We start from the raw sequence: 71,709 nt of genomic DNA, 5'->3' as shown, positions 1-71,709 counted from the left end.
TTATCCTTCCTTCATCTTTCCGCTGAGGTAAATGTTGATCTAACATAATTGGATATAGTCAAAGCAAGGTGGACACCTCATGACTTATAGTAAACTCATGTCAGATCAGTGATTACATCCAAGAAACAAAATAATTCAAATATGTCACACGATAAGACCTGCAGAGAGAGACCTGCAGGGCTGGTTCAAAGTCAGGCCAATTCCATGCTGGAGTCTGGACAGTGTTTTTTACTGCAGTCAAGCTCCTTGTTGGTGCCTGGGTTGAAGCAATAGTTTCCCACTCCTTTGGCGAACTTTTGCTTTATCAAACTATATGTCATGAGGTCATCTACTAACTTGTAATAAAAAACGCTGTTCATATTTGTACTGTATGTTTGAAAAATGATTAGCTCAAGAATAGCGGCGAAGGAGATGTCTGCCGTTTTACAATCCTGTAACCAATTGTGCTATTGTGTATGTTTTTTCACATTATTTGGAACTTATTTTGTACATAATGCTTCTGCCACCGTGTCTTATGACCGAAAAGAGCTACTTAGATATCAGGACAACGATTACTCACCCCGTACTGGAGGAATAATTTTTTCTTCAGCGAGTCGGACGGGAAGGATTTACTTCAGACGCCGACAAGGCCCTCATCCCCATCATTCGCAGGAGAAAGAGACGGAGGTATTGTGGACAAAGGTTTGTGTGCCTTGTATGAATCCGTCTCCGAGAGTGTAATCTACCTCTACCATCGGTACTATTACCCAAAGTACAATCAATCAATAATAAAATAGACAATCACAAATATATCCTACAAATGGGACACTAAAAACTGTGATATCTTATGTTTCCCAGAGTCATGGCTGAACGACGACATGAATAACATACAGCTGACGGGTTTGAAGCTTTTCGGCAGGATAGAACAGCAGCCTCTGGTAAGACAAGGGGTGGCGGTCTATGTATATTTGTAAACAACAGCTGGTGCACAAAATCTAAGGAACACTCAAGGCTTTGCTCGCCTGAGGTAGAGTATCTCATCATATGTACGGCCATAAGCAAACAGGAGGCGGCGCTCCTAGTGGCCGGGGACTTTAATGCAGGGAAACTCAAATCCATTTTACCTCATTTCTACCAGCATGTTAAATGTGCAACCAGAGGGGGACAAAAACTCTAGACCACCTTTACTCCACACACAGAGACGAGTACAAAGCTCTCCCTCTCCCTCCATTTGACAAATCTGACAATAATTCTATGCTCTTGATTCCTGCTTACAAGCAAAAACTAAAGTTGGAAGCACCAGTGACTTGGTCAATAAGAAAGTGGTCAGATGAAGCAAATGCTAAGCTACATGACTGTTTTGCTAGCACAGACTGGGATTCTTCTGATGGCATTGAGGAGTACACCACATCAGTCACTGGCTTCATCAATAAGTGCATCAATGACATCGTCACCACAGTGAACGTATGTACATACCCCAACCAGATGCCATGGATTACAGGCAACATCTGTACTGAGCTAAAGGGTAGAGCTGCCGCTTTCAAGGGGCAGGACTCTAATCTAGAAGCTTATAAGAAATCCCACTATGCACTCCGACGAACCATCAAACAGGCAAAGCATCAAAACAGGACTAAGATTGAATCGTACTACACCGGCTCCGACCCTCGTTAGATGTGGCAGAGCTTGCAAACTATTACAGACTACAAAGGGAAGCACAGCCGCGAGCTGCCCAGTGACACAAGCCTACCAGACGAGCTAAATGACTTCTATGCTTGCTTCGAGGCAAGTAACACTAAAGCATACATGAGAGCGTCAGCTGTTCCGGATGACTGTGATCACGCTCTCCGTAGCCGATGTAAGACCTTTAAACAGGTCAACATTCACAAGGCCGCAGGGCCAAACGGATTACCAGGAAGTGTACTCCGAGCATGCGCTGACCAACTGGCAAGTGTCTTCACTGACATTTTCAACCTTTCCCTGACTGATTCTGTAATACCAACATGTTTCAAGGAGTTAAAAACACATTTGCTACGTTGATCCTCAACATGGGGGCCCCTCCGGGGTGCATGCTCAGTCCCCTCCTGTACTCCCTGTTCACTCATGACTGCATGGCCAGGCACGACTCCAACACCATCATCAAGTTTGCCTATGACACAACGGTGGTAGGCCTGATCACCATCAACAATGAGAGCCTATATGGAGGAGGTCAGAGACCTGGCTGTGTGGTGCCAGGACAACAACCTCTCCCTCAACTTGATCAAGACAAAGGAGATTGTGGACTACAGGAAAAGGAGGACCAATCACGCCCCCATTCTCATCGATGGGGCTGCAGTGGAGCAGGTTGAGAGCTTCAAGTTCCTTGTTGTCCACATCACCAACAAACGATCAGGGTCCAAACACACTAAGACAGTCGTGAAGAGGGCACAACAAAGCCTATTCCCCCTCAGGAAACATTTGGCATTGGTCCTCAGATCCTCAAAAGGTTCTACAGCTGCATCATCGAGAGCACTGGTTGCATCACTGCCTGGTATGGCAATTGCTCGGCCTCCGACCGCAAGGCACTACAGAGGGTAGTGCGTACGGCCCAGTACATCACTGGGACCAAGCTTCCTGCCATCCAGGACCTCTATACCAGGCAGTGTCAGAGGAAGGCTCTAAAAATTGACGAAGACTCCAGCCACCCTAGTCATAGATTGTTCTCTCTGCTACTGCACGACAAGCGGTACCGGAGCGCCAAGTCCAGGTCCAAAAGGCTTCTTAACAGCTTCTACCCCCAAGCCATAAGACTTATGGCTTGATAAGTAGATAAGTAAGAAATAGGGGGGGGGGGGTTACAAATAAAACCGCAGCAGTAAAATAACAGAAGCGAGGCTATATACAGGGGGTACCGATACAGAGTCAATGTGGAGACTATATACAGGGGGTACCGATACAGAGTCAATGTGGAGATTATATACAGGGGGTACCGATACAGAGTCAATGTGGAGACTATATACAGGGGGTACCGATACAGAGTCAATGTGGAGACTATATACAGGGGGTACCGATACAGAGTCAATGTGGAGACTATATACAGGGGGTACCAGTACAGAGTCAATGTGGAGATTATATACAGGGGGTACCAGTACAGAGTCAATGTGGAGACTATATACAGGGGGTACCAGTACAGAGTCAATGTGGAGACTATATACAGGGGGTACCAGTACAGAGTCAATGTGGAGACTATATACAGCGGGTACCAGTACAGAGTCAATGTGGAGACTATATACAGGGGGTACCAGTACAGAGTCAATGTGGAGACTATATACAGGGGGTACCGATACAGAGTCAATGTGGAGACTATATACAGGGGGTACCGATACAGAGTCAATGTGGAGACTATATACAGGGGGTACCAGTACAGAGTCAATGTGGAGATTATATACAGGGGGTACCAGTACAGAGTCAATGTGGAGACTATATACAGGGGGTACCAGTACAGAGTCAATGTGGAGACTATATACAGGGGGTACCAGTACAGAGTCAATGTGGAGACTATATACAGGGGGTACCAGTACAGAGTCAATGTGGAGACTATATACAGGGGGTACCAGTACAGAGTCAATGTGGAGACTATATACAGGGGGTACCAGTACAGAGTCAATGTGGAGACTATATACAGGGGATACCGATACAGAGTCAATGTGGAGGCTATATAAAGGGGATACCGATACAGAGTCAATGTGGAGGCTATATACAGGGGGTACCAGTACAGAGTCAATTTGCGGGGGCACCAGTTAGTAGTAGATGTAATTGAGGTACAGTGCCTTGCGAAAGTATTCGGCCCCCTTGAACTTTGCGACCTTTTGCCACATTTCAGGCTTCAAACATAAAGATATAAAACTGTATTTTTTGTGAAGAATCAACAACAAGTGGGACACAATCATGAAGTGGAACGACATTTATTGGATATTTCAAACTTTTTTAACAAATCGAAAACTGAAAAATTGGGCGTGCAAAATTATTCAGCCCCTTTACTTTCAGTGCAGCAAACTCTCTCCAGAAGTTCAGTGAGGATCTCTGAATGATCCAATGTTGACCTAAATGACTAATGATGATAAATACAATCCACCTGTGTGTAATCAAGTCTCCGTATAAATGCACCTGCACTGTGATAGTCTCAGAGGTCCGTTAAAAGCGCAGAGATCATCATGAAGAACAAGGAACACACCAGGCAGGTCCGAGATACTGTTGTGAAGAAGTTTAAATCCGGATTTGGATACAAAAAGATTTCCCAAGCTTTAAACATCCCAAGGAGCACTGTGCAAGCGATAATATTGAAATGGAAGGAGTATCAGACCACTGCAAATCTACCAAGACCTGGCCGTCCCTCTAAACTTTCAGCTCAAACAAGGAGAAGACTGATCAGAGATGCAGCCAAGAGGCCCATGATCACTCTGGATGAACTGCAGAGATCTACAGCTGAGGTGGGAGACTCTGTCCATAGGACATCAATCAGTAGTATATTGCACAAATCTGGCCTTTATGGAAGAGTGGCAAGAAGAAAGCCATTTCTTAAAGATATCCATAAAAAGTGTTGTTTAAAGTTTGCCACAAGCCACCTGGGAGACACACCAAACATGTGGAAGAAGGTGCTCTGGTCAGATGAAACCAAAATTGAACTTTTTGGCAACAATGCAAAACGTTATGTTTGGCGTAAAAGCAACACAGCTGAACACACCATCCCCACTGTCAAACATGGTGGTGGCAGCATCATGGTTTGGGCCTGCTTTTCTTCAGCAGGGACAGGGAAGATGGTTAAAATTGATGGGAAGATGGATGGAGCCAAATACAGGACCATTCTGGAAGAAAACCTGATGGAGTCTGCAAAAGACCTGAGACTGGGACGGAGATTTGTCTTCCAACAAGACAATGATCCAAACATAAAGCAAAATCTACAATGGAATGGTTCAAAAATAAACATATCCAGGTGTTAAAATGGCCAAGTCAAAGTCCAGACCTGAATCCAATCGAGAAACCACTTCATGATTGTGTCCCACTTGTTGTTGATTCTTCACAAAAAAATACAGTTTTATATCTTTATGTTTGAAGCCTGAAATGTGGCAAAAGGTCGCAAAGTTCAAGGGGGCCGAATACTTTCGCAAGGCACTGTATGTGTACAGAGAGAACTTGAATTAAAGAATGTAAATAATAGTCACTCTCACCATAAGGTCAGGTTAAATTGTTGACACTTTTGGAAACTTGTTACACATATAAACAACACTGGCAAATAAAGGAATACTTAGACTTAACAATAAAACAATACAAGTGTTTTGTTTTTTAAACAGAAGTCATTTATGAATTATGTCTTGATAATTAATTCCCAAATTAAAATAAAATCAGATTTTCTAGATTCATGATTGTTAGTTCTCTGCTTTTGGAGTGAGGGAAGTGGGTCTCCCTCTGCCAGGAGGTGAGGTTGGACAGGTTGAGGAAGGAGATGGTCTGGATGGTCTTTGCAAGGCCCTTGTCATCAGTCAGAAAACAACTACTCCCCCTGGAGGACAAGAGATGGAGGAGTGGGGAGAACGAAGTGGGAAAGGGGTGAAGAGAGAGGAATATGAAAAATATCAAAATAATGATAGAAGAATACTGCCAGTTAAACATGATGTAAAATACTTAAGACTGGACATACTTAAACAAGGAGTGGACAATCTTCGCCCCATTAACGACTAGTCCATAATGTAATTAATAGCTTTTTTGTCATTTCTCCTAGCATATAGTGACAGATGAAAGAAAGAATGATAGAGATAAAAGGTGTAGAACCTCTCACACTATGGTCCACACCCGTTTCCTGACCAGCATCACAGTGATAAAGATAGCTAGGTGACATGGAAGATCTGCAGAGATGAGACAAAATAAACGGACTGGGGGTGGGTGGTTGTGACTGTGTGCTGGTGTGTGTGTCTGTAAAACTACTAAACAAAGATGTTGAGGCCACTGGATGACGATATTGTTACCACCACACGGTCCTGTAATCAAGGTGACAGACAGTGACAAATGCAATACCTCTTTGCACACTCTTGCCTGCATCTAGCTGATCCAGGGTGTATTCATTAGTTTAATGGTTGCAAACTAGAGTTTCTACTGGACAAATTCAGGTATGTTTATCGCTGTTTCGTTTTGTTCCGTTTGCTTCTGCTTAAGAAATGTTTTTCAACAGAATCAGCGGAATGAATACACCCCTGATCACACGCAAACACAGTTCACTTTCATAGCCACAAACAAACAGCATGATCACTTTGCTTGTTGTAATTCCTTCTCACATCTATGGCTTGTCCTCCCCTCTCACCTTTTTCCTTCACTTGTGGACTTCAGTGCATAACACATCAGCTGCCTGTGACTAGGTGAAATAACTTTTCCAAGCCAAACCTTCATATCTTAACCGTTAACCGCTACACACAGCCTACATTGTTGTCACTATATTACAGTGCATTTGGAAAGTATTCAGATTCCTTGACTTTTTCCAACATTTATGTCATTACAGCCTTATTCGAAAAATGATTAAATAAAAATAATTGTCCTCATCAATCTACACACAATACCCCACAATGAAAAAGCGAAAACTAAGTGTGCGTTCTCTAATTCTCTCCTTCTCTCTTTCTTTCTTTCTCTCTCTCGGAGGACCTGAGCCCTAGGACCATGCCCCAGGACTACCTGACATGATGACTCCTTGCTGTCCCCAGTCCACCTGGCCGTGCTGCTGCTCCAGTTTCAACTGTTCTGCCTTATTATTATTCGACCATGCTGGTCATTTATGAACATTTGAACATCTTGGCCATGTTCTGTTATAATCTCCACCCGGCACAGCCAGAAGAGGACTGGCCACCCCACATAGCCTGGTTCCTCTCTAGGTTTCTTCCTAGGTTTTGGCCTTTCTAGGGAGTTTTTCCTAACCACCGTGCTTCTACACCTGCATTGCTTACTGTTTGGGGTTTTAGGCTGGGTTCTGTACAGCACTTTGAGATATCATCAGCTGATGTACGAAGGACTATATAAATAAATTTGATTTGATTTACTTATGGATCTGAATACTTAAGTAAAGGATCTGAATACTTATGTCAATGTGATATTTCAGTTTTCTTTTAATACATTTGCAAAACAATCTAAAACCCTATTTCTGCTTTATCTTTATGGGGTATTGTGTGTAGACTGATGAGGAAAAAAACACTTGAATTGACTTTAGAATAAGGCTGTAACAACAAAATGTGGAAAAAGTTAAGGGGACTGAATAAAATACAAATGCACTGTATGTGGCAGCGCTTACTGCAGCAAAGAAGAACATTTTGAAACATGGTATGGCCAGGATGCTCTACTAATATCTTGACTCTGGAGAGGGCCACCGCTAGAATCCACAGAGCTAAAGCCAATACAATATCCACCTATAGGAGAGCCATCTCTTTCATAACATCACAAATAAGGAGAGCAGTCAGCTCATGACCAAATACGGAACTTTTTCCATCTCATTCCTAGTTTGAGAGATGATATGCGTAAACCTATATTTTTGGCTGCTATAATTGTTATGTATTTTTTGTTTGTTTAGTTATTGTCATGTGTTATGGTTGTCCATTGGTATGTCTGCATGTATGCAGTCACTGTTTAATTATTAGTGAAACATTTTTATTAAAAAATATTGAGAGGTGTACCTAGCCGCCAGTTTGTTCAGTTTATCATGAATCTTTACAAGAATAGAGGTAATAAAGAAGAAAGTAATGCCACAGAAACGTTTTCCACAGTCTACATAACGTAACTTTATGACTATAACCACTGTTCTCTGAAGGAGGGAAACGAGGTACAACATACTATGGGGGAGTCGCACTCTCACGACTTTGGTTGAAGTATCTACCATCACGCCTGATAAGGCCAATGAATTCCACGCCTCGCTGGAAGCCCGCCTTCTACTAGTGATAAGCGTGAGGCTTGGATTCATAACCTTACTTTGCTACCTGACAACTTTACCGTTTTTACTTTTTAATTACCGTTTATATTTTTAGTTTTCCCTCACTCAACTTTTTTTCTTTTAACTTTTTCACTCTGGACGCTTTATCTGGACATGGTTCGTCAAGACCTCCACCAGCCGAAGCTAAGTAGTAACATTAACATGATGCTTTATCTGGACATGGTTCGTCAAGACCTCCACCAGCCGAAGCTAAGTAGTAACATTAACATGATGCTTTATCTGGACATGGTTCGTCAAGACCTCCACCAGCCGAAGCTAAGTAGTAACATTAACATGATGCTTTATCTGGACGTGGTTCGTCAGGACCTCCACCAGCCGAAGCTAAGTAGTAACATTAACATGATGCTTTATCTGGACATGGTTCGTCAAGACCTCCACCAGCCGAAGCTAAGTAGTAACATTAACATGATGCTTTATCTGGACGTGGTTCGTCAAGACCTCCACCAGCCGAAGCTAAGTAGTAACATTAACATGATGCTTTATCTGGACGTGGTTCGTCAGGACCTCCACCAGCCGAAGCTAAGTAGTAACATTAACATGATGCTTTATCTGGACATGGTTCGTCAAGACCTCCACCAGCCGAAGCTAAGTAGTAACATTAACATGATGCTTTATCTGGACATGGTTCGTCAAGACCTCCACCAGCCGAAGCTAAGTAGTAACATTAACATGATGCTTTATCTGGACGTGGTTCGTCAGGACCTCCACCAGCCGAAGCTAAGTAGTAACATTAACATGATGCTTTATCTGGACATGGTTCGTCAAGACCTCCACCAGCCGAAGCTAAGTAGTAACATTAACATGATGCTTTATCTGGACATGGTTCGTCAAGACCTCCACCAGCCGAAGCTAAGTAGTAACATTAACATGATGCTTTATCTGGACGTGGTTCGTCAGGACCTCCACCAGCCGAAGCTAAGTAGTAACATTAACATGATGCTTTATCTGGACGTGGTTCGTCAAGACCTCCACCAGCCGAAGCTAAGTAGTAACATTAACATGATGCTTTATCTGGACGTGGTTCGTCAAGACCTCCACCAGCCGAAGCTAAGTAGTAACATTAACATGATGCTTTATCTGGACATGGTTCGTCAAGACCTCCACCAGCCGAAGCTAAGTAGTAACATTAACATGATGCTTTATCTGGACATGGTTCGTCAGGACCTCCACCAGCCGAAGCTAAGTAGTAACATTAACATGATGCTTTATCTGGACGTGGTTCGTCAGGACCTCCACCAGCCGAAGCTAAGTAGTAACATTAACATGATGCTTTATCTGGACATGGTTCGTCAAGACCTCCACCAGCCGAAGCTAAGTAGTAACATTAACATGATGCTTTATCTGGACATGGTTCGTCAAGACCTCCACCAGCCGAAGCTAAGTAGTAACATTAACATGATGCCTTATCTGGACATGGTTCGTCAAGACCTCCACCAGCCGAAGCTAAGTAGTAACATTAACATGATGCTTTATCTGGACACGGTTCGTCAAGACCTCCACCAGCCGAAGCTAAGTAGTAACATTAACATGATGCTTTATCTGGACGTGGTTCGTCAGGACCTCCACCAGCCGAAGCTAAGTAGTAACATTAACATGATGCTTTATCTGGACGTGGTTCGTCAGGACCTCCACCAGCCGAAGCTAAGTAGTAACATTAACATGATGCTTTATCTGGACGTGGTTCGTCAGGACCTCCACCAGCCGAAGCTAAGTAGTAACATTAACATGATGCTTTATCTGGACGTGGTTCGTCAGGACCTCCACCAGCCGAAGCTAAGTAGTAACATTAACATGATGCTTTATCTGGACGTGGTTCGTCAGGAACTCCACCAGCCGAAGCTAAGTAGTAACATTAACATGATGCTTTATCTGGACATGGTTCGTCAAGACCTCCACCAGCCGAAGCTAAGTAGTAACATTAACATGATGCTTTATCTGGACATGGTTCGTCAGGACCTCCACCAGCCGAAGCTAAGTAGTAACATTAACATGATGCTTTATCTGGACGTGGTTCGTCAGGACCTCCACCAGCCGAAGCTAAGTAGTAACATTAACATGATGCTTTATCTGGACGTGGTTCGTCAGGACCTCCACCAGCCGAAGCTAAGTAGTAACATTAACATGATGCTTTATCTGGACGTGGTTCGTCAGGACCTCCACCAGCCGAAGCTAAGTAGTAACATTAACATGATGCTTTATCTGGACGTGGTTCGTCAGGACCTCCAACAGCCGAAGCTAAGTAGTAACATTAACATGATGCTTTATCTGGACGTGGTTCGTCAGGACCTCCACCAGCCGAAGCTAAGTAGTAACATTAACATGATGCCTTCTAATTGCAGTTGCTGTACTCATAATATACAGCCCAGCTTCAGACGCCATCGTTAGGCAAGGGTACTTTCAGTGTAGGAAAGGATGAAACAGCGTCTGTGCCACCAGTAAGTACAGATAGTAGTATAAATCCCATCGCACGGTCCCCGCAGCTGGACAACTTTCTCATTGCTTCTGGAGGGAAATGCTGTAGGAATGCTTAACCGGTGTCGCTCATTCAACCGACAGAAACTTTCTCCCCATTAAGCAGCTAGTCGGAGTCTGAGGCCGAGCCTTCTCTGGTCTCTACTCCTCCCGTTACGGGGTCTGAAACGCCGAAGGCTCCCACCATTAGCTCTGACAAATTCAAAACCCTAGTCATTGGCAACTCCATTACCCGTAGTACTAGACTTAAAACGAATCATCCAGCGATCATACACTGTTTACCAGGGGGCAGGGATACCGATGCTAAGGCTTGTCTTGTCTAGGGGTTTTGTAGATTGATGGGGTTGTGTATAGTATTCTAGGTAAGTCTATGGTTGCCTAGAGTGGTTCTCAATCAGAGGCAGGTGTTTATCGTTGTCTCTGATTGGGAACCATATTTAGGCAGCCATATTCTTTGGGTATTTCATGGGTGACTGTTTCCTGTCTTTGTGTTTGTTGCACCAGATAGGGCTGTTTTTCCACGTTTATTGTTTTGTATAATGTTCATGTTCAGTTTTCTTATAAAAAAAACATCAACTTCAACCACGTTGCATTTTGGTCCGCCTCTCCTTCTCAGGAAGAATCCCGTTACAGTATTGCCCAGCGACAGCCCCAAAACCTGAAGGATCTGGAGAAGGTCTGTATGGAGGACTGGGCCAACATCCCTGCTGCAGTGTGTGCAAACCTGGTCAAGAACTACAGGAAACATGATCTCTGTAATTGCAAACAAAGGTTTCTGTACCAAATATTAAGTTCTGCTTTTCTGATGTATCAAATACTTATGTCCATGCAATAAAATGCAAATGAATTACTTAAAAATCAGTGATTTTCTGGATTTTTGTTTTAGATTCCGTCTCTCACAGTTGAAGTGTACCTATGATAAATGACAGACCTCTACATGCTTTATAAGTAGTAAAACCTGCAAAGTCTGCAGGTTTTCCTACTTATCACATACTTGTTCTCCCCACTGTATCTACAGTAGCTTTGATTGGACTGATCTTGTCAACATCATACTTTCAAAATCTTAGCTAGCAAGTGTTGGTTCAACTTTTGAGCTCCATTATTTTCTTAAATAAGGAATACTCAGTGCATATATAAAATTAAGATTTTCATTAGAATACAGCTGTACACAAGTCAAACATCAGACATACAACTGATGTCTCTCCTGAGTTCTGCCCGGAACAAAAGACAGGATCTTATATACCCACCTTACGGTGTGATCTCCTGTCAAACCCTGCATGTGCAGCTCAAAGAACAAGTTATTTTTAACACCATGTTTCTGAGAACCTGTCTCAGTGGCATGCAAATCTGCCCTTGTTTCATAGAGAAACCGACTCTGTCTCGCTGTCACCCTCAGTCCCTTTTCTCAACTTCTCTCACAGACGAGAGGCTGCGGGTTTTGGCAGAGAGCTAAACACAGACCAAGGCCTCGAGAGTCAGCTATACAGTGAGCATAAGTACAATGGCATGTAAGCAAATGAATAACAACACAATCAATGGTGGGGGTCTTTAGAGACTCCCCCATTCCCCCCTTTGAGACTCACCCAGAGTCTCAGACAAAAGTATATCCCTCACCCTCAGTCATTTCCAGATAGGGTCATTCCAATTATTTACAACAGACTCAAATCAACATTCTGAGTTTGCAGTACCATGATCCTCAAATGTTCAGTCTTTTAGCCAAGCACTTTATTCTACAGAAAGCGACAGCAAAACACAATAATCCCACCAGGAGCGGAACAATCATGGCAGACAGGAACATAACCTTACCCATCACGTTTCCAAATGCACCATTGAACCAGTTTCCAATTTGGTTAAAGATGGTGTTGTCAACTCTACCCAGAGTACCTCCTAATTTAGCCAGGTTACTAATGATGGTCATATTATCAGAGGAGTCAGGGAGCAGCATGACACAGTAATCATCATTGTCTATTCCAAGGGCCCTGCAGGCACCACCCTCTTCTGCCAATATGTAATCAAGAGCCATTTCATGTCTGGCAACTACTGCCTTCAAATTGTGCACATCTAGTGACAACTGAGTAAAACCTTGTACGGTCAAATTAGTAAGGGCCTGCATGGAGTATGTCAAATTGTTAATCCACTTACCCATTACAACAACTCCTGCACCTGGAAAGATGACTATGGCTGCCATCTCTACCTGAGACAGCACATGTCCATAAGCCTCATTATTTTGAGCCACAGCTCTTTTAGCTCTATTATTCGATCTGATACTAATTTGCAGTGAACTGTTCAGCAGCTCAGAGGCAGGTAATGTTGCTGCTGTCAGTTCAGTTTCCCCAGATAACAACATCCTTTCCATCCCAAGGGAAATGTAGCCCTTACCCCCCACAGACCCAGAGATGATCTGGAGTTGTCCCCATGCCCTTGCCAATGTTTGAAATATTTACCCTAGTTATCAATTGTTGCCCATCCAGTACATCAAAACTACTAATTTCCATTGTTTGGCCTGGTAAGGGCTACACAGGCAATTAGTGATGTTTCCTACCTCCATATTCTCTGAGTTGCAGATACAAGCAGGGGGAGTTATTGTGGGTTTTAATCCTGCCAACACAACATCTACTACCCGTCAGATACTCCTTAGCTGTATCTGAACTATTACCTATTGTCTTATCGGAGAATCCACCTTCCCATGCTGCTTCCTTCCCCCTAGTGACCAACATCAGAATAGTATCATTGCTGTTTCTTTGTCAAACCCTTGTATTGTTCCTTTGCATAAAAGGAAGTAATCCACATCCAAAATCATTCTTACCAATTGGTGCTGCTTCGGTTCCCCACAGAGAGGCTGTGGAGGTGGGTTTCTGGAAAATCATTACCCGTGTGCCAGTCGGAACTAGAAGCACAAGCATTTCGCTACACTCGCATTAACATCTGCTAACCATGTGTATGTGACAAATAAAATTGGATTTGATTTGATTTGATTTGATTTGATTTGAGATGTGTTTCTCGTCTCCTGTAATCCTATGTATGTCACTGCTTTCACCCATTTATTATTCTCCACATCCCCGTCCACAAAAGGAACGAGTAGGATTTGGAGAGCAATAAATACCCTGCATGTGTGTTTCCATGGTTGCGATTTTCTTGTTTCACAACCATAGAGTGTGTGTATGATGGTCTCCTCGACATCTGATGACTCTTCAGGTTCTGTGGCTGAAACCCTCTGTTGGTTCTTCTGGCCTTTGGTCTCGGCCCTCTGGCTGTGGTCTTCCCAGTTTCTCCTCTGGTCACTCTCATCGGTGGATCTCCGCCTCTTTTGTTGCCATGGTCACCTGGAAGGGTCCCATCCATCTTGGCTGGTTCCATTTTCTCTTATGGTCTCGTAGTTTCACCCAGTCTCCTATGCAGATGATCAGAGCATCTGGATCCTCACCTGGTGATTGGTTCTGCTGCTTTTCTAGTGTTAGAGTGGAGAAAACTTACAACAGAAGTTAGTTCCTTCATCTACTCAAGATGGTCACACTGTCTGTTATGTCTATCTGTCGGTCAGTCATAGGTCTCACCCCTGGGTTGTTCATTGGTCGTCTTGTTATTAACATCTCATAAGGTGTACACCCAATACCTTTGTTAAGGCTGCTGAGCATTTTCACAAGGACAAGGGGCAAGCATTCCACCCAACTCATTTTTGTGGAATGGCAGGCTTTTGCAAGCCCCCACCCCCTTTGACAATTTAATTAACCCTCTCTGTAATCCCGTTACTGCACGGGTGATAGATGGACACAAACTTCTGGTCAACACCCATCATTTTGGCCACTTGGGAAACCACATCTTTTATGAGATGGGTGCCATTGTCTGCAGACAAAACCTCAGGCACTCCGAACCTGAGTATAATTTCCCTGACTAGCAATTTTGCAACTGTTTGCGCATCGCAGTTGGTGGTGGGAAGTGCTTCCACCCACCTGGTGAACCTGTCAATTATCACCAGGCAGTATCTCTTTCTTTCTTTTCCCTCTACCATGTTTATGAAATCCATAGCAAAGTGGACAAGGTCCTTTTGGAGTGGGGAACTTCCCTGGTTGGAGTGGAGTTCCCTTGTCTGTGTTATATAACAAACATGTCACGCAACAATAAAGTTCTCATTTGCTGATTCAAATTTAGGCAAAACCATTGGGCCGAAATCTTCTCCTCCTAAATCTTCTGGTCCTCCTAAATCTTCTCCTAAATTCCCCCTTTGACGAATGGCTCACTCCATGAGCCAATCGGCACATATTAAAGATCATGGTTGATGGTAAAAAGGGCATGCCAGACAAAAGATGTAGCCATAAGCCAGACCTATTAGTAAACCCTCTTGCTCTCCAAACCCCACTGAGTAGACAGTAAGTGCTTTTCTTGCCCCTAATTCACAATCTGTTTTCAGAACTAATAATTCTGCCTGTTGCGCTGATAAATGTTCTGGTAGGGGCTGTATAACCTCAATATCACCTTCCACATCTACTACAGCAAATCCTACATGTTTCTTCCCTGTGCTTTGATCTATATAAGCAGAACCGTCAATGAACAGCACCATGTCAGAGTCAAGCAGAGGTTCATCAAACAAGTCTTCGTCCAGTACACATTCCTGGGCTGTTCCCGATGTCCCTGTTATTGTTCCTTCATTGTTGATTCTGGGGGAAAGGAGAACTGTTGGTTTTCTGATTTCCCATTGGCCATGGCTGTCCTCTGTCATTAACTCTGTCACACCCTGACCATAGTTTGCTTTGTATGTTTCTATGTTTTGGTTGGTCAGGGTGTGAGCTGGGTGGGCATTCTATGTTACATGTCTAGTTTGTCTATTTCTATGTTTCGGCCTAGTATGGTTCTCAATCAGAGGCAGGTGTCATTAGTTGTCTCTGATTGAGAATCATACCTAGGTAGCCTGGGTTGCACTGTTTGTTGGTGGGTGATTGTCTATGTCAGTGGCTTGTGTCAGCACAGGTCTAATTTGTAGCTTCACGGTCGTCATTTGTTTATTGTTTTGTATGCAGTGTCAGTACTTTCTTTGTTAAAGAGTTACCATGGACACTTACCACACCGCATATTGGTCCTCAGATCCTTTTCGCCTCTCCTCTTCAGATGAAGAGGAGGACGACCGTGACATTGTCCTCCTTGTCCATAGGGCATAGGTGGCCCCAGGTGAGCATTTCCAGCTCTGGGCGAGTGGTACTGTGGCTGAGTTTCCTCTTCCTCTGCTAGACCCAAAGTTTCCTCTGCCGCTCTTTCATTTCCCCCACACATTTCAAACTCGCATGCCCCAACTGCCCACAGGTCCAGCATTGAGTGTTGTTCCAGTCATTCAGGTCTCTGGCTGGGCCCACCTCTTCCTCCAGTCCATGTTTGTGGATCCCCATAAGGTTGAGTGGTGAAAATCACATACCCTGCAAGCACCAGGTTCATGGGTGTGACTGATGTAGCTGTGGTGAAGCTGCAGGCTATGGTTGTGGTGAGCCTGTAGAAACAACTTTGAGCAGCCATCATATTGTGAGTAAAACCACTTCCTTTCTCGATCTGTGCAAGCTGGGCCTTCTTCAGTGCGGTGTCTAGCCCTCCCTTTCTTTCTCTCTGAATAGGTCACTCTTGGATGGTGGCACATTATACTTTTCTTTTGCTTCTTTAGTCGTTTGTGGGTTTTTTTTCTTATTTTCTTCAGGCGGCCAGATGTCTAGGGTCTTTCAGTCTGTTCCTTTCTTGTGGAGTGAGTTTGGGTGGACCATACTTGGAATATTCCTCCCTCTAGGAACTGTGCTTCCTTTCCCCATCCAATTCTATTGTTCTCTCATGTCGCTTGTTGCTGCTGTTGTGTCGTCCACCTCCTTCATCAGAGTCCCCTTGAGGATAATTGTGGTCGCTTCTCCATTTTCTTCTGTCAGTGGTATGAGAGGTTAGACCTGTATATAGTCGCCCGGGGGTCCTCTGGGTTGATTTTCATACAGCCGCAGGGCAGTGGGGAGTACTCCTGTTCTGTCTCTGTCCTGACTAATTCCTTTCCTCCCGCATTATATTGCTCTCTCCAGCTTTAGTTTGGTCACGGTAGCCTTGTTCATAAAGATCTGCCCTTCCAGCATCATCATTCATATCACAGTTTCTGATACCAGGGGATTCTTCTTTATGCCCTTCTTTTTGTCCATTTTTCTTGTCTGAATTATCTCCTTGACTATATCCAACATAGTCTACATAGTACAGGCTACATCTCCTCATTCTGGTTTGACTGTGCCATGGTGCTCCAGCTTTTTTTTTAGATAGTCTGCATGTAATGTGTTTTCCCATTTCGTTAGGGTTATCCTAAAGTGGGTGTAATAGGTATGAATATGTGCATATAAATTATTCTCTATCCCCTTTCAGCGTGTGTTAAACAACAGTAGGTGATACTGTAATTCTACTCTCACTTATTCCAGGCTATAGTAAATGGTTCTACTAAATTCAAATATATGTCACATACGGCCCTCACAGAGACAACCCCATGATGGACTTCAATTCCTAATATTATATCTTAAGGGTGAAGAGTAACAGAAATGTGTTATTCACCAGTGTCCCCTGGTGATAGCATCACAAAGTCATTTTCTATGAAAATCTCTACAGAACTCAACTTCCTTGTAATAATTGTACTGGTATATTAAAGGTTGTACATCTGCTATACTGTCCTATGGTAGGAAAGTGTCACTAACAAATATGTTCAACCAAATAACTTCTGTCCTCCTAACTTTTTATTCCACCATTGGGTCGTTACCTATTAAAAAAACTTTAATCCACGAACAAAACAAACAAATAAAACTAACAACGCACTATTCATAAACAACTCAACACTGGGTAATTCTCACAGAATTTCCTCTACAAAAAGTAAAAATAAACCAGTTTTCAGGTCATTTTCGTTGAATTACCTCAACAAAATAAAAAAACGAATATTTGGGTATTGTATGTTTTATAGGTATTATCTTTATCAAACCCGCCTTTTCTGATACAATGACAGAACTCCATCCTGCCGTCTTCACTTCCAAAAATCAATTTCTTATACTATTCCAAGAATTCCAATAATGCCTTTATCTATATACTGTTCCTCATCCTCCTCTTTATCAAAAATCCACTTATAACGGCTCTCAGTCCTCAGACCAAATAAACAAATCGAGAATTGGTTATCTCCTCACCCACTGCGCACTCACACCAAACACATAAGGACAGACAACATATTATTTCTATCTTCCAGGTGTCATTCTGTTATCGCCTGTTCTTAATACATGTAACAGAACACACATTGACATACAGCAATTACCACACATTCATTGACTTATACATGCACATTTTAGGTTCCTTTGTTTTTATAATTACAAAGAGGGAGGTGGTGCTTTTACATACCAGCGAAACACTCAACACCCACTTCTTCTAAATTACAGACTTCGATATAACAGGTGTCTGTTATGCCCTTCTGGCAAGCTTGTTTCAGAGAAAAACAGACACTGTCTCTCTGTTGTGCTATAACCATTCAACATTTGGCCATGTTGTCAATCCAGCATGACTTCTGCCACACACTGGTCCCTTTTCCCCTCACAATTTAGCCTACTGTTCTGATTTGGTGGTGCACATGTAGCCCATAACTTGTTTTAGAGAAATGTAATATTGTAAGAGCTTTCATTGTCTACTTATATGCCCCCTTTATTTATCCTCCGGTTCTGACTTAGTGTACAGGGAGAATACTATCAGAACGACCCATGTTCTGAATCCTGTCGCTGTATATTTCAAAAGTGCTGAACAAATAGTCATATTGACTACGTCCATCCTAGCTCGCTCATTGATGTCTTAATCTAAATTACAGATTGCCTCTTATCCGCTCGTCGTCCCCTAATGCCATAGTTTGTACATCTCAATTGTCAATAGAACCACATTTGTTTAAGCAAGTCAGCCATATCCACTATATCTAAAAATGGAAAGAGCATTGACGACAGGGAGAAAAAAATCCTGCAGTTTGAGGTCATGTGGCAGAAAGTGATAAGTACAATGGAGATATGGGTTGGGGCTCGTGGGTCTGGGCAAGTGTGATGTAGTGATGCTTGTATAATGTCGTCGTTTGTATGTGTATGTTTTGTATTTTATATAAAATATCAAACCCAATCTTTTAAAAAATAAGAGAGGAACCTAAGGCTGAAAACCTAGCGTGGGTGGGTTTCCTAGAGTTTCCTGTTCAGCAACTTGCATCTGAAGAAACCACAGACATAAACTGCAAAAAAAAAAGAACCGCCTTTATCTTTCAACATCCAGCTCTGACAGCTGTAGCAGTTTAGTGTCAGTTCATGCTAGTCCTCCAGAGATGACTAACGCCACCTGCAACATCACCCACTACAGGTACCCTCTCTTCACAGCCACCTACAGTATCGTGCTGGCCCTGGGTCTTCCCCTCAACACCCTCTCTCTCTGGCTCCTGTTATGCCGCTTGAGGGTCCGCTCGGTGCCCTTGATCTACATGGCCAACCTGGCCCTCTCAGACCTCCTCTTCACCCTCTCCATGCCCTTCCGGATCCTGTACTATGCCAGGCGCCACTGGCCCTATGGACACCTGGCCTGCATCGTCTCTGGGACTCTGTTTAACGTCAACCTCTACTCCAGCTCGTTCTTCATCATGTTTATTAGCGTGGACCGGTTCCTGGCAGTGGTCTATCCTCTGCGCTCACGCCCGCTGAGGAGGATCGGTGTGGCTTGCAAGGCATGTGCGGCCATATGGGTGTTGATTGGTGCCATGGCGGTGCCAGTGGCACTGACTCACCATGCCAGACAGAACCAGTGCTTAGGGTGGAGTTGCTTCGAGGGCTACACTCAGGATGAGTGGCACTTTGGGTTCAATATCATCTGCGTGGCTGCTATCGTGGGAAATGTCATTCCGTTCGCTGTCATCGTGGGCTGTACGGTGGTCGTGGTGCTTAAGCTGAGAGTGCAGAAGGCCTCCTCATCCTCTTCCTCTATGGATAAGAGCCAGATGGTGTGGCTGCTTGTGATCAACCTTTTGATCTACACAGTGTGTTTCATCCCCTTTCATGTTGCAGTAGTCCTATATGGGCTCCACAAGTTACGATTCCTTCAATCCCAGTTCCCCTTCTTTGACTTCCTTATTGGAACTATCTGTTTGGCTTGTGCTAACAGCTTCCTGGATCCTCTCATCTACTACTTCAGCTCCAAGATTCTGAAGATGGGGAGAGGGAATACAGGAACTGGAGTTTAATTCCATGGTTCTGCCTAGTTCTGCCTCGTAGTGGAGGACTGGCATTAGTAGTGGTGAGAATGCTAGAGATGGTCTTAAACAAGTTAATGGTGGACTTTGTTCTTACACCTTCTATACTGTATTCATGTGTGCGTGTGAGAAGTCAAATGGCAAATGGAAGGCAATTAGATTGGTTAGGGTGTTGACTTAAGAAGCACCCGCATTTGTCCGGTATCGCTTAAAGTCTCATTTTTGTGAAAACATCTTTCTTCTGTCTATTATGAGTGTGATGGGGAACGAAATGTCAGTTGTGGTGTGTGCTTGTGTGGCAGGAAAGAGAGATGTCACTAATAGCCCCTGAAGTATCGTAGATATATAATGTACCAAATATTGTATATGACTGTTAAATTGTAGCTTCGTCCTTTATTGTGATATTTTATAAAGCCGTTTTATAAACCTGTTGATTGTCTTCCTCTGAAGGGAGGATGTAGTTGAAACGTAGCAATGTTATTTTCTCTGATTATTGGTCATTGGTCTGACTTCTGTGCTTGGATTTGCCGCAATTGAATGACGGATTGTGGGAATGTTTCTTTTTATATAAGAAATATATTCAATGTTTATTTAGCCTTTGTATTCTCATGTGTCATTCTGTTTCTCTAAAACACGCACACAGGACAATGAAAATTAAAAAGATAAAAGCAGTGTAGTTATAGATATAATGTAGATATAAGCAGTGTAGTTTAATTGTTTATTCATTAGGTACTGTGGTATGATAAGCTATTACAAGTCAAATGACAGTACAGCATGGAGAGTCAGAAGAGAAGGGGACAGATCATGAAAATATACATCATACGGTAGGTCCCTTTAAAACAGCAACAGAATTCCTTCATATCATCCAGTATAGTAAAAAAAAAATGTTAAGAGAGCAAGACAGGCAAGAAATGAAGAGATAGTAGATCAGGATAGCAGGTATGGAACCTGGCTACAAGGATTCAACTGCAGACAAGAGGCTGAACCCACTAGACAGAAGGAAGAGGACAACCACGTCCTAATGCTCCACCCTTCTCCTGAAGTGTTCACGTGCACACAGAATCAGGAAGTAGCCAAAGACACGCAGAAAGAAAGAGTTGAATTCTAAAACCTGTCCCACCGTAGGTAAATTTATAAAGCTAGATCCATCCCCAAATATGCCTAAGTAACACTCTCACAACTCCACATAGCGTTACTGACTATATATATATTTGGTTCCGTTGGCCCATTGAAAGCACTGCTACTTCAGTCTAAGCCATGTGAGAGCCAGACAGAGTCAATGAGTGGAAGATACCACGAAGAGGGACAAACCATAGAGAAATGATCAGTCAATCACAAAACAAGTTTAGATAAAAAAAATCTATGCATATACAGTATATATTGCTTATAGGATAATACATATACACAATTCATGATTTACATAACAGGCGAAAACTTTTAAATATACGAGGTATGTTTCGGGCATTTCTGGACAACAAGAAATCATCATGGGTTCACTTTGGTTGAACCGAGAGACCAATAAAAACACGTCTGTCTGCACAGCGCATGAAGCAGCATTATGCCCAATTCTCTTCACTGTTACGCACACTGCACAGGGTTACAAAGAGAAGAAAAGTAAAATACAGAAAGGATAAACATGCCAACTCAATCTGAATAGATTGAAGTAAAAACCCGAGACAACTCATCTGATTATGCTGGCGTCGACCTCAAATTAAGACATATCAAATCCCAAAGAAACATCTGTGCAACATGACATTAAAACCCAAGGAACAAAAAAGCTAAGGATTCACTGCATTACCGGCATTATCAAACTATACAGACCATTGGAATACAAAAACAAATAAAACCAACACCAGAGCAGTAAACAACCCTTCAACTTGGGACAAAATAAGGAATAAAAGAACATTAAAACCAATAACTATTTGGACAAACAAAATCTTTTTTAAAGTGCAATATAACGCCTAAGGGAGGTGCGAGGTATGGTTTAAGAGTTGGCTTGGTGGTGTAGGGAGGCCATCTTGCCATCTTCTCCCTCGGAAAAGTTAGACCCTGTCACAGATCACCGTCTCGACAACAAAGGTGTTCTCAAAGTGACGGATGCTGTGGCAGTTCCTCGCCTCGCGCTTGTCGATGCCTGGAGAGAGGGATGGAGAAGAAGAGAAGATAGGTAAAAGCTTACATCCAGCGTTATGTGTCATGTTCAATTATGTTTTACCTATAACAAACTTTTGATATATGGTTTCGGATATCTATTGTGCTATTGCTGTGCTGGGTTACAGAGGTACTGGCCACTCCCCATTTGTGTTCATATATCCACATTTTAGGCGCCTAATAACCATTATGATACAGTTTATGAACAGGCATCCTCATAACACTAGATAGCTATAGCCCACTGCCTACCTCACTCACTGTTACCATGACTACCGGTACCAGCCTCATCTTGGATCAATGGAGTCGCCTATCAGTCCATATGTGTTCAGTGTCAAGGAAGCATGTTACATCAATGCTCTGGTTCTATAACTGGCCAATCACAGAGCCACACGGAGTTAATTCCTACTGCGCAGCACTTCCTTCCCCACGCACACTGCCTGATGGTGTGTTGGAGAAATGACTCACAAACACACACGCTATGTCTCTGACATGATAATCATACAGGGGTGTGTGTGTGGAAGTTTGCCAAACAACTCATATTGTGGGAGGCTAGCGCCTGGCGGAGCCCACACACATACACGTATGTGCATGCTCTCACACACACACACTCCCTGTCTGAGCCCACACAGGAAGCTCCGATATCGACATGGCCATCTCCATTTCCTCTGCGATGATGGGTTTCACGTGGAGGCTTCTTGACGGTCAGTGTTCCTCCCACCACACAGTCAATCAAACCACGGATTCTCTGTTGACTTAGTGACTACTGTGAAAACACGCACTCTTCTGTTCTCCTCTCCTCTGTACAGGAGAGGAAGTGTCTAACTGATAGCATAGCACTTACATGCATCTCACGTTGACAAGGACATCAGTGTGGGTGTGAGTGCGAAATTGTACACGGGTGTGTGAGATAGAGGGGAAAATAATATATGTGTGTGTGTGTGTGTAGTACTTACGTCGGCGTGCGTCGCGTCGGCGTTTGAGGCGGTAGGTGTCTTTGCCGTAGCAGAGCCGGTGGATGAAGGGCCCCAGCTGTCTCATGTTCCTCACCCTCCCAGTCACCACCATCTCCTCCTGGATGATGTAGGTCTGGGGCAGATATGTCCCCCTCTGTTGGAGAGGGAGACAAACACACTTTATATCACAGGGTGTACACAGATTAAGTCAGATATGACCGCAGTGTTCTACTGCAGGATACACACGCAAACAAACACCCAAGCAAAATGTCTCTCTGAAGGATACACACACACACACTCACACACCTCTGACAGACATAACACAACAGCATACCTTGACATTGACCAGCAGCTCCCACAGGTTCCGTGGTGGCATGACCAGGGTGGTGTTGAGCTCAATCACATAACACTTGTCCAGGGCAATGTCATGGTACGCAGTCAGACCCTGGAATTAGAAATGACAGCAACATTTGTATCATCAATTCCGAGGTATTGAATAACTTTTTACCTTTGAGTAGCAGAAAGGTATTTGCTAACCACGTCTTGCAGCAGAGTTGGAGGAAGGAAGTGTCAGCACTCCAGTCCAGTCTGACACTTCCTAACAGAAAAGGTCTCATAAAACTTTAATTGCCTTGTAGACACATTCTTCAGAAGCATATGCTCATATGTATACCAATTGGCAATGGGTGAGTCTTCTGGTACAAAATGGCTACCTTGTATCATACTCCACATTGGCTGTGTGTATTGACATAGGGATGACTGAGGTTCCCTTGGCTCTTACCCTATGGAAGTCGTGGATGATGTCTGCTGGGTCGCTCCCTCCAAAATGGGGTACGGGCACACTGATCTGCTCGTAGTTGTCGTCCAGGTAGATGCCCACGTTCTCCTCCAGCTCCTGTCTGCCGTGCATGGGGGCATGCACAGAGTCCTCATACAGAACCCTACAGTGGAACAGACTGTCCTCAGGAATCTAGAACACACAGGGAGAACAGATCAGAATAGGGTTAGGATAGTTAGGGGGATATCTATCTGTGGTATATCTATATCATTGGTTCAATCAGAACCAATCTGTCTGTATGATTGAATATGTGAGGTATGATGTAGCAGGTAGTAGTAGCTACTACTGGTAGTTGTACAGTAGTATAGGTTAGCAAGGTGTGTGAGGCAGTATGTAAAAGTAATACTATTTGACCTGTAGTATGAAAAATAAGTGACTAGTGGTAGTTGTGTAGTATAGTTGTATTATAGTACCTGTGGTATGAAGTAATAGCGATAGACATATATGGAGGCCAGCACCAGTCCTGACATGAACACCACCAGGCCAAAGGTGGGACAAAGCAGTCCATTCAGATGAGACTTCTTGGGCCTCAGAGGAAGAACCAGCTCCTGGTGGAAGAAACAATACACAGGTCAGTCCTACAGGCCAATGTTAGATAAGAGTGATAAGAATTATCGGCAGGATGCTTCCACTATGAAACTGCCGTTTCCGCTTCACTCAAGTAGCTAAGCAGTGATCTTCACCCAAGAAGAAAAGCAGGACTGTGAAATCATCAAGTTCATCTGAGCAGAAATAATCAGTCATATAATATCTTAAGAGTGAACTCCTTACACAGCGACACTTTCCTGTGCTACACCCTACCAAGCCATATCTTGCTTGCTTAGTCTGTGATGAGATGACTCTGTCCTTGCCAAGTGGTTAGTCAGGGAGGAATTCTCCCTGAGAATTAGGCTGAAGATGGCTCCTCATCCCAACAGCCCACCCACAGTCTATCAGCCCTACCGTCAGTCTGTTCGCTATTAGCGATACGCTAGTCGCTAGCTAGAGACGGTACCCACACACGGTTGCTAGGGACTACGGAGGATCAAACGGGATGAGACGGATTGTGTTGTGTGTGCCGAGTGACGGCAAAGGAGGCTGGCACGGTTGTCTGGGAGCTCTATTCATAGACCTCTACTTCCAAGTGCCTTATTTATAGCTGTGACATCACCACCTCCGGTAGGAGGGAGATCAGAGCGATTGCGTGGAAGAGGAATCTCAAGCCGGAGATGGTATTCATAGGCTTTATACAGATTTGGTATATACACGAATCCTATGAAGCCTTTGCAAGAATCCCCTGTCTCCCACCCAATGTAGGATATTTCTAAATCTGATGGAGGGTAGAGTTATCTAGCTCATAGACCTACAGTTGCTCAGAGTTTGACAGTCCAACTGCAAAACTCACAATGCATTTATTCTGCCACCTGTAGAAATACAATTCTATGTTTGCCACAAATGGCAGGAAAACACTATACTATCCAGGTGTTCTCTAACGACACAGACCTACAGCTGTGGTGTCAACGCTAACAGAAACAACACTAAGAGTCAACACTTGGCAAAGGCTTTTTTTTAATGCAAATCCAGTATGGCCACCCTTTTAGCAGCTCTCTGACAGTTATGTAACCAAATGCATATGTCTTATGACTCTCTACAGTGTGACTTCGTTTCTTTCCTCATCTCCTTTCCTTCATCTGTCTTGAATGAACAGAACATATGAAAGCCACCCGAAGTAAACCTATATTGTACCTACCATATTGCACCTGTGAAGTATTATCAGATTGCATAGATTAGGGTGATCATGACACAAGGAAAACAAATCACATTACACTATGTAAATAAATGCATTGCGTCCTCATTTACATTTAAAAAGAATAATAATACAACAACCCCACTGCGCAGGTGGCCCTCACGCGCTACCTTCTGGATTGGCGGGGGAAACCACTTCGGTGACGTAACCATAGCGCAGCAATAACGTCTCCATTTGTATGCACAATTTGCATCGTAATTATTGATGTGATGTAACTTCACAATATCAACCTATAAACGTTTTGTCTTGAAAGCTTTCGATAAACATAACTATTATTCGACTTAAATTGTATAGGAGAGCCTACGACTCGTGGCTACATCTGTGGTGTATTCATTACGGCAACTGCAAACAGCAAAACGAGAGTTTCTATTGGACTAATTAAGGTAAGTCCCGGCCCATTTCGTTCAGTTTAAGAAACGTTTTGCAACAAAATCAGCGGAATGAATACACCCCTGCAGTGTGTCGTGGTCGTGCACCCCCCCCCCCCCCCCCCCCCCCCCTAAGAAGGTGACGTAATGTCAACATCCTCCGGCTGTGCTGTCTAGCTTGTATCGGTTTTAAAATGTTACTTTTGGATCCGTGTTTCCAACGCTTTCACTGCAACAGTGTATCATTGCTGGTAACAATAGTACAAATAATACTAACAATAAATTATGTTGTGGTACTATATGCAAATTGACCTACTGCTGCTTTTAGTTCTGTTTTGGAAAAATAGCCTTGATATAATCTAATTATTGCATCTTGGTCAGAAAAAAAAAATCCCTCTTTCTCCACAACGGTATGTCAAAACACGCAACATAGAAAAGAGATGCTGAACTCACGTGTTCATAGGGCATGAGAATCTCGGCTTTGTCTCCATCGAGCTCCTTATCTGCTTTCTGCGCCGAGACCGACTGGAAAGTAATCTTCACCATCTTCACTTTGTCTATCTTTTTCAATACACTGACTTCCTCATTCGATGCTGGTTGATTATATAGTTGCACTGTTCTCTCGCCCCCGTCCTATCAAGACCCTTTCTGACCTCAGATAAGCGTAGCTGTGACGAACAACCGCATGTGGGACTCGAAAAAAATCATACCCTTATCACTTTTCAAAATAATAGTCGACATCCATATGAGGTTGATTCAAATGTTGCTTTTATTAGCCTGTTCTTTATGTTATTGTGTTTTATAATAATTGAGTTTGTATAGATATTGCTGTATTTATAACAATTTGCACCTAAATGGACGTTTTTCACTGCATGAATTAGATTCCGAATATGGTGTTTATTTGCAAGATTCGTTAGGGGACCTTTATTTTGAAAGTTTGCACCAGATATGGGTATACCTTCCTCATCTTATTTTTAGCGCTTTTTCTCTTCTGATTTGCCCGAATAAACTCTGATCATCCGGAAGTCTATAATGATACGCCTATACAGGAATGATACTGAAATTATCTCTTTAATGACGTGAAATTTGATATGCGAGAGAACGCTATGTGAATGTTAACCACACATGTATAATCACTACGGAGTCTGAGTCTACACAGTGGGAAATTTACTTTGTGTTTAATTTAGCTGTTTAATTATTTTAAAGGCCATACTATAATGCATACGCATGAATAAACTATTCATATGAGATAACAACCCCTATAGCAATGTATTAGCTGTCTGTCTGTCAGATCGTAGCAATAGAGCGCAAATGGAGAAACATCTTCAATTCATTTCACAACTCTCAATAAAGATAAGCATTGGAGCCCATGTGCCAAAGGTTGAGTTGGCCTACAATAATATATTTAAACATTTTGATTTTGTCATTTCAGCAGATGTTCTGTCTGGACGTACAGGCGTGAGTACATGCATTTATTTTTGTACTGGTCCCCAGTGGGAATCGAACCCACAACACCGGCATTCCAAGTGCCACGCTCCACCAACTAGGCCACATGGTGTTGAAAATACTTTCTTTAGCCTATTCAAGACTAAGGACGGACGATATGTGACACATTTTCCGATTCAAATTTGGCCTAATGTCCCATTCTGTTAATTGTCTTGAAATGGGTTGGAATTGGCCTCAACTTTGGACATGACATGTATTAAGTGCAATGGCCCACAACTAAACTTGAAATACACGTAAAGGTGACTAATTACGCAATGTGAGAATTGTCTGTTAATGTTGAACGATTCAATAGGCTAATGGTGTTTGCTAATGGTTTTGCAATTTGGTTGTGTTTGTTTGAGTCAGAAGGTACAATGATGAGTACAAAATCAAACATTTACAGGGCACATTTAAAATGATCCTTTAGGAATAATGTTTACTTATTGTTTTATATTTCATAATTCCATAAATATCGGTTTTATGTGTTAAGTTATGATTAATTGTCTCTTTGCGATTTCTTGTTATAATTTAATTTCCATCTATCTTTTAAAGCATATTGGTCTCTGGAGCAGACTAGAATTGTGGGTTATAAAATAAAAACTTATTTCGGGCTGGGACAGAAGCCAAATAATATCCCTCTTGTGGTCTAGCCAAATCCTCTCCCTCTGCAAAGAGGACAAAAGGCTTGATCAGCGATTGGCTGATTCGCAAGTGCGCTGAACAATCTCTTGCTCGCGCAGTCAGCCCCTCTATTCACATGTAAATGAGGCGTTATAAATACCTACTACTACTGGCACTATCGTTGCGCTTGAGGCTGCATAACAAATCTAGTACCCGTCTGCGCAAAAGTACAGCTCTGCTTTGTTTGCAGCAGGGACCGGCGGCCATCTGTCCCATTTACGGAGTGTAACGGTCGTGTGGATTTACCAAACCTCGGGCAGTGTCTGGGTTAAACATCAACAACATGGCCCCCACTCACAATATCAAAAAAGAACTGAGTAGAGACGAAGATGAATACTATGGCATTAAAGTGGACAGAAAGGTAGGCCAAAGTGACGATAATTGTCGTGTATTGAGTGGTCTTTGATTTGACTAAATGTAGCCTAATTTATTAATGTGGCGGTGATTTATTTTATTTTTTTTCTAGATCAGAAAGCCGTTGGTTGAGAAAAAGAGACGGGCTCGCATCAATGAAAGTTTGCAGGAACTCAGAGTTCTTCTCGCAGACACAGATGTATGTTTTTGCACATCTTATGTCACTTTATATCACATGCCCCCTCTCTTTGTGTAGCCTATTGTCGTTGCATTGTAAACGAGTTATTGACATTGTAGCCTATCAATATGCCATTCACAGTTACAATCAAAGATGGAGAATGCCGAAGTTCTGGAAATGACTGTAAAACGAGTGGAGAGTATCCTTCAAAACCAAGGACAAGGTAAACTATAGGATTATGCACTTATGCACATTGGACATTTTCACCCAACTGGTAGAATGTTGTTTGTGTAAGGCCTATGTTCAGTGTGTCTCATTTGTGTATCTCTCTAGCTCTGTTTATACCTGCCTCTAACATGCGTCCTTGATCCTGATCTTGATCTGATCTTGTCTGTTTACACTTATAAGATTTGATCACAATCAGATCACAATGCGTCTTTTAATCGTCTACACCTGTCAAAAAATGTGGGAAACATCAGAATGTGGACAGGATCAGGACCAATAATGAATGTTAGAGCCAGGTATAAACGGGGCTTCTGTTTGTGCTTTGTCAGAGGTAGACCCAGTGAACCAGGAGGCGAGTGAAAGGTTCGCTGCTGGCTACATCCAGTGCATGCATGAGGTGCACACCTTCGTGTCCAGCTGCCCGGGAATCGACGCGACTCTCGCGGCGGAGCTCTTGAACCACCTCCTGGAATGTATGCCTCTGAACGACGAGGACAGACTCCAGGTGATGCTCCAGGATATTATGGCGGACTGCTCCACTAATGGCAGCAGCACTTGGCCCAGTTCTGAGGGCATTTACGCAGCACTGGTCTCCCCTGGAGGAAGGAGCATTCCCAGCGAAAGCTCCTCAACCCTCTCCCCAGCGCCCTCCACCACCTCCAGCGATGACCTGTGCTCGGATCTGGACGAGACTGACTCTGAGCAGAGCCACATCTCTGTGGACGCTGAAAACCAGGATGTTCTGAACATGCCCAGAGTGGCCTATTCCAAGTCCATGTGGAGACCTTGGTAGAGCCAAATTACTGTAGACCTACAACTGTCAGTTACTAGAGGAATAGCCTAAAAAAGTTATTGTATATTGTGTTTTATTCTGTATATTTGAAGATACAATTCCTTGTAATCTTGTTAGACTGTTGGATGACAGACGTAGGAATAGCATGAGAAGTGGGACATTATCACTACAATGACTATACTTGGTAATGCAAAGTCTGGTTGCAAGCAGGCTAGAGGTGGCATCATTTTAAAAAGCAATTTTTGTGTCTTAGCCAGAATTCTAGGTTGTACAGATGTAAATATGTATTTGTTGATAGTATGGCTGTATAGAAAGTACCATGTCCTAGTACACCACACTCAGTAATGCCGTGTTGTGTGTAAATGATTTGATTTGTGTAGGTTTAATCAAATAAATATTTTATGTTATCTGTAACATTGTAATAACAAATGTTTTTCAGACAAATTGTCATACACTGACGTAGTTAATTTCATTAAATTGATTTTCTCTTCATATTGGACTCAGTTTATCCTATTTACTCAGCTGTGAACATTTTCACATAAAGTAATGCACAATCTGTCTGTTGTTTCAGAGAAGTATATATTAGGGGGCTCCTGGGTGGCGCAGTGGTCTAAGGCACTGCATCTCAGTGCTAGAGGTGTCACCCTGTTTCAATTCCAGGCTGTATCATTGGGAGTCCTGTAGGGCGGTGCACAATTGGCCCAACGTTGTTAGGGTTTGGCCGGGGTAAGCCATCATTGTAAATAAGAATTTGTTCTTAACTGACTTGCCTAGTTAAATAAAATAAATATTGCTGTAGCACACTTCAAAAAACAGGGACCAGAAATGGTTAAATGCTTTCCTGCTAAACTAGCATCAAACAGTCATTCCACGGTAATCACATCTCAGCAATACACTGTGCCGTTTGTGTGTGTGAAGGTAGGCTTTGAAGTTTAATATAGGACTACTTTAGCACAGCTGGATCAGTGGGCCTTTATCAGGTGAGAATGTCTGGGTTTGGCCTTCTTGTCTTGCCTGGCTAACCAAACTCCTTGCTCTGGTCAAACGCTAAGCCATGCCCACGGACGCTAGTTTCTTCTCCTCAATGAGTCTAGATCTGAGTTCCTCCCCAATGATTTCAACACCCTTAGCGGAGTTGCCAACAACCAGATGTATCCGGTTTTCAGGGATACAGCTAATTCAACCTAGTTTCCTTTTCTACTAAAAAACGGATGTCGGAACTCCGCTCAGGCATTTTAGAACTCGGCTAGGCATTTTCATTTTCGCCTGCCATGTTAGGTTAGAGTTCTAGAACCCACACATTCAAACCATTCTGATTGGTCCCAGAAACCCATGGGTTGGGCCAAGCCAGAACAGTGGGTAAAGCAGAGTTTTTAAATTCTCTAATTGGTTAGAAATGATTAAATCGCTGATGACTTTGTTTTGTACAACACATCTCATTTTGACATCACAAACGACTTCTGGTGGCAGTCTAGACTGAAGTATGTAGGGAACAGAGAGCAGTTGAAAGAATTCATTTTGAGTCGTCAGGCAACTTCTTCTCAACAATGCAGTGTGAGATCTGGCACCTGGTTCATTTGATGACCTTCATTGGTATTCTGACAGCGTTAAATTCCTCCTTGAAATTTGACAAGCAGTAATACTACTAGCTACTTAGCAATTTCATGAAGTTGGCTTTAGATACCCCGGATAGGTTCCCAATCACCCAACCTCATAACTAGCTACCAAGAAGGCATTTCAGGCTATCAATCAAGTTAGTGTAGCCAGCTTGACTAACTAACTATCTTAGCTGGCATGCCTGTGGGCAAGGTTGCTAGACTTTAGAAAAACAAGCAATAACTAAATGTACTGAATCTTCCCAGATGTTAGCAGAGATGCAGAGATGATTTTGTTTATTTAAAAAAGAACCACAAGTCAGGGGGATACGACAGCTCAAGAGGTATGCTTAGAGTTAAGCATAATGATTATGGCTCTAGATTGCAGGAAAAGCTATTTGAACATTTTTTTAAATTCTGAGATTTACAGATCACAGCACACCCTCACATATGTTGTGCCTTCTCATATTTTTGGGCTGCATGATCTCAGACATTTGTATTATTTCATTTAACTAGGCAAGTCATTTAAGAACATATTCGTATTTACAATGATGGCGTACCTTGGCAAACCCTCCCCTAACCTGGACCAATTGTGCTCCGCCCTATGGGACTTCCGATCACAGCCGGTTGTGATACAGAACAGGATCGAACCATGGTCTATACTGACGCCTCTAGCACTGCATCGCAGTGCCGGAGACCGCTGCGCCACTCGGGAGCCATTGAACATGTGCTTAGTGCCGAACAGGTAGATGGACACCAAAATAATATTTCTCTCTGCTCACAGCTTTTCTTCTATTCCTTTCAGACAAAACTAGCACTCTTTTAAGAAGTAAACCGTTTTAACATGAAAGATGTCGCAGCAGCACACCACATCAAAGGCACCTAAAATCAATATCAAAGCCCCTCTCGTCGGTTCAGTGGCCGGCCTGTAGTAAAGTGACATCTTGGATGTTGCTCTGATGTCCTCAAGTGTCACTTCTGACACATCGATATTTACTTATCGCTGCCCCATACACAACGCAGCGTGCGTGTTGGTTTGTGACAACTCAACAAATAGGCCTACTCTGTAACATAGTCAAGCCAAGGTGGCTCAATAACGATTGGATAAATGGTATTTTAATTCTGTACCTGAAATTCACATTATTTGGAGACATTCACAGACTGTTTTCAGTTTGTGATGGAGCCGACTCCGGATTAGCGGAACCCCAGAGGTGGCGTCACAGCAGGAGGGGAGTTGTCCAGTTTCACACCTGATCCTCAAATTGGGAGAGGTGCGAACTGCGAGGGATGTGAATTACGGTGGTCGCTTTGATCCACGCTGCTAATAGCCGTGGGAGAATCTTCCCCACCGTCTGTCCGCCTGTCTGCCTTCCTGTCCAGTTTCCACTGATAATCTAGCCATGCTATGGGTTTTTATTTGCAAGCATGAGGATTTTATGTGACCCTCTCCTCTTGCATTTTTAGGCAAATATTAAGTGTTCTTTCTATACTGCAGGGGGAAATGGAAATACTAAAATAGCCTACAGTGGTTGATAGGCCTATTTTGAAATGGCACACATTCGAACGTGTAGGCCTAGGCTACTGAAGTGAGCATATGGCCAATTCAATCAGTAGCCCATCTTTGTGTCAGAGACCTCTATAAACCCAGAACGCTCCGACTTAAACTCCAATTCAGCAGCTCTGCAAGTTAGAATGTCAAAATACGTTCCTTGAACACCAAATATTGAGGTTCGCTGAGAAACTATTTCCATTTACTCACTCCCAGTACATCCAAAAAAGGTCCAAAGATAAATGTACATACAACCGAAAAAATGCCTCTTCGGAGCGGTTGTAGACTTCCGACCTGTGCGTTTCCACATACGGAGCTTGGAGGTGCCGAATAGGCATAGTTTTAGGTTGCTTGTCAATTTTATATTTAGACCTTTTTGGAAGTACATACTGGTCGTAACGAGAGTAAATGAAGATAGTTGCTCAGTGAAAATCCATACTTGGTGATCAAGGAACGTATTTTGACATTATAACGCTTGCAGAGCTGCTGAATGGGAGTTTGAATCGGAGCTTTCTGGGTGTCAGAGAGGTCTCTAACGCACAGATACTGGTTCAAATGGCCAATCATCTCACCAAAGGTCAATTTCTGTAACTGCTCAAGTCGTTCACACAAAGTAGGCCTACTTATTACCGAGGCCCTCTCAATTCTCAAATTAAAAGCGTGCCATTAATCATCTACCTAAATTAATAAAGAACTAAAACCACGATGAAAGAGTTGCAGTGAAATTATAGGAAAACCATAAAATGGGCCTTTTCGGTTAAAGTTATAGCAGGTTGTGAACGTCAAAATAAGCACTTGGGAGCGGATCTCCTTCTTTATAGACAATAGGCTATTTCCACTGAAAGGTAATAACCACTAGGCCTAATATCCACAATGGCCTGCTTCCTGAATACACACAAACACTAAAAATGTACCCTAACATTTGGCATGAAATAAATACATGTAAATTAACCCCTACTTGATTTTATTACATTTGTCAAATTGTGATTTCATAAAGTAGCATAGAAAAGTGTGAATATATTGAAATCTTTCATTTTTATTTTGAAACATTGTCAACACAGAATAGCATTTTTTTTGTTTTCACAAAGAGTAGCCTAGAAAAGTGTAAATATATTGAAATCTTTCATTTTTATTTTGAAACATTGTCAACACAGAATAGCACATTTTTTTTTTAAATCCACATTTTAGAGTGACTATCCAACAACACAATAAATACAGAAATATAGAGAAATACAAGACAATCTGTACAGAAATAATTTAGGAAAAGTGCAGGTCGACAATTTGTGTGTTTAGAGTGTTCGCACATTTTTTAAATGTTATGCTTTATCTTTGAAGAATAGACAGGAGTCTTGACAAATGCCTTCGACATCTGTTCCAATTGCTTTATGCCCATGTAATAAACTACGCAGCTGTAAATGAGAACTTGTTCTCAACTGGCCTACCTGGTTGAATAAAGGTGAAATTAAAATTTTAAAAAGTGCTTTGATTGCAATACAGTTCCAAGGCCAGCAAGCCTGATAACGCTACAGTCCCAGTCGGTATTCAGGTAATAATAAGAAATTGCCCTCGACCACCGCAACAAACTGAGGAAAACCAACATACTTTCATATAGACCCTCATTGTAAAAGAGACAGATCGTTGTCGATTTTTTGTTAAATAACAAAAATGCTGAAAAGATGCTGTGTTGTTCAGTGTACATGTAACCAGGTACAAAATCCTGACCCAGGGTTTGCAATGCTCCCAGGTAAGGAACTAAAGCCTATGAGAAGAGCCCTGTGGCTTCAGGCTATTCGGTGTGGGAGACGGGGAAATGTGGGGACCCGGGGTCCATGTAGGCAGGGGCACAACTTTGGTTTTAGAAATAGGTGTGGGGGGGGGCTCATCTAAAGCTCATTTCCTGCATTTCTACACAATCTAATATGACCCTTCAGGGGTCACTTTTATTGTAAATAAGAATAGAATATGTTTCTAAACACCTCTACATGAATGTGGATTCTACAATGATTACGGATCATCCTGAATGATGAGTGAATAATGACGAGTAAGACAATTATAGACTGGGGCATTCAAACATATCTGTATCAATTCATCATCATCAATAGTGTCTCTCAGGTCTTCCTCACATTTTTGTTTGACATGTTTAGTGTCATTGGGAAAACCTCTATCAATTTTAGAGGTTTGTCAGACTCCCTTAAAATAGTTTCAAGCTTCTGGATTGTCCAGTGTTTGCTGCACAGAGAGAATGAGAGCCAATATATTATGCTTGGTCCGAAAATGTGTTCGAAGGCTCCGTATGGATGGTGTGACACAATTGCGAAGCCTCCGAAGGCACGCAGAGGCCAAATTGCACTCTGCACTGCATCACTGTTCACCTCTCAAATGTTGTAACAATGCGGATGGCTCCGTATAGCTCTGCATTGACATGATTGTTGACGGTAGGTGAGGGCGGGAGGTCCTGTATAAACACAAACTCACTTCCTTGACAACTTCCTTCACAACAGCTCTGCGCTGCTCTGCGAAGCGCAAGAAGTATGAACGCCTGGACTTCTGCAGAGGCCGCGTCACCGTAAATGCTGCATGGTCAATGCAGACATCAGAATGACCGTGCTGCACCTTTAAAGTGTTGCATCTGCAAAAGTTCACCTTAGCGCCGTCACAGACCGGCCTTCTCTGGTTGCCTGACCCTGCTGAGACCCCTGTCACCACCTGATCCTGCTCAGATGAGGCATGACAAAGAATTACCTTGGTATACCTTTATACATTATATTGTCCAAGAATAGAATCAATGGTTCAATCATTGAAATTACCATTATTCCCAGGTCCCAGACTGTAGCCTACCCATCAACTCAAGATGGAATGTTGTATCCATTCACTGGTTGTTATAATATACTGCAAAAAAAATCACTAGATAGATACTGCTACCTGACAGATACAATAGATAGAGGCTAGAGCTGAACTGTCTGTGGTAGCTATTAGCTAGCTAGGTAGTTCAATCCCTTCAGACACAATTTCAGTCGAGAGGGGATGAAACATGTAACGTTAATGCATTAGCTAAGGCTGCATGTCAGTCACACTACTAACTCTAAAAAATAAATGTAACAGCAGTTGCCTTTCCAGCTACATCAGTCAAATAAAGAGTATCCACAACACACACAGACAACAGCTGTTTCTACACGTTCTATGGTGTAGTGTGGTCCTAAATTAAACTGCCAAACAGCCTGCCCAACCGCTCTGAGGTGTGCGCATGGTCTTAAAGCACACCCATGCTGCTTTTTGTATCACAGTGCAATGATAAAACTGGGGAGGGGACAAAAATGCAATTTCAGAAAGTGGGGTCATGCCCCCTGTCCCCAGTGAAAGTTGCACCCCTGCAAGTAGGTACACGTAGCTATGTGTGTGGCAAACATTTCATCACAGGTAAGCCATTTAACCTGTTTAGTGTAGTCTGCTTAACTCCACTCACTACTTGTAGCTGTATAGTCTGTTTGTTTGGGTTGTTGGTCTTGGCGAGCTAGCTGTAGCACTCACTCATGTGACTGCTAGCATCGTCATGAAAAGAGGCTTGAGGGAAGCCCTTACAATTTTACGTCTTTCTAAGTAGTGAGACTGCTCGGGAGCAGGCAATGTTGAAAAGTAATAGACATGTTGTACTTTCCTTAAATGTAGTTTTGTAATTGACTAAAACAAGTAGACAAGAAAATTGCGTTTGAAAAATGTCAAGTTTTCCCTCTGAGCCAATAGGGTAACCTATATCCTAGGTAACCACCTATCTAATACCGACTGGGAAAAGGATTAGTGTTGTTTGGGAAAGCTGATCCTAGGACACTCTTTCCTCAAACGCGCAAACATTGCCGCATGAGAGCGATGCGCGTGAGTTTGACAGAACACGGGAATGCCAGCAAAAAAAATACTATTTACATGTTACTTATGAGTGCATTTCACACTACGTTTGGATTTTAAGGCTCGTATGAATGTCCTGTTTAATATTATGTTTGCGTCCTCATCGCAAATCAACTGCATTAAATGTAAAACATTTTGTTTTTTTTAAAACACCACCAGTAAAATGGCGCTTTGCTTAGCTTTTGCTACAGCCTATGTCAATGAGCTTTAGCTTTCAGGCTAACAACTGCTGCATCCAAAATGTTTATTTTGCAAAGATCACAACCAAATATAAATCTTAGCGACTTTTCATTTAGAATTAAAACATAAATTGTAAGTGTATGAGAACCCAATAAAGTTATAAGTACTAAAAAGGTCAACCATGGCTATGTTGAATGGGCACATTCTTACTGCAGTCAAGAGTCACGCACATCTGTCAGTGTGTCGTGTACTGGAAAGGGCTCTATGAGAACATTCAACCACAGGCTAGAAAGCAACTTCTCTACAAGCCTCTTCTGCCACACCTTTTAGTCAGCCAACATAATAGACTATAAATCCTGTAAGTGTTTTCAACAACAAACAGATAACATCATCATGTTATATATTGGATATGCAACAAAATATTTTGCTGTGTGACCCGGAGTTTTATTTTGGGAGCACTGTGGGCCTAGGAAAAAAGAAAGAAAATAAATTGATGTAATAATGCTTCGCTCTAACGCATTTTCCCCGAGTGCCCTTAGAGTCATGGTTGCACCATTACCACAGCGAAAGCTTCCATTTCAATCAGTGCCTCGGGTTTCCCCAAAAGCATCTTAACGTTAAATTCATCATTAGAACCATTAAGCACCATGGTGCTAACAATGAACTTAAGTCTTAAGATTCTTTTGGAAAACCGGGCCTACGTCAAAAGAGCTGAACCATAATACCGGCGCAGCATTTTTATCTTCATATAGCGGGGTCGCTGGGACCGCATTTTACATTCATAAACCATGTCGTTATCCATTTGTTTACACTTCAGTCATGTTACCTCATTGGTTAGCTAGCGAACAACCTGGGAACGTTACCAGTATATCCAAACATTTGGGGGCATAGAAAGAAAGGAAAAGGGATAGCTTCTTCAGGAGATCAGTGACAGTAGAAAATCATGAATGTCAGATCTTCTGCCGTTTTGGAAGAGACAGTATACAATTTTCAATGTAATGCATCTCAATAGTGCTTTTACACAATGTAGAAACCTAATATTCCACACATTACTTTGTAATTTCGATGACAGTTATTCCTTTCAACATTTTGCCAGGGTGCAGTTGATAAATGAGAACTTGTTCTCAACTGGCCTACCTGGTTAAATAAAGGTTAAATATTTTTAGCTTTTACAATAAATTAATATCTTACATGTTACATTAGTTTTTAGGGAAAACCATGTCCCTCAAAAGTACCTTGAATTCGTATAGGCCCAATATAGGCTGTATTACAATAAAACATGATATATTCTGGTGCTCCTACATTTCATGTGGTGCTCCTAACTTCTTTAAATTGGGAGCATCAGTGTTAAAATGTTGACGCTAGCCCCAGGGCTCTAAATTAAAACAAATAGAAGACTACTACAGTCAAAACGTTTTCAATGAAAACATTCATTTCAATAAGTGAAAAAACAATTGATAGAACATGAACTGTGTTGTGGACACACTAACTCACTCTTCTTTTTCTCCTCTCTCTCTCTCACACACACACACACACACACTGAAAATGAATTGACCAGGTGGGATGTAACAGTCTGTATGTTCCCTGGTCTCTCAGGATGTAGCAGAATTTCAATACAGTTTAGTTTGTTGTATAAAAGGTTTGTACCCACAGGGTGCAAGCGGTACTAGGCAGTCTAATATGGGGTGGCAGGTAGCCTAGTGGTTACAGCGTTGGGCCAGTAACCGAAAGGTTGCTGGATCGAATCCTCAAGCTGACAATGTAAAAATCTTGTCGTTCTGTCCCTGAACAAGGCAGTTAACACACTGTTCACCCGGTAGGCTGTCATTGTAAATAATAACTTGTTCTTAACTGACTTGCCTGGTAAAATGAAAAAATGGTATTGTATGGAACAGCTGAGGGTGGGACTTGGTGAATAATTGATGTCGCTTGAGAATGAGCCTTTTGCGGAGGTGATGCTGCTACAATTAACAGAGGCAGAATGGATGTGGCTGTTATGATCCAAGGCCAGAAGAGGGACAGGTGTCCATGTTAAAGGGCTCCTCGCCAGGCTTCCTGTAGGGGCTGACCTCCTCAGTCTCTGTCTCTCTCATATCCAGGCCAGGATGGTCCTCAGACAACACCACCTCTGGAGTGTCCTCCTCACAGCCCACACTTAACAAAAAACGACACATTTCTGTTAGTTACTTTCAGACTTGCTTTTGACAAATGTGAATGGCTGCCTGTAGTGTAAAAGAGAGAGAGAGAAAGGAAGATAGTGATTGTGAGAACGAGAGAGGGTGGAAAGAGATAGAGAAAGAGAGCTCACCTTGGCGTCCATGACCTTGGGCAGCCCTCTTCTCCTCATCCAGGGGTGGACCGCCCCCAGTTCTCTCTGCTGCTCCCCGGTGAAGCACGGCTGGCTCTTCTGCATCACACGTAGCTTCTCTCGGTCTTCCCTAAGCACACAGTCGATGCCCCTGAGTAGACCAAGGAACATACACACTCGGTATACTGAACTATGTGACTTATATGACCAGGTGAAAGACATACAGTGCCAGTCAAGAGTTTGGACACACCTACTCATTCAAGGGTTTTTTAAAACTATTTTCTACATTGTAGAATAATAGAAGACATCAACACTATGAAATAACACATCTGAAATCATGTAGTAACCAAAAAAAAAGTGTTAAACAAATCAAAATATATTTTATATTTGAGATTATTCAAATTAGCCACCCTTTGCCTTGATGACAGCTTTTCACACTCTTGGCATTCTCTCAACCAGCTTCATGAGGTCATATGGAATGCATTTCAATTAACAGGTGTGCCTTGTTAAAAGTTAATTTGTGGAATTTCTTTCCTTCTTAATGTATATGAGCCAATCAGTTGTGTTGTGACAAGGTAGGGGTGGAATACAGAAGATAGCCCTATTTGGTAAAATACAAAGTCTATATTATGGCAAGAACAGCTCAAATAAGCAAAGAGAAACGACAGTCCATCATTACTTTAAGACATGAAGGTCACTCAATGCGGAACATTTCAAGAACTTTGAAAGTTTCTTTCAGTGCAGACGCAAAAAGCATCAAGCTCTTTGATGAAACTGGCTCTCATGAGGTCCACCACAGGAAAGGGAGACCCAGAGTTAACTCTGCTGCAGAGGATAAGTTCATTAGAGTTACCAGCCTCACTCCTCTTTCTTTTCTAGTTAGAGACAGTTTGCACTGTTCTGTGAAGGGAGAAGTAAACAGCGTTGTACGAGATCTTCAGTTTCTTGGCAACTTCTCGCCTTCATTTCTCAGAACAAGAATAGATTGATGAGTTTCAGAAGAAAGTGCTTTGTTTCTGCCATTTTGAGCCTGTAATCAAGCCCACAAATGCTGATGCTCCTGATACTCAACTAGTCTAAAGAAGGCCAGTTTTATTGCTTTTTTAAATCAACAACAGTTTTAAGCTGTGCTAGCAATTGCAAAAGAGTTTTCTAATGATCAATTAGCCTTTTTAAAATAATAAACTTGGATTAGCTAACACAACGTGCTATTGGAACACAGGAGTGATGGTTGCTGACAATGGGCCTCTGTAGATATTCAATTTAAAAAAATCCTCCGTTTCCAGCTACAATAGTCATTTAACACACTAACAATGTCTACACTGTATTTCTGATCAAAATGTGATGTTATTGTAATGGACAAAAAAAAAGAAGCATTTCTTTCAAAAACAAGGACATTTCTCTAAGTGACCCTAAACTTTTGAACGGTAGTGTAGCTGATGTTGAACTGATCTTCAGGGTCCACTAGATATGATATCTGGAATAATTCAAAACTAGCCTTGAAGAAATCACACATTTTCTCTCAACCCACTTTGCCTGACAACTTGTGCAAGTGCCCCATCTTATAGGCATACATTAGAACTGCAAGCCAGCAACAAAAGACCTCATACGCTTTCATCATCATAAGATGTATCACACAAACATACATAGATTTTTGGGATCCATTGTGGACATAAATACAGGGACGGAGTAGGTGGGAGTGGAAGGGAGTGGGTAGTATCTATGCTGTGCAATGTGTGCTGTGCAATGTATTTCCCAAAGATGCTGTGTTCCATCTGAAAAATGTGTAAATAAATAAACCAAATCAAAACCAACAAATATTTCTAACCCCAGCATTCATGGGCACTCATCATTTTGGGAAACATTGCACTAGGACTCATGCTCTGGGTAGAAGTTGTCTGTGGTCACAGATCTAGGATCAGTTTACCCTCCCCTTATCCTTCCCCTAAGCCCACCCCTTCAAAAATCCCAAACTGACCCAGATATGCATTCACAGACAACTTTCTCATATTCCAAGGCACATTGCGTGCCGCCTCTCTCCTGTCTCCTCCCACTCACCGGGAGGGCATCTGATAGGTCAGCATGACCTTGTCGTCAGCGTTGGCGGTGACTAACCACGGTGGATCCTGCAGTACATACTTGTCATATTGGCTTTCCTCTACCTCCATTGGCCGCCCCTCGCTAGCGCTACCACCACTCCCGCCGCTGGAGTGCACTTTGACCTGCTGGCAGCTGTTCTGGGAGGAGTCCACGGTGCCAAAGTAGTTGCTGCTGTTGTTGCTTGTGTGGCTGCTGCTTACTGTGGGGGTGAATGAACGCACAAAACAGAGTTAGGATCTCTTACCTCAGAAGCACCAGCGTTCTGGTCTCAAGTGCTTCATACATGAAGCAACAAACTGCTGGATGTAATGTCATGCTGCCATGTTAATGTCCTTCTATCTTGTGTTCGTTCTTGTTCTGCCAACCTTGTTGATCAAATATGTAAACCCCCAAGACAGTTACAGGAGTGAGGTTTGGTACAGTGGAAGTGACTGGTATATAATAGGAAAATAATTCTAACAAATGTAGAGAAAGGCTAGGGTAGGTGTGTGTACAGACCTGTGCCACTGCCAGATACTCCGCTAGCTGACGTTCCACATCCCAACGTTCGGCTGTTATTAGACATTCTGCTGTTAGACGTTCTAGCTGAGGTTCCGCAGCCATTAGAGCTGAAACCCATGGACCCGGAAGTGCCTGAGCTGATGCCTGAACGAGAGTCTGAATGGAGCAGGATGTCCAGCAGGTCACTCGATGATGAATTGACGTCGCTATGGTTACCGTTGCCCGGCGAGCCCACCTGCAAGACAGAAGCCAAAGGATAAGGTCAACAAACAGAAGCTCCACTTTCAAGTCGTATTGCTCCCTTTCTTCGGTCATCAGTCCCATCCTTTGTTTTTTTGCGACTCTCCTCTTTCACTTCTCCCTCAAGGTCTAAGAAGCGACTCAGTCATATTTATTTAACCTTTATTTAACCAGGAAAAGCCCATTGAGACCCAGAGTCTCATTTTCAAGGGAGACCTGGCCAAGATGTCAGCAACAATCAATACATAATTAAAACATACAACAATGTGATCCAGCCTAAAAAAAAAAAGCATTTACACGCCTCTGTAACAGTCTCCCATCAATATTTTTAATTAATTCAGTGTCACTAACATATCTAGATGAAGCATGAATTGTAGACTATTCCATGCGTCTGGGGCACAAGAAGAGAAGGCAGTCTTGCCTCATACTGTGAATGTCCTGGGGACTTTAAGTAGCAACCTGTCACAACTTCCGCCGAAGACAGTCCCTCTCCTTGTTCGGGCGGCGTTCGGTGGTCGACGTCACCGGTCTTTTAGCCATCGCCGATCCACTTTTCATTTTCCATTTGTTTTGTCTTCTACACACCTGGTTTCTATTCCCCAATGACATGTTCATTATTTAACCCTCTGTTTCCCACATGTTAGTGTGCGTGTTTATTGATTGTTCATGTCGGTTCTTGACGGCTGGTTATTGATTGCTGGGTTATGTATTTACGCCCGTTATTTTCGAGTGACTGGTATTTCTCCGCACCTTAAGTATTGTCTGTGTACTGGTGCTGTCGTGGGATGAAATACCTTGTACACTCACCTCTGCTTTCCTGCGCCTGATCTCACTGCACCAGTTACCCACCGCATGACACAATCACCTAGCAGACCGGGTGTGGTAACTGCTGTTGGTGAAGGAGACCAGAGTATAGAGGTAAAGAGGGAGTTTACCAAAAAGGGCTTTGTAGATGAACAATGGTGAGTGAGTGACTTGGCATTTGTAATAAAGCGCAAGGTTGCATGGTAAACAGAGTGCAGTCTCTGTAAGACGGAGGAGGTTGCATGGTAAACAGAGTGCAGTCTCTGTAAGACGGAGGAGGTTGCATGGTAAACAGAGTGCAGTCTCTGTAAGACGGAGGAGGTTGCATGGTAAACAGAGTGCAGTCTCTGTAAGACGGAGGAGGTTGCATGGTAAACAGAGTGCAGTCTCTGTAAGACGGAGGAGGTTGCATGGTAAACAGAGTGCAGTCTCTGTAAGACGGAGGAGGTTGCATGCACATACAAGACACCATAATCAATTAGAGAGAAAAGTGGCCTGAACAAGCTTCTTTCTAGCCATAAGCGGGAAGCAAGCCTTATTACGAAAATAAAAACCCAATTTCAATTCAAGCTTTGTCACAAGATAATCCACATTAACTTTAAAGGACAACTGGTCATCCAACCAAATACCTAGGTATTTGTAGGATGACCCTTCTTCAATGGATAAAGCCACCAGATGTGAAAATGCTAACGTTCTCTGGCAGAGTTCTCGGTCATGAATTTAGTGTTTTGTATATTCAAGACCAGTTTGAGACCATATAGGGAGGCCTGCAGTGACTGAAAAGCAGTCTGGAGCTCTTCAACAGCCTGAACCAGAGAAGATATTGTCCCACTACGAGAGATGGATAGACAGAGGTCTGTAATTACAGTAACTACAGTAAGTTATATTTTGTGGAGAGTTGCGATGTTATCCTACCTCGTCACTGCAACACCTCAGCCTAGAGCACACTATATTCCATGATAGTAGTTGGAGACACAATGCTTTACACGTAACATTTTAGCCAGGAGACTTTTGGATTTTTGCACTTTGACATGGCAGCACATGTTACGGTTTTCTTCCGTCGAAGGAGAGTCGGACCAAAATGCAGCGTGGTATTCTTAATACATATTTAATGACGATGAAAAACGAACAATACAAAAAAAATACAAAAACAAGAAACGTACCACGAAAACCTAACAGCCTATACTGGTGCAAAACAGAGACAGGAACAATCACCCACGAAACACTCAAAGAATATGGCTGCCTAAATATGGTTCCCAATCAGAGACAACGATAAACACCTGTCTCTGATTGAGAACCACTCCAGGCAGCCATAGACTATACCAGATACCCCCACTAAGCCACAAACCCAATACCTAACAAAAACCCCAAGACAAAACACACCACATACAAAACTTATGTCACACCCTGGCCTGACCAAATAAATAAAGAAAACACAAAATACTAAGACCAGGGCGTGACAGCACAGTTACTTCACACAGGATGTCGGAATTGTACACCTTTTTAATGATTCAATACAATTTGCATAAACTAGATGAATTGGTGAAACTATAACATTGTCTCCCAGTAAAAGCATTCTTAAAATATTCATAACAATTACAAATCTACAGCCTGTGCCAGTTGCCTGCCAGCTGAAGACAATATAGGTCTGATTTGTGAATGACGTTGGGGTTAAGTCGCTTTTTACACATCCTAACCCTAGCCTAACACCTCCAGTCTGAAAACACTTTTCTAGTTTTGCTGCCATTTTCGTGAATCTCAATACTGATGCCACAACCTTACAGTAACGCTGTTTCCGAGAGAGTTGGAGGAGCCTGTACTAAATCTCTCTGGGGTAAAGGGAGGGAGGGAGAACAAGAGGATACAGAGGGGGAAAGAGTGAACAAGGTCAAACTCATGAGGTCATATCAAAAGGCTCAGAGACCGTTTCTATCTACAAGCTATCATACTGCTCCACAATTGAACTGGACTGACCCCCTTTACTGACTCCCCGCACTTTAGCACACACGCACTCAGACAAATATACACCCACACAGATATACACTCACACCCACACAGGTATACAGTACCAGTCAAAAGTTTGGACACACCTACTAAATCAAGGGTTTTTCTTTATTTTCTACATTGTAGGATAATGGTGAAGACATAAAAACTATGAAATAACACACATGGAATCATGTAGTAACCAAAAAAAGTGTTATACAAATCAAATCAAAATATATTTTATATTTGAGATTCTTCAAAGTAGCCACCCTTTGCGTTGATGACAGGCCAGGTCATCTGATGCCTTACTCCATCACTCTCCTTTTTGGTCAAATAGCCCTTAAACAGCCTGGAGATGTGTTGAGTCATTGTCCTGTTGAAAAACAAATTATAGTCCCACTAAGCGCAAACCAGGTAGGATGGCGTATCGCTGCAGAATGCTGTGGGAGTCCTACTGGTTAAGAGTGCCTTGAATTCTAAATAAATCACTGACAGTGTCACCACCAAAGCACCCTCACACCTCCTCCTTCATGGTTCACGGTGAGAACCACACATGTAGAGATCATCCGTTCACCTACTCTGCATCTCACAAAGACGCAGCGGTTGGAGCCAAAAATCTCAAATCTGGACAGATTTCTACCAGTCTAATGTCGTTTGCTCGTGTTTCTTGGCCCAAGCAAGTCTCTTCCTCTTATTGGTGTCCTTTAGTAGTGGTTTCTTTGCAGCAATTCGACCATGAAGGCCTGATTCACACAGTCTCCTCTGAACAGGTGATGTTGAGATGTGTGTAACTTGAACTCTGAAGCATTTATTTGGGTTGCAATCTGAGGCTGGGAACTCTAATGAACTTATCCTCTGCAGCAGGGGTAACTCTGGGTCTTTCTTTCCTGTGGCGGTCCTCATGAGAGCCGGTTTCATCAAAGCGCTTGATGGTTTTTGCGACTACACTTGAAGAAATGTTTTATTTTCCGAATTGACTGACCTTCATGTCTTAAAGTAATAATGGACTGTCGTTTCTCTTTGCTTATTTGAGCTGTTCTTGCCATAATATGGAATTGGTATTTTACCAAATAGAGCTATCTTCTGTATACCATCCCTAGCTTGTCACAACACAACTGACTGGCTCAAGCACATTAAGAAGAAAATAAATTAACTTTGAACTTTTCTAAGGCAGACCTGTTAATTGAAATGCATTCCAGGTGACTACCTCATGAAGCTGGTTGAGAGAATGCCAAGAGTGTGCAAAGCTGTCATCAAGGCAAAGGGTGCCTACTTTTACATTTACATTTCATAGTTTTGATGTCTTCATTAAGTAATAATAAATTTAAAAAATGCAGAATAGTCAAAATAAAGAACCCCCCCCCCCAAAAAATAAAAAAAAATAAAGAATACAAACTTTTTACTGGTACTGTACACTCACACCCGAACAGATACACACCCACACAGATAAACACTCACACACACCTACTGCTGCCACTAATTATTTTTACTAAATACTGAACAATTTAAACATTTGCCCCCCAATCCACACATCCCCAATACACATGTAAATATTGGACTATAAATTGTGCCTTCCTGTATTATACTTATGCTAAAAACCCCACCCAACCCAACCCCACAAATGATTATATTCTACTGAACTATTTACTTTATGTTCGTATTCTTATCTTTTACTATTTCTTGCGTTGTGGAGAAAGAACCTGCAAGTAAGAATTTTGTTGGATTGCGCATACCATGTGTATCCCGTACGACTTGAAAATGAGTATCATACCTGCTGAAGCTCCTTGACCTTCTCCATGGCTTGGCAGACCATGCTCCCTCCCTTCATGTTGACGGTGTTATTCCTTTGTGTGCCAACGGAGGGCACCACCACCATGCGGTCCTGTCTCTCCAGGGAGCACCACATCTCCTCCAGCTGCAGGGGCGAGCTGCACCATGATTGGACCAGTGGAGGGGAGGACGCTTGGTCCCTGCCGCCCATGGTCCCATGCGGGGAGCAGCGAGACTGGGTGGTTTCCCCAGGTGGCTTGGGAGCCTCCATGGGCATGGAGAGTGAGAAAGGCTGGGCGGGGATCGGGAAGGCCGTCAGTAGGGGAAAGGCCTGTGGCTGAGCCGGGAAAGGAACATGAGCAGGTAAGGTGAGGGATGTCTGTGGGTGGAAGGGCTGTGACTGAGAGGGGTAGCCGGCTTTCTCGGCCTGGTAGAAAGGCTGCTGTCCTGGAGCCCCGCTTCCCATTTGAGGGAACATGCAGCTGGGGAGAACCAGAGCCACCACGGGGGTCACCATGGGAGTAGAGAAGGGCGAGGGCTGGATGTTTGGTGGCGGGCACTGGGGATCCTGGTTGCCCTGGCAGTCACCAAAGCCTGCCAATGAATTCTCTGGGCGGGTAGGCATGGTGCCAGCCATGGTGCCCGCCCCAGTGTAGACCCGGAGGGGGTAGACTGGCACCACGGTGGGGTAAGCCAGGGGCAGCAAAGTGAACTGGGAAGTGTTGGAGGGGGACCAGGAGGTCTGGTTGAGGCCCTGGTTGAGGAGGTGGGGTCGGGGCTGCGGCTGTCTTCTCCTATGAGACACGGAACTGTCGGACGACTCGTTCTGTTTCACCCGTTTAGACTTGGTCTTCTTGTTGCGCCCACTTCGGCGGGCAGCGGGCTCGGCCTGCGTGCATGGGCGCACAGCGGGCAGAGCTAGAGAAGGGGACAGCGAGGGGAAAGGGACAAAAAGAGGGTGTGATTACATTATGTATTTGACTGTGAGAGGTTGAGTGTATGAGAACATTATTAAGGTACTGTGTGTGTCTGTGTTGAATTGTACTAGCCCAAGTCTAACGACCTATACTGAGTTTGTATTGTAATGTGTGTAGAACATGTTTACTACTGTACCATCAGCGGCGCCCTGTCCCTTCTGGCGCTCCAGGTATTGGGAACAGTTGGCCTGGAAGGCCTGGACTCCCCTCTGTTCCCTGAAGCGACACAGGAAGGTCTGCTCCTCCTTCACGGTGTGGGCTACTAGGACCTGTTTGGTCAGACCGAGCTTCTTATAGGGCTCCCTCTCCAGGCTGGGAGGTGAAACAGCATTGGGGGGAGGCCCAGGAGTCTGTCTGCCCCCCTCCACCTCAACCCGAGCCACAGATACATCTACGATCTCTGTACAGGGAAAAACAGACAGAGAAACAATTATTCAACATATACATAAAACACCCAACTGCTCAGGACATACAGAGATGAGACGGTGTAATACCCTTAGCAACATTGATAAACATATATACATTAATATTCATTACAGGGAAGCAGAGATGCAGAGAGAATGGTATAATGCACAGCGCATTTAGACACATAGCTTTGGTATAACATACATCATGGTATAGTCTTGAGGAACCAGACGACTGTGAATCTCTGAATATTGTCAAATAAATCTGATACATTACACAACATCAAGCTACATCCATACAACACACACACCCATGTACCTACGCACGCACGGACCCACACAGTCCCCACTCCCAAACACAACCCCACCACCACAAACTGAAGACCAAAAAGAGTAGAACAGAAGAGTAGAATGAGACATGTCAATGTCCCCGTAGTGTATACCTGACCCGGGCTGCAGTTTCTTATCTCCTACATGCACGACGGTGCTGCTGTAGCTACACTGGCTTGCTACTGACACCACGCTCTCGGCTTTGCCGCACGGTGGCCCAGCGAGGGCTGCCAGGGAGAAGCCCACTGCCCCTGTGGCTGAGGTCGTAGCGTCTGTCGTTATGTCTGCGATGACGTCACGCACAGGGGTTAGACCAGGCTGATGCTTAAACAGTGCAGGGTCTGCCAGGGTGACAGGGAGAGACTGAGGGAGGGTGACTTGGAGAGTCACATGTAAAGTCCCATAAATGCAGATTATAGAGAGATAGACAAAAGAGAGAGTTTGGCTGTGTCTGATTCAGTTGGTGACCTGTCCAACAGAGCCTTGGTGAGACTGATGGTCTTTCAACTGAATGAGTCTTTTTAAACTACATGAGTATTTAAACTCAATGAGTCTTTACAAATAAATGAGTCTTTAAACTACAGTGGACAAAATATAAAACGCAACATGCAAAAACTTAAAAGATTATACTAAGTTACAGTTCATATAAGGAAATCAGTCAGTTGAAATTAATTAATTAGGCTCTAATCTATGGATTTCACATGACTGGGAGTACAGATATGCATCTGTTTGGTTACAGATACCTTTTTTTAAAAAGTAGGGGCGTGGATAAGAAAACCAGTCAGTATGTGGAGTGACCACCATTTGCCTCATGCAAAGAGCTGATCATGCTGTTTATTGTGGCCTGTGAAAAGTTGTCCCACTCCTCTTCAATGGCTGTGCGGAGTTGCTGGATATTAGCGGGAACTGGAACACACTGTCGTACACGTCGATCCAGAGCATCTCAAACATGCTCAACGGGTGACATGTCTGGTGAGTGTGCAGGCCATGGAATAAATGGGGCATTTTCAGCTTCCAGGAATAGTGTACAGATCCTTGTGACATGGGGCTGTGCATTATCATGCTGAAACATGAGGTAATGGCAGAGGATGAATGACACAATGTGCCTCAGGATCTTGTCACGGTATCTCTGTGCATTCAAATTGCCATCGATAAAAGGCATTTGTGTTCGTCATAGCTTATGATATGGGGCACTCTGTTTACCATGGGGCACTCTGTTCACAATGTCGACATCAGCAACCCGCTCGACCACACGACGCCATACACGTGGTCTGCGGTTGTGAGGCAAGTTGGACTTGTTGCCAAATTCTCTAAAACAATGTTGAGAGAAATAAGCTTTTCGTGCATATGGAACATTTCTGTGATCGTTTATTTCATGAAACATGGGGCCAACACTTTACATGTTGCGTTTATATTTTGTTCAGTATAAAGGAGTTTAAATATTAATACTGATATTTTGATAAATTGGTATGTGTATGTGGAGCCAGACAGAATCTGCAGGGTGTTTTCCAACCAACACATTTTCAACATTGTCACACTATAACAAATCAGTGTATCTGTGACTATTAATCTAGCAGTATTATTTGTTTTAAATTCAATTCATCCCACAGGTATCTTTAATTTGAATTAGAAGTTTGCAGGTTCCATCTAGAATGAGACATCTAATTTAAGTACAAATCACACCGGAGCCAAAGGCGTCAAAATGTTTGTGTGAGAGTAGAGAGCGTCAATACACATTAACGCGTATGCCAATTTAATTGTCACAATAATCCATAACAAACAGTCGTATTTGTTACGTTCGCTATGTAGCCCTTGTGAATTATTGTTATGTTCCTTACGACTCACCTTACATGTCCTACGGGAGCCACCGTACCTGCCTGCTCTAATCAGTTGTTATGTTTGGTCAAGAACTAGCTAATACACCCGATGAGTTTATAAAGAATTTAGCTAGTCTCGTTCTTTCTACATGGCAGTATTCTCTCTTAGCCTGCCTAGGCTTTATGCCTGTGATCAAAATCAACACAAGTAGGTATAATGTTATTGTTTTCAAATATGTATTTTTGGCACTGGCAGTATTGTTGTTATAGTAACGACCCATTATCAGCACAAACAGGTTTATTTTCTGGCAATTTATCGGCTCATTTTACTAGCAATACTTCGTGTAGACGTGAGAAAAATAGATTTGCTTTCTAATTTAACGCGCGGTCCGTCTGTTCTCCCACTCACTACCTTGCATTCTAATTCCGACTGGTAAAAAATAATAGTGGTGTAGAAGAGTTCACTTGCAATATAGGATACATTAAACATCATACTCTAGCAATAATACCGAAGTCAATTGTTGAACATCTTTTATTAATGGAGTGATAAAGTAAAAATAGATTACGACCAGTGGTAGAACGTACCTTCAGATAATTGCATGGGATTGTCCCCTCCTTTCTGCTTGTCCTCATCTGAGGACATAGTGTTGTCAGAAGAGTGGCACCTCCTCTTCATAGTGATGGGAACATTACAGCCCTCTAGATATCTGCCCAGAGAGGGAGAGAGATGCACACAGAAGGATGAAAGAATGATTAACTTTATATCTTAATCAAAAACAATAGCCCATGATGTAACTACTACCATGTAATTGGGTAGTAGTAAGTACATACAGAATAAGTAACAGTCTCCTTTCCACCTACCTACCCAGAAACAATGCCCATAACAGGACAACTAGATTAATAGACAAAAGACCCAAGACTATAAATAGGCTAGATGACCAGAGAGATGTACAGATACGTGATTAGCAAGATGAATAGGTGACTAGTTAGTAGTTGTTCTGACCTGATGACACTGTCCAGACAGCTGATCTGTTGGTAGGAGTAGACCGTCTGGTCGTTGAAGGCCAGCTGCTCCTCCTGTACTGCAGTCCTGCTGCTGCTGTCCTCCAGGCTCAGCCCACTGACCCCAGCACTGACCCCACTGTCCCTCCAATTCAGAGGGGCCACAGGGGCTGCAGATTCCTTGGAACGCACCCCTGCTGGACTCTTCTGGAGGAACTCTGCTGGGGAAAAGGGAGTGTGTCAAGACTGGGATGGGCATGGATTTGTACGTTCTGTATACGCCAAACTACACCCATGAACTACACCCATGGATATGTGTGTTTTCTACATCTCTTCCAACACACAGAAGTGCATTCATATCTGTACATTCACACACGTACACTCCCCAGTTCACATTATCCAATGCACATGCGAACATATCTCTATGCTTCCTGCAGACTGTAAATATTTCTGTGCTGGTTTGCTTGTTTGACTTACTGCCAGGGTTCTTCTTGGTCTCAGGCATGGCTGAGGAGGAGGCTTGGTAGATCTGCTGTTCCTGACTCTTCTGGAGGTGGATACCTTTACAGATCTCCTGGAATGACCTCTGCTGGGGAGGAGAGAAGAGACATGTTCACTATCACAGAGAGGGAGAGAGAGGTAAAAGAGAGAGTGAGAGCGAGTGATAAGACAGGGAAAAGAGTGTGACAGAGAGGGTACTTACAGGTTTGGCCCAGCTGCTCTCCCCCTCCTCCTCGATGTGTGTCCTGCTTGGGCTGCCCTCGCTGGTCATCACCTGAGATGCTGCAAGGTGGTCGTTGCTTTCCACACTACCGTAGCCACTGGAGCTAGTGTTGTGCACCGGCTGTAGTAGCAATCTGTGGATCTGCTCAGTGATCTCCTGGACTTCAGAGTCCATAGTCTCCATGAGGGCAGGGAGCGGGGACACAAACACATCCTCATTCACCGGGCCTCTAGAAGTGGGAACAACTACATTATCCTTATTCAGTCATACAGGCTTCTTATATTAGAGATTTTTTTTCTGTCTATTTCAAAAGAATTGTGCCAAGATAACACAAAATAGTGCTGGGCAGAGAGTAGTGTCAAGATAGAAAACATTGTGCTGTGCAGACACTCACATGCGGACTTTGTGCCTCCCGATAACGAAGGAGACCTTGCGGCTCCAGGGGTTGACGAAGCTGGACCAGCTGGTGTCGACGATGACGTACTCTCCGTTCCGCGTGCAGAACCTGATGGGGGAGTGGTCGAACGGCTGGCCAGCGTACTGAAGGACTATGGGTAGGAGAGAGGACATAGATGTCAGCAAAAGACGGAGTAAAGCTAAAATGGAATATATTCTATTATTATAGTAGTATGCTAGAAAGTGTGTTCTAGTTTCTCTTACTCTTCTTGTGAATGGCCAACATGACAGGCCTGTCATCGGGATGCATGAGAAGAAGGACTGGGGTGCCAATCAGATCCTGGGGGAAGTACCCAAGAAGTGGAACAGCTCTGAAAGGCAAAAAACAATAACTTTGTGAGTCAGCCTATAGGTTTCATAAAAGCACTGTACTCTTCTGTCGGATAAAAACAAAAGTGTATGGGAAAAGAAGTGCAAATGTGTCTCACCTCTCATCCACATCCTGGAACACACAGCTAGGAGTGTGTGTGGTGGTGAAGATGCGCTTGTCACTAGGGATTCTGGGAGCTGTAGGCAAAATGAAAACACTACTGTTCCCACACACTATATTTCACATATACCTATTTCACTAATATACACTACTGAGGATGCAGTTTCAAAAGTATTCAAACAGTCACGACTCCGGCATTGTGACGGCATTATCATTGGTCCTTACCCTCGTATCCGGAGTGCACCTTCTCAGCCAGTAGGAGGCAGCAGAACTGGTCCTCAGAATGGACCTTATCCTGCACCTTCATCAGGTAGGGGGTCATACAGAATGGGTAGTACTGCAGGTCCCCCTCACACTCCTTACCCCCACTACAGAACACAGGAGAGGGAGGACAAAGTCAGCAAGTCACTAAAGCAGCAACAGCTGTGTCGGTGACTCACTTCATTAGCATCTATTTCACAGATTTAGTTGCTGCTTGGGTGTTTTTCTGCCTCTTGGAGGCAGAGTTGAGCTGTAGATCTACTTTAACAGCAACTGTGAATAGTGTGTGTGTGTGTGTGTGTGCATGTAAATGTGTACGTGTGTGTCAGAGAAAAGAGCGAGAGCTTCCTGTTTATGAAACCAGCCGAGAATCAAACTAATTTAAACTGGAAAGAGGGAATGAATAGAAACATGGAGAGCAGCTGATTCACGGACGCAGCCACACACACACACACCTGATCCGACAGAAGAACGATTTTTCCTGCATGCAGTCCGACCGGGATGACTCTGAAAGGGGAGGAGGGGGGGGGATAAATGGTTTTAATTCAAAATATGTCTACTTTATTGGCTCAATGCCGACCCTCTTCATTCAACTGAGATACTATTTCACGAGTCACATCAGCTTTCAACAACACACCTATTCAGAGAAATTTACAAGATGAATACAGGACAAAGATACGCTCAATTTAGAGTAGGAGAGAAGATCGGTGTCTTATCTGGTGCCCTTGCTTCAATGCATACACTATGTATGTTTTCCAAGCTCTGGTTAACCCCCTGTATTGACTGGTTTCGCAGGAATCTGTCATTGATTTGATTAGGGTGGGGACAACTAGACTCTTATACAGGTACATTCATGTTTTACTAGCAACGGCTTCGCTTGTGCTGTTTGAAATGGATGACTTTTCTGATCATTATAACTACATGGGATTTGACTAAAGAGTGTCTCGAGAAACGCTATATATTTAAAATGGGACAGGCGGACCACTCTTACAGCCAAGTTTAATGGGTAAACAAGCATGTTCTCTTTTTCCATCCTACCATATGCCTTTAGTGCATGTGTGATGTAGCTCTGTTGTTCTCCTGTCTAAAACGGTTCATAGACGGTCTATAAGAGGTTATACGTTAAGGAGGGCTTTTCACTTCCTGCTCCAGGAGGGCAGGCAGTATGGCATGTTTAGAAGTGTTTAGATTGTCTATAAGTGGTTATAAGTGCTCGTAGAGGGGTCATTACCTGCTCCGGTGCACATGCGCCAGGAGGGCAGGCGGAATGGCATGTTTACAAGTGTTTAGATTGTCTATAAGTGGTTATAAGCGCTCGTAAAGGGGTCATTACCTGCTCCGGTGCACATGCTCCAGGAGGGCAGGCGGTATGGCATGTTTAGAAGTGTTTAGATTGTCTATAAGTTGTTATAAGCGCTCGTAGAGGGGTCATTACCTGCTCCGGTGCACATGCTCCAGGAGGGCAGGCGGTAGCGCGTGGTGAAGCTGTAGAAAACACTAACGTCCTGGGGAGTCAGGAACTCCACAAACTTGGCGTCCTTGAAGATGCCCCGTTTACAGTTGAGGATGGAGGCGGCCTGGTCTGAGATGTAGACAATCTTCCCTGTGATCAGAGATACAGCTACAGCAAAGGTGTCCTGGAAGGAAACAGAGGCACATGTGAGAAACTGGCATATACAGTACACGGACAGCTGCAAGTTTGGATTACTCATACGTTATTACATCACTGGGATATCTGATCTGTTGTTGGTCAGACACCATGTCAAATCGGGACGGATGGCATGGATGTGGTAGGCATAAACTCGTGGCTGTTATAGTGTTAACTAAGCATTACTGTTGGGTTCCATTTGTTTTTGAGGATGTATTCAAGGAAATGTTTTTTTGTGTGTATTCAGAAGTAATACTAAGGAATTTACATTGTTTTTGAGGGTGTACTCTGAGGTGATGCTGGCTATCTCCTCGATGGTGTAAGAGGACACTTCCAGGCCTGATGGCTGACTGTCATTGGTCATCAGCAGCTGGTAGTACTCCTCATTGGCTGAAACAACACAAACACACATTGGTTTCCTTGTTGGACTTTTAAGACACATTCCTAATACAATAAACTATAATGTAATGATGCTAAATTTCTAATCTTCTCATATGTTCAGGACTACCACCCAGAATGATGTGCGGTTTGGTTGTCTCTTACCTTCCACCTGTTTGACGCAGCGCAGTGCGTATTTCAGGGTGTTTAGGGAGCTGGACTTGTTGCCTTTGTTCCTCTTGTCAGCAGGCAGGAGATGTCTGAGCTGCTTGGCGGTCCTGAGCAGCTCCTTCTGGGTCTTGGTCTTAGCGGACTCCTCACTACTGCAGCCGCTGGTGGAGGGGTTGTCCTGCTCAGAATTCAGCAGGCTGAAGGCATTGGAACTACTGGGAGGAGAGGGGCTGTGGGAGTTAGAGCGACAAGCAAGAGAGATTATTAATAACACATTTCTATTAGAGGCACTGTTTCACACCACTAGAATTACATTGTTGCAAGCCGAAGCTACACTGTAACAAGTCTTATACCGAGCTGCTAGCTGTATACTTTTGAAAAACAATAAAAGGGATTGAAGGTAGGCTTGTTATTGTTGATGTTTCAGCTACAATGTCTTTTTCTTGAAAGGTAGCCTTGACTGAGGTTAACAAGAAAAGGTCTACTTTCAATCATATTGTTTTTGTTTTCAAACGACACTGAGGCCATTCATTAAAATGCTATTCCTCTTGGACAACAAACAGGTGAATTGCGTTCATTGCAGGCTAAAAGTTTGTCTTTCACAATATCCGATTGAAATACATCCATTGAACACTGAAATTACATTTCAAAACAAAGTCTGAGTTTTGCATGAAATTAATGAGTTAATTTATTTGCACAGCTGCTACAATGGCTTGGAGTTCTCTACTCTTTTTGTGTTCAGGAGAGGGCAATGCTACAATGGTACATGGACACCAGAGCACTTTCGTAGGAATCTGTAATTTATTTGATTAGGGTGGGACGACTAGACTCTTATACAGGTACATTCATGTTTTACTAGCAACGGCTTCACTGTTTGAAATGGATGACTTTTCTGATCATTATAACTACATGGGATTTGACTGAAGAGTGTCTCGAGAAACGCTATATATTTAAAATGGGACAGGCGGACCACTCTTATAGCCAAGTTTAATGGGTAAACAAGCATGTTCTCTTTTTCCATCCTACGCTATGCCTTTTGTGCATGTGTGATGTAGCTCTGTTGTTCTCCTGTCTAAAACGGTTCATAGACGGTCTATAAGAGGTTATACGTTAAGGAGGGCTTTTCACTTCCTGCTCCAGGAGGGCAGGTGGAATGGCATGTTTAGAAGTGTTTAGATTGGTGCCATATTGTGTCTTCGGGGCACAGAGTGGCCCATGCCACGTGCGTTTATTGTGTTTGTGAGAATTTGCAGTAAGTAGGAGCCATTGTGTGTTTTTGGGCCACGAGCATTAGCTTACAGGGCTTAGCGAGAGCGCTACTACATCCAAAGGCTATAAACTGCCCCCTAAGGCAGCCAACTCTTTGTATATAACTCAGGTGTGTTTAAATAACTAGCTTAAGTAGCTGAGACTATAAAGCGGCTTCAGAAATAGCCTCTCTAAGCGCCAATACAGATCTAATTATATCGAATAGTTCCAATTACATAAAAGAGCTGTTGATAGTATCAACGGCATCTGCTATTGGGATCAACAGATTGGTTTGGCATTAAGAGTGGCAAGTTAATGGTGAATTATAGAGGTTGTTAATGATAGTAAGAATAGGCCTCCTCACTGTTAAAGTGGAGCCCATAGGAACATACTGTATTGTCACAGAGGTGGGAGGTGGATGGGAAGGAGGAAGCGGGGGACAACTTCACCATATATGGCAGATAAGAACTGAGACGTCTCAGCAAAGAATGACCCCGATAAGCTGTTTGCTTTCATCGCCAATTTTACGCAATCAAGACGTGCTCCAGTCCTCTGAAAAGAGTGTTCAAGGTGATTTCAGCCCAGTTGCTGAGGAACAAGGAGAGAAAGGGGGTGACAAGAGTGTCATCAGGATGAAGTGTTGTCATTCAGGGTCCTAATTGGAGCCACTCCATTGACAGCTTCTTTAGTTTCTCACTGGGGTCCATCATTACTTTCTATGGGCTTTTCACTGCTCTCTGTGAGGGCCTCACTTCACTATGGAGCAGGCTGCATGGGCACCACGGGAAAAGACACCACAGGAAAAGAGGTGAGTGGTGGGTGAGAGACAGGGCGCCGCTGTGCATCACATACATCTATTATCTAGGGCATGTCAACTCTCTGAGGCCGGGACAAGTGGAGGTTCAGAGTAGGGATGTGGGCCAGCAGGTGTCAACAGAGAGGAAGAAAGAGGGATGGGTCTCTAGAGCTTCAGAATGTGCTGCTAGTGACAGTCATATTGATGCCAACTTACCATACGTCCTAAGGAGAGAACGGGGACACACAACAGAGGACACATGGTTTTGTACATGCATATGTGGGATATGTGATAACGTACGTTGTCTGATCAACTAATACGGTCGACTGTATATTCTACCGGGCTGCCATCGATTTAGGAAATAGGACCTACGACTGGACTGGTAAAACTTAGTAATGATAAGATGTAGGAATGGTAAAAAGGTACCCATGAAGAAACGTGATCTACTCTAAACCCACCCCACCCACAAACCACTTAACCCCACCCTACCCACAAACCACTTAAACCCCCCCCCACTGACCTCTTGCTACTCCCAGACGACTCCAGGAGGGCGGAGTCCTTGCTGTTGCCGTAGGAGCTACCTGTCGACTCGTTACCATGACTCTCGTTGCCATGACTCTCGTTTCCATGGCTTCCGTGGCTCTCGTTGCCGTGTGACTCGGTCTCGCTCCCGCTGGATCCACTGCTCTTCATCTCCACGTCGTCGTGGCAGGAACGTGAGCAGACGTTCTTACGCCGGATGCTGTCACTGCCCTCTGAGGCAAGACCCAGGTCTGGACCACCCTGGCCATAGCTGCTCATACGATGGAGCTGGGCCATGGAGCTGCACGAGGGGGCCCCCCTGGGCATGGAGCTGCACGAGGAGGCCCCCCTGGGCATGGAGCTGCACCCCGGGTCTGAATCCTCTGACATTAGGGAGGTGTGGTGTGTTGAGGGTTTGAAACCAGAGATGTGCTGGGTAGAGAATGGAAGAAGCCAAACCCAATCACACCATCTGCAAGACGCTGGAGAGAATGGGTGGATTAGAGGCTGAGAGTTCTCTGTAAATGAAGAGAAGAAAGCCAAACCCAATCACACCATCTGCAAGACGCTGGAGAGAATGGGTGGATTAGAGGCTGAGAGTTCTCTGTAAATGAAGAGAAGAAAAAGAGGGTCAGTTACGACTTCAAACAATAATAAAACCTTTTAGGAAAACCTTGTAAAATGAAATAAATCCCTGGAACAAAAATATTATTAGATACAGTAGATTTCCCTTTGAAGCTGTGAGACAAAAAACACAGACAAGACCCCCCAAAGGGTGACACTTGCCCCTGTCTGCTGCCCTTCCCACAAAAGTGCTAGCTTTTTTTTAGACATCAAAGCTGTAGTACATGACCTTTGAAATCCACCCAGGTGAGGGCCAGGCCAGCGGATGGTCCATCAAAGTGGATCCACCCAACAGTGCTCCCTACTGGGATCGCCGCCTGCCCTTTCTCCCATCTCTGGGGGGCTAAGTCCCCTTCAAAAGGTTGAAGCTTTATCTTGTCTAGACAGTGCTAGAGTCAGCCCAGCTCAGTGTACAGTGCATTCGGAAAGTATTCAGACACCTTGACTTTTTCCATATTTTGTTACGTTACAGCCTTATTCTAAAATCGATCATATTTTTTCCTCCTCAATCTACACACAATACCCCAGAACGACAAAGCGAAAACAGGTTTTTGAATTGTTGGCAAATGTATTTAAAATAAAAAAGAGTTACCTTATTTACATAAGTTCAGACTCTTTGCTAGGAGACACTAAAATGAGCTCAGGTGCATCCTGTTTCCATTGATCATTCTTGAGATATTTCTACAACTTGATTGGAGTCTACCTGTGGTAAATTAAATTGATTGGACATGATTTGGAAAGGCACACACTTGTCTATGTAAGGTCTCACAGTTGACAGTGCATGTCAGAGCAAAAACTAAGTCATGAGGTCGAAGGAATTGTCCATAGAGCTCAGAGACAGGATTGTGCCGAGGTACATATCAGGGGAAGGGTACCAAAAAATGTCTGCAGCGTTGAAGGTTCCCAAGAACACAGTAGCCTCCATCATTCTTAAATGAAAGAAGTTTGGAACCACCAAGACTCTTTCTAGAAATGGCTGCCCGGAGCAATCAGGGGAGAAGGGGGCAAGGAGGTGACAAAGAACCCAATGGTCACTCTGTCAGTGCTTCAGAGTTCCTCTGTGGAGATGGGAGAACCTTCCAGAAGGACAACCAGCTCTTTAGCACTCCACTAATCAGGCCTTTATGGTAGAGTGGTCAGATGGAAGCCAGTAAAAGGCACAAGACTTTCAGACCATAAGAAACAAGATTCTCTGGTTTGATGAAACCAAGATTGAACTCTTTGGCCTGAATGCCAAGCGTTACGTCTGGAGAAAACCTGGCACCATCCCTACAGTGAAGCATTATGGTGGCAGCATCATGCTGTCGGGATGTTTTTCACTGGCAGGGACTGGGACACTAGTCAGGATCGAGGCAAAGATGAACGGAGCAAAGTACAGAGAGAGATCCTTGATGAAAACCTACTCCAGAGCACTCAGGATCTCAGACTAGGGAGAGGTTTCACCTTCCAACAGAACAACGACCCTAAGCACAGCCAAGACAACGCAGGAGTGGCTTCTAGATAAGTCTCTGAATGTCCTTGAGTCCTTGTAGCGTCATACCCAAGAAGCCTTGAGGCTGTAATTGCTGCCAAAGGTGCTTCAACAAAGTGCTGAGTAAAGGGTCTGAATACTTATGTAAATGCAATATTTCCGTTTTTTTATACATCTAAATCTAAGTCAGCAAACTATTAGAAAGAACCGTCATGGACTGGATGTTGAGTGGCTGTCCTGTATAACCTGAGCAACTACAAAAATCAGGGCCCGACTATTTAGTATGTTCCTTGTGCATTCAGTTTATCTTGAAAACTTCTTATTTTGTATCAATTGCATTTATTTCCCCGTTAAGGAAACTGTTACGGAGACATCAAGGGCACCATGCAGTAAACCTAAAAGAGCTAACTGGCCTATCATCTCATCTTGTTACACCACCTGACCTGGTCCTTGGCTGTTGGCATGGCCCGTGATTGAAAAGTACCTATTCGCTGCATTAAAGTTCACATGCCTTCCCACACCACACTTCCCTAACTGTAATTGACCTGGCAGAGAGCCAGAATAACCTAGTGACACAGAGAGAGACTGGCATGAATTCACTATGGACCGTCTGTCTGTTAGTGCAGAGACCGGCTCAAACAGGTAGTAGTCGAAGCGGCTGCTCCTGCTCTATGGAGGAACGGGCACGTTGCCAGCCAGGAGTCTATGAAATGTCAAGTCATTTAACGACTGACTTTAACCGGCTATTAGTTATGTACCAGAAGTCAGGACTCATTGTCTGACTTCTAATCTGAATACTCAAATACAACTCAGCATAATTTAATGGTATTGGATTAGAAGTCAATTAAACATACTGGATTCAATTCCTCTGTGTTGGGAACAAGACAAGTGCTGTTGTCATCATAGGACAATTGTTATAGAACAAGGTTGTATGTTTACTGAAATACCCAACACTCAGACCCATTTTCTTCACAATATATTTTACTCAACTCCAGCCACTTTAATATTGGAAAAATGTATGTAAAAAATGTATCACTAGCCACTTTAAACAATGCCACTTAATATGTTTATATACCCTACATTACTCATCTCATATGTGTAACGGCCGTCGTCGGTGGAAGAAGGTGAGGACCAAAGTGCAGCGTGGTAAGTGTTCATGATTTTTAATATAATCAAAACTGAACACTAAACAAAATAACAACTAGGAAGAACGAACAAACGAGACAGTCCTGTCTAGTGATGACACACAAAACAGAAAATAGAAAACAATCACCCACGAAACACAATAGAAAACAGGCTACCTAAATATGGTTCTCAATCAGGGACAACGATTGACAGCTGCCTCTGATTGAGAACCATACCAGGCCAAACACAGAAATAGCAAATCATAGAAAAACTAACAAAGACAACCCACCCAACTCACGCCCTGACCATACTAAAACAAAGACATAATAAAATAACTAAGGTCAGAACGTGACTATGTATATGTACTCATATGTACTCTATACCATCTACTGCATCTTGCCATCTTTATGTAATACATGTATCACTAGCCAGTTTAAACAATGCCACTTAATATGTTTACATACCCTACATTACTCATCTCATGTATATACTGTACTAGATACAATCTACTGCATCTTGCCTATGCCGTTCTGTACCATCACTCATTCATATATCTTTATGTACATATTCTTCATCCCTTATACACACAAGTGTAAAGGTAGTTGTTGTGAAATTGTTAGGTTAGATTACTAGTTGGTTATCACTGCAATGTCAGAACTAGAAGCACAAGCATTTCGCTACACTCGCATTAACATCTGCTAACCATGTGTATGTGACAAATACAATTTTATTTGATTACTGTGTCATCTCACAGCCTTTAGCATCTTTCTTAGCTACTTCCCTTCGCTAAAAAAAACTAAACTCTGTCCTGCGCCTTGGGTGTGGGACATTGTGTCGAGTGACAACATTATCAAGTGGAACTTGAACAGGAAGGTAAGAGATACGTTATGGGTTTCCGGTGTTCTCCTCAAGGACAATGGTCCTTCCCTCAGGCCCTCTTTGCAAGGCTAACAGTGACATGGTATTCTGCTATCTACACTGAACAAAAGTATAAAACAATGTGGTTCGCAAGTGGCCATCGAAGGTGAGCATTTGCCCACTGAAGTCGGTTATGTCGCCAAAATGCAGTCAGGTCAAGATCCCGGCGAAGACAACGAGCACATAGATGAGCTTCCCTGAGACGGTTTCTATCAGTTTGTGCATTAATTCTTCGGTTGTGCAAACCCACAGTTTCATCAGCTGTCCGGGTGGCAGGTCTCAGACGATCCCGCAGGATGTGGAGGTCCTGGGCTGGCGTGGTTACACTTGGTCTGTGGTTGGACGTACTGCCAAATTCTCTAAAACAACTTTGGAGGTGGCTTATGGTAGAGAAATGAACATTAAATTATCTGGCAACAGCTCTGGTGGACATTCCTGCAGTCATGCCAATTGCACACTCCCTCAAAACTTGAGACATCTGTGGCATGGTGTTGTATGACAAAACTGCACATTTTAAAGTGGCCTTTTACTGTCCCCAGCACAAGGTGCACCTGTGTAATGACCATGATGTTTAATCAGGGTCTTGATATGACACACCTGTCAGGTGGATGGATTATCGTGGCAAATGGTAAATGCTCACTAACAGGAAAGTAAGCAATTGTGTGCACAAAATATGAGAGAAATAAGCTTTTTGTGTGTGTGGAAAATTTATGGGATCTTTTATTTAATCTCATGAAACATGGGAACAATATTTTACATGTGTTACTATTTTTGTTTAGTATATTTAAGCAGCAGTATTACGATGCTACGCTAGTAGTACCTGATAAATTTACATAAGGAGTTATGCAATATCCCTGTTATAAGGTATTAATTAACAAATGTACTTACGCAATCATTTCCACTGGTGCACTCCATAATTTGAATATTCATGGGAACAGAATGAAACACTGGTAAGTATTATAACCATTTAGTAACAAATAAATGATACTTATGCGATGTTAAGTGTTGCCACTGAATATTCAAGTTAGAATGTTCTTCTTGGAGAACCATCATGTAGAATACTGAATATTGTGAAGCAGAAGTAAGGAAAACTAGCAGGAAGGACTCCCCGTGCACATGTGTGACCTATAATAGTGGCCTAATATGGGTTTACTGCATGCCTTTCACATGCCTGGTTAAATAAAATGTAAGTCAGTTAAGAACAATTTCTTATTTTCAATGACGGCCTAGGAACAGTGGGTTGGTTACCTGCTTTATTCAGGGGCAGAACGACATTTGTACCTTGTCAACTCGATCTTGCAACCTTTTGGTTACCAGTCCAACACTCTAACCACTAGGCTACCAAGAGATTAGATTATGTATACATCATATTATATCTAATACAAAATAAAGAGGTGAGGGCTAAAGTGACATTTCCAAATGTAGACACAGCAGCATTGAACTCTACATGACTAAATTAAATGAAGGTATTTGGTACAGTCCATATTAGGACTAGGCCAGATATACAGCAGTAGGCTAATAGCTAGGACCAGGAGTTTGATTTTCTGACCATGCAAGAACTACTCAGGGCCCTCGATCTTCACAGGGCCCCAGAGTTTCCCCCCTGGTCGTGTCCCATTGGAAAACTCCTGGCCGAATCATGTGTTTTAAAAGATGCCGCCACAAAACTGCACAGCACAAAGTGAAAGAAGCTCTACCCAGCTCATCTCTCGCTCTGAGAACTAGCAATGGGTATCAGGTTACATGTAACGTGTTCTAACGCAACCTATGGTGAAGGAAGAGTTAACGGGAGCATGTGACCTGTCATTGTATATAACGAAAAGTTTATTTTCACAACAGTTAATTCAAATCATTGTATCATGCCTGCACCTGAATAACTACATTCATTGTTATTACTCTAACAATAACAGTGTGTTAACAATCTGGCAAAAGGGCAAGAGATGCTCCATTTTTCAACAAGTCATTGGAATACATTGAAACACAACAATGGATCTTTGAGGACTACTATAGCCCACTGCTACATAGCCTACTGCACATGACCATGCGGATGTCAAAGTCTTCATGGCAATAGTAAATAAAGCAAGGCAAATCAACTTAACCTAAGCATCACTAGAGAAAGGCATAACGGCCCTGTTACAAGAGGACTATTAGAGGAAACAACACCAGTTCCACGTGCTGGGCTTTTTTTATGTAACGAATGTGTTATAAAACCGCACCGCACCGCAAGGCACCCAGCCACTGCCTGACTTGATACAATGAAAACAGCCGCTTGCTCAGTTCATCCTCTTTTTCTAAAAACGTTTCAATGACAGTAAACACCACAATAGACTCCCCTTTCAATACACTAAGCAGTTTTGGACAGATCTGACTCATGCAATGATTGCATCATTGTTTCTATGTCTATGGCACAGGCAGGAAAATGATAAGAATATAGCTTTTGTCAAAATGGACTTTTCGTAGCAGGTTATGACAACTTACGCAGCAGGTAAGGATAATTAACGTAGCATGTTAGGAAAAGGGTCTGCAAAAATTCAACCTTTGACGTCAATTGGACAAGCTGTAATCAATCTAGACATGACCACATAGGATCGTTAAAACAAACACTGCTGTCATGTGGGCCGGGCTGACCGAAGACTACTGACCTATTATGAACCGCACACTGACACAGTTATACAACGCAACGTTCAGACAGACTCCTTTTAAACCATTTCAAAGCTCGGTAAAAACCCACCAAACCGTGTTATAATACAGATGTATATGTGCTCCCACCACAGAGTTTCGAAGATTTAGGCTTTTGCTATACAGTGGAAAATCAAGATCTAGCCAAGTCACATTATAGTGAATATGATCCAATGCGTTATACAGCATCGTTCCATAACGCACCCGCAAACACCAAACTATGTAGAACCATGACAAATTCACCAACCTGTCAGTTAAAGTAGTTCCTCGTCTCTTTTCTTTGATTCCAAAGACTTATGTTGGTTTTCAAAATGAATAGTTGTATCTTGCTGGAGCAGTGCAAAATGCCAGCAGGCTTTTGTTTAACACAATGCATTTGTCTCCGACTAATTCGTTTTCTTATAGACCTCTTTGCAGTAACTTTATTTTGAGCTCCGCCCTTAGCACCAGTTAGCCCCACCCTATACCATGAGGTCCTTGGCTTAGATAATTGTTTTTTCCAGGGCAAGAATATGGAAACAGCCCGAGACCCGCGACCATTGGTGAAAAACGACGACAGTCTCTTTATATAAGGACGTCATCGCCATAACCAGCGGAACACGGAGTGGTCGAATCACTACAAAAGACTGGAAAATGAATGGAGCGGCGTCAGTGGTTGGTTCACAGGGGCTCAAACGGCTGGCTGTTATCTAAACGGTTATACAAGTGTGTGTACTGTCAATGTGGGTGAATTACTTAACCATACTTAACCAAACATAAGTGTTTTCCAGCATTAGACGTGTGTTTGGCAGTATGAACTATCCCGTTTGTTAGAAAATGATACATGTTCATAAACATTATTAGACAATGCTTTGTTTTAGACAAGTTGCAATTATGCATGACTGTTAATGCGTAATAATACGCTATTTTATCATATTTCAGCATAGGGTAAAAAAAACAAACAAGATACAAACATTATACGAAAGCATGTTGGAATTTGAAATAAATCTCCATGTCTTTTTTAGGCTGTTGATGTAAGGTTCTGTATTTATTTTTGTAGTCAACCTTGAGTTCTGTTTCGCTGTGTTCTTGAATGTAGCCCTGTCTTTCATTTTTGCTCATTGATTTCACCAGTGTTAGTTACTCACCTGGTCTCACAATCCTGCTCTTTGTCAGTAAGAAGTACCGTGTTCATCATTACACATTTTATATTTTCCTATGGGCATATGTCAGCACAAGCTTATGGTAAAACATAGTAGACTTGGCATTGATTAAGGAGCATGTGTTGTGTACATAATGCAGTGTGTTTCAATCTCATCCTTATGTAAAAGTGCAACAATGAGCCAGCAGATGCCAGGATAAGAGGAGGGAGGCATGGATCACAATGAGCTGTTTACACACTGTGGTTCTACAAGTCTAGCCATCAGGATAGCATGACCATTTCCATTGCATAATTTGTTTAGCAATGTGAAGAAGCTCAGGGAATATGGAATTTGGAATATTCTATGGAATATAGATGACGAAAGACGTCACATTTCCTGTAATCATTCCTCCCTCTACTACATGCAAGAAAGAAAGGGGAGAGAGTGAGTCGGCACTTGGCAGCTTCTGTCATGCACCTGGTTACTCAGTCATCAGTTTGACCCAGAGGAAAGTCAAGATAAACTAAAGGATTGCAATGAAAATATTCCACAATGCTCACGTGAATTGGAAAAAGACTTGCTATTAGAACATGTATCAAGTGCATTTCCCTCTCTCATCTCCCCTCAACACTTATTAAAACGTCCCTCAGCGTCTAGTCTGTCTCCATACTTCTCAACAATATTCTAGCAGGTCACTTGGATGCTAATGAGACTACAGATTGACCAGTGTTAAAAACATGCAGAGCCACAATCACATGTTGTCTCTCCATCTGCTTTAGACAAGACATGGGAATCAGAAACCATCAAGCTCTTTAAAGGTCCAATGCAGCTGTTTTTATCTCAATATCAAATCATTTCTGGGTAACAATTAAGTATCTTACTGTGATTGTTTTCAAGAAAAAAATTGTCCACGAAAAAAAAGGCTTCTTAGCAAAGAGCAATTTCTCAAACAAGAATTTTGCTAGGACTGTCTGGGAGGGGTCTGAGTGGGGGAGGGGGAAACTGAAAACCAGCTGTTATTGGCAGAGAGTTTTGGAACTCTTTCTTAATGATCTATCAGCAGACAGGCCAAAACTCCCTCCCACCAACACAGGCTGAATTTTCAGGCCACTTTTTCAAACAGCCCTTACACTAAAAGGACATTATCATGATTTTAACAATTTCACAGTGTTATTCCAACCTCATAGTGTGGAAATATATACAAAACACAGAAATGTTTTGCTTTTGACTAAACTGAGGGAGATCAGTGCAACATGCATAAAAGTCTCAAGTCAAGTTTGTCATATGCACAATATAAATCAAATCAAAACGTTTATGGTCACATACACATGGTTAGCAGATGTTAATGCAAGTGTAGTGAAATGCTTGTGCTTCTAGTTTCGACAGTGCAGTAATATCTAACAAGTAATCTTAACAATTTCCAAACAACTACCTTATAAACACAAATCTAAAGGGGTGAATGACGTATACATACAGTGGGGCAAAAAAGTATTTAGTCAGCCACCAATTGTGCAAGTTCCCACTGTAAATATATGGATGAGCGATGGCCGAGCAGCATAGGCAAGGTATAGATGGTATATAAAATACAGTATATCCATATGATATGAGTAGTGTAAGATATGTCAACATTATTAAAGTGGCATTATTTAAAGTGATTAGTGATCCATTATTAAAGTGTCCAGGGATTAGGTCTCAATGTAGGCAACAGGCTATCTGAGTTAGTGATTGCTGTTTAGCAGTCTGATGGCCTTGAGATAGAAGCTGTTTTTCAGTCTCTCGGTCCCAGCTTTGATGCACTTGTACTGACCTTGCTTTCTGGATGGTAGCAGTGTGAATAGGTAGTGGCTCGGGTGGTTGTTGTCCTTGATGATCTTTTTGGCCTTCCTGTGACATCAGGTGCTGTATGTGTCATGGAGGGCAGGTAGTTTGCCCGCGTGATGCGTTGTGCAGACCGCACCACCCTCTGGAGAGCCTTGCGGTTGAGGGCAGTGCAGTTGTCGTACCAGGCTGTGATACAGCCAGACAGGATGCTCTCGATTGTGCATCTGTAAAAGTTTGTCAGGGTTTTGGGTGACAAGCCAAATTTCTTCAGCCTCCTAAGGTTGAAGAGGCGCTGTTACGCCTTCTTCACCACACTATCTGTGTGGGTGGACCATTTCAGTTTGTCTACGCTGAGGAACTTAAAACTTTCCACTTTCTCCACTACTGTCCCTTCGATGTGGATAGAGGGGTGCTCCCGGTGCGTCCTTTATTTAAAGAGGGAGATCAAGCTGATCCTAAATGTTATAGGCCTATTTCTATTTTGCCCTGTTTATCAAAAGTGTTGGAAAAACTTGTCAATAATCAACTGACTGGCTTTCTTGATGTCTATAGTATTCTCTCTGGTATGCAATCTGGTTTCCGCTCAGGTTATGGATGTGTCACTGCAACCTTAAAGGTACTCAATGATGTCACCATTACCCTTGAATCTAAGCAATGTTGTGCTGCTATTTTTATTGACTTGGCCAACGCTTTTTTTTCGATAGACCATTCCATTTTTGTGGGCCGGCTAAGGAATATTGGCGTCTCTGAGGGGTCTTTGGCCTGGTTTGCTAACTACCTCTCTCAAAGAGTGCAGTGTATAAAGTCAGAACATCTGCTGTCTCAGCCACTGCCTGTCACCAAGGGAGTGCCACATGGCTCGATCCTAGGCCCCCACACTCTTCTCAATTTACATCAACAACATAGCTCAGGCAGTAGGAAGCTCTCTCATCCATTCTTATGCAGATGATACAGTCTTATACTCAGCTGGCACCTCTCCGTATTTTGTGTTAAACGCTCTACAACAAAGCTTTCTTGGTGTCCAACAAACTTTCTCTGCCCTTAACCTTGTTCTGAACACCTCCAAAGCAAAGGTCATGTGGTTTAGTAGGAAGAATGCCCTTCTCCCCACAGGTGTGATTACTACCTCTGAGGGTTTAGAGCTTGAGGTAGTCACCTCATACAAGTACTTGGGAGTATGGCTAGACGGTACACTGTCCTTCTCTCAGCACATATCAAAGCTGCAGGCTGAAGATAAATCTAGACTTGGTTTCCTCTATCGTAATCACTCCTCTTTCACCCCAGCTGCCAAACTAACCCTGATTAGGATGACCATCCTACCCATGCTAGATTACGGAGACATAATTCTTAGATCGGCAAGTAAGGGTGCTCTCGAGCGGCTAGATGTTCGTTACCATTCGGCCATCAGATTTGCCACCAATGCTCCTTATAGGACACATCACTGCACTCTATACTCCTCTGTAAACTGATCACCTCTGTATACCCGTCGCAAAATCCACTGGTTGATGCTTATTTATAAAACCCTCTTTGGCCTCACTCCCCCCCTATCTGAGATATATACTGCAGCCCTCATCGTCCACATACAACACCCGTCACATTCTGTTAAAGGACCCCAAAGCACACACATACCTGGGTTGCTCGTCTTTTGAGTTCGCTGCAGCTAGCGACTGGAACGAGCTGCAACAAACACTCAAACTGGACAGTTTTATCTCAATCTCTTTTTCAAAGACTCAATCATGGACACTTAATGACAGTTGTGGCTGCTTTGCATGATTTATTGTTGCCTCTTTCTTCTAACCCTTTGTGCTGCTGTCTGTGCCCAATAATGTTTGTACCATGTTTTGTGCTCCTACCATGTTGTGTTGCTACCATGTTATGTTGCTGCCATGCTGTGTTGTCATGTGTTGCTGCCATGCTGTGTTGTCATGTGTTGCTGCCATGCTGTGTTGTTGTCTTTAGGTCTCTCTTTATGTAGTGGTGTCTCTCTTGTTGTGATGTGTGTTTTGTCCTATATTTAAAAAAAAAATCATCCCAGCCCCAGTCCCCGCAGGATGCCCTATGCCTTTTGATAGGCCATCATTGTAAATAAGAATTTGTTCTTAACTGACATGCCTAGTTAAATAAAGGTTAAGTATATATATATTTTTTTAAATAGAAATGTGTAGTAACTTAGTAAATACTATAGTCATTAGGGCCCCTAATTTAGGCCTACTATGAACCCAATGAATATAGTATAATAAGTTAGTAACTCAACTACAACCCTAATGCTGTTGATACAGTTTGGTCATTACAATAAATCATTGTCAACTCATTTTAAATTAACTAAATTATTAACAGAATGATACGATTTAAATGTTGTTTTCTTCACCCAAAACATGCCAGAGAAAATGTATAGGTTTCATCATTTATAATTCAGTAGGGATGTAGCGATTCACCGACAGGCAAAGGTCCCCGATTTAAATGTTTAAGATAGTGAACCGAAAATACCTCCATAAAATAGCTCTCATCTTTTCTGACAACTGATGTGTCCTCTCCTTCAATGTTTACATACACCTTAGCCAAATACATTTAAACTCAGTTTTTCACAATTCCTGACATTTAATCCTTGCAAAAATTCCCTGTCTTACTTAGGTCAGTTAGGATCACCACTTTATTTTAAGACTGTGAAATGTCAGAATAATAGTAGAAAGAATTATTTATTTAAGCTTTTCTTTCTTTCATCACATTCCCAGTGGGTCAGAAGTTGACATACACTCAATTAGTATTTGATAGCATTGCCTTTAAATTGTTTAACTTGGGTCATATGTTTCGGGTAGCCTTCCTCAAGCTTCTCAAAATAAATTGGGTGAATTTTGGCCCATTCCCCCTGACAGATCTGGTGGTGTAACTGAGGTTTATAGGCCTCCTTGCTCGCACACACTTTTTCAGTTCTGCCCACAAATTTTCTATAAGATTGAGGTCAGGGCTTTGTGATGGCCACTCCAATACCTTGACTTTGTTGTCCTTCAGCCATTTTGCCACAACAACATTTTGCCACAAGTATGCTTGTGGTCATTGTTCATTTGGAAGACCCATTTGTGACCAAGCTTTAACTTCCTGACTGATGTCTTGAGATGTTGCTTCAATATATCCACATCATTTTCCTACCTCATGATGCCATCTATTTTGTGAAGTGCACCAGTCCCTCCTGCAGCAAAGCACCCCCACAACATGATGCTGCCACCCCCGTGCTTCACGGTTGGGATGGTGTTCTTCGGCTTGCAAGCCTCCCCCTTTTTCCTCCAAAGATGGTCATTATGGCCAAACAGTTCTATTTTTGTTTCATCAGACAAGAGGACATTTCTCCAAAAGGTACGATCTTTGTCCCCATGTGCAGTTGCAAACCGTAGTCTGGCTTTTTTATGGCGGTTTTGAAGTTGTGGCTTTTTCCTTGCTGAGCGGCCTTTCAGGCTATGTCAATATAGGACTCGTTTTACTGTGGATATAGTTACTTATGTACCTGTTTCCTCCAGCATCTTCACAAGGTCCTTTTGTTGTTGTTCTGGGATTAATTTGCACTTTTTGTACCAAAGTACGTTCATCTCTTGGAGATGACGGCTGTGTGGTCCCATGGTGTTTATACTTGTGTACTATTGTTTGTACAGATGAACGTGGTACCTTCAAGTGTTTGGAAATTGCTCCCAAGGCTGAACCAGACTTGTGGAGGTCTACAATTTTTTTCTGAGGTCTTGGCTGATTTCTTTTGATTTTCCCATAATGTCAAGCAGGTACACCTCCAATTTACTCAAATGATGTCAATTTGCCTATTAGAAGCTTCTAAAGCCATGACATAATTTTCTGGAATTTTCCAAGCTGTTTAAAGGCACAGACAACTTAGTGTATGTAAACTTCTGATAAACTGGAATTGTGATACAGTGAATTATAAATGAAATAATCTGTCTGTAAACAGTTGTTGGAAAAATTACTTGTGTCATGCACAAAGTAGATGTCCTAACCAACTTGCCAAAACTACAGTTGTTAACAAGACATTTGTGGAGTGGTTGAAAAATGAGTTTTAATGACTCCAACCTAAGTGTATGTAAACTTCCAACTTCAACTGTATATACATATATGGTCATTTTTGAGATATACAGGGTAAAGTTTAGTATTTCATAATGAGGAGAGCAATCACTTTTGCTAACGAAGCAGCACTGTATTGTCGAAATGGAAGGAGAAGCTCACTCCATAAAAAATTGCAAACTGTCAAAAGCACTCCATTTTGAGACGGGTGAACGTCTAAATTGTGCTATGTATTCATTGGCATGGCACATTTGTTTTATGATAAATATTGGTACATTACTAGTTTAAACACTT

General features: G+C 42.9%; 4 protein-coding genes across 7 annotated transcripts; 2 read left to right on the top strand and 2 right to left on the bottom strand.

Moving 5' to 3' along the window:
- The first annotated feature begins 18,776 nt into the window (after positions 1-18,776).
- Positions 18,777-19,682, top strand: LOC139387359 (lysophosphatidic acid receptor 5a). The gene has a single exon (XM_071133491.1). It carries the CDS (start codon positions 18,777-18,779, stop codon positions 19,680-19,682), a length of 906 nt encoding a protein of 301 aa, XP_070989592.1.
- A 713-nt stretch (positions 19,683-20,395) lies between these two features.
- On the bottom strand, positions 20,396-26,459 carry LOC139387358 (integral membrane protein 2C-like). The gene is made up of 6 exons (XM_071133490.1): positions 26,241-26,459; positions 24,047-24,181; positions 23,577-23,765; positions 23,130-23,240; positions 22,796-22,949; positions 20,396-21,825 (listed from the first exon to the last, which is right to left on the bottom strand). The coding sequence occupies exons 1-6, from the start codon at positions 26,331-26,333 to the stop codon at positions 21,734-21,736; spliced, it is 774 nt and encodes a 257-aa protein (XP_070989591.1). The 5' UTR covers positions 26,334-26,459; the 3' UTR covers positions 20,396-21,733.
- A 1,504-nt stretch (positions 26,460-27,963) lies between these two features.
- LOC139387010 (transcription cofactor HES-6-like) lies at positions 27,964-29,995 on the top strand. Its single transcript, XM_071132958.1, has 4 exons — positions 27,964-28,314; positions 28,420-28,506; positions 28,627-28,708; positions 29,040-29,995. Exons 1-4 carry the CDS (start codon positions 28,237-28,239, stop codon positions 29,501-29,503), a joined length of 711 nt encoding a protein of 236 aa, XP_070989059.1. The 5' UTR covers positions 27,964-28,236; the 3' UTR covers positions 29,504-29,995.
- A 3,980-nt stretch (positions 29,996-33,975) lies between these two features.
- On the bottom strand, positions 33,976-64,786 carry LOC139386619 (period circadian protein homolog 2-like). 4 transcript variants are annotated; one of them, XM_071132347.1, is made up of 20 exons: positions 64,662-64,786; positions 57,596-58,115; positions 55,026-55,261; positions 54,751-54,872; positions 54,270-54,471; positions 53,290-53,341; positions 52,799-52,941; positions 52,572-52,650; positions 52,348-52,454; positions 52,082-52,235; positions 51,667-51,916; positions 51,441-51,552; positions 50,965-51,181; positions 50,547-50,668; positions 47,547-47,810; positions 46,435-47,351; positions 41,634-41,871; positions 41,175-41,334; positions 39,036-39,186; positions 33,976-38,881 (listed from the first exon to the last, which is right to left on the bottom strand). In XM_071132347.1, exons 2-20 carry the CDS (start codon positions 57,985-57,987, stop codon positions 38,870-38,872), a joined length of 3,930 nt encoding a protein of 1,309 aa, XP_070988448.1. In that variant the 5' UTR covers positions 57,988-58,115; positions 64,662-64,786; the 3' UTR covers positions 33,976-38,869. The 4 variants fall into 4 exon arrangements, with proteins under 4 accessions (XP_070988448.1, XP_070988446.1, XP_070988447.1 ...); XM_071132345.1 differs by lacking the exon at positions 64,662-64,786 and having other exon boundaries at positions 37,000-38,881; positions 41,094-41,334; positions 57,596-58,047; XM_071132346.1 differs by lacking the exon at positions 64,662-64,786 and having other exon boundaries at positions 37,000-38,881; positions 41,094-41,334; positions 51,441-51,549; positions 57,596-58,047.
- Positions 64,787-71,709: the final 6,923 nt, after the last annotated feature.

This window comes from Oncorhynchus clarkii, chromosome 28 (assembly GCF_045791955.1).
Source record: "Oncorhynchus clarkii lewisi isolate Uvic-CL-2024 chromosome 28, UVic_Ocla_1.0, whole genome shotgun sequence".
Taxonomy (NCBI): Eukaryota; Metazoa; Chordata; class Actinopteri; order Salmoniformes; family Salmonidae; genus Oncorhynchus; species Oncorhynchus clarkii.
The sequence above is the reverse complement of the archived record's forward strand: the minus strand, read 5'-3'. Positions and strand labels throughout refer to the sequence as shown.

Excerpts from the sequence above, each read along its gene's own strand:
- LOC139387359 (XM_071133491.1), top strand. The coding sequence starts at position 18,777 with ATGACTAACGCCACCTGCAACATCACCCACTACAGGTACCCTCTCTTC.
- LOC139386619 (XM_071132345.1), bottom strand. The coding sequence starts at position 57,987 with ATGTCAGAGGATTCAGACCCGGGGTGCAGCTCCATGCCCAGGGGGGCC. Across the intron at positions 54,873-55,025 it reads CTGCGTCAAACAGGTGGAAG|CCAATGAGGAGTACTACCAG; the intron begins GTAAGAGACAAC and ends GTGTTGTTTCAG. Across the intron at positions 50,669-50,964 it reads TGTCTGGACAGTGTCATCAG|ATATCTAGAGGGCTGTAATG; the intron begins GTCAGAACAACT and ends CTCTCTGGGCAG.
- LOC139387358 (XM_071133490.1), bottom strand. The coding sequence starts at position 26,333 with ATGGTGAAGATTACTTTCCAGTCGGTCTCGGCGCAGAAAGCAGATAAG. Across the intron at positions 23,241-23,576 it reads TCATCCACGACTTCCATAGG|GGTCTGACTGCGTACCATGA; the intron begins GTAAGAGCCAAG and ends TTCTAATTCCAG. Across the intron at positions 21,826-22,795 it reads CCGACGCGACGCACGCCGAC|GCATCGACAAGCGCGAGGCG; the intron begins GTAAGTACTACA and ends CCCTCTCTCCAG.
- LOC139387010 (XM_071132958.1), top strand. The coding sequence starts at position 28,237 with ATGGCCCCCACTCACAATATCAAAAAAGAACTGAGTAGAGACGAAGAT. Across the intron at positions 28,315-28,419 it reads GCATTAAAGTGGACAGAAAG|ATCAGAAAGCCGTTGGTTGA; the intron begins GTAGGCCAAAGT and ends TTTTTTTTCTAG. Across the intron at positions 28,507-28,626 it reads TTCTTCTCGCAGACACAGAT|TTACAATCAAAGATGGAGAA; the intron begins GTATGTTTTTGC and ends TGCCATTCACAG.